The 72,089-nt window shown below is 37.9% G+C and overlaps 4 protein-coding genes and 1 long non-coding RNA gene across 6 annotated transcripts in view; 2 read left to right on the top strand and 3 right to left on the bottom strand.

Moving 5' to 3' along the window:
• The first annotated feature begins 25,917 nt into the window (after positions 1-25,917).
• Positions 25,918-26,595, top strand: LOC140982032 (uncharacterized). The gene has a single exon (XM_073448449.1). The coding sequence runs from the start codon at positions 25,918-25,920 to the stop codon at positions 26,593-26,595; it is 678 nt and encodes a 225-aa protein (XP_073304550.1).
• A 5,042-nt stretch (positions 26,596-31,637) lies between these two features.
• On the top strand, positions 31,638-39,000 carry LOC140982547 (uncharacterized). Its single transcript, XM_073449102.1, has 2 exons — positions 31,638-32,248; positions 38,904-39,000. Exons 1-2 carry the CDS (start codon positions 31,639-31,641, stop codon positions 38,930-38,932), a joined length of 639 nt encoding a protein of 212 aa, XP_073305203.1. The 5' UTR covers position 31,638; the 3' UTR covers positions 38,933-39,000.
• A 4,043-nt stretch (positions 39,001-43,043) lies between these two features.
• LOC140983659 (cardiolipin synthase (CMP-forming)-like) lies at positions 43,044-46,713 on the bottom strand. The gene is made up of 7 exons (XM_073450797.1): positions 46,322-46,713; positions 46,001-46,098; positions 45,849-45,899; positions 45,431-45,544; positions 43,934-43,990; positions 43,714-43,799; positions 43,044-43,575 (listed from the first exon to the last, which is right to left on the bottom strand). Exons 1-7 carry the CDS (start codon positions 46,485-46,487, stop codon positions 43,455-43,457), a joined length of 693 nt encoding a protein of 230 aa, XP_073306898.1. The 5' UTR covers positions 46,488-46,713; the 3' UTR covers positions 43,044-43,454.
• A 12,134-nt stretch (positions 46,714-58,847) lies between these two features.
• LOC140983444 (uncharacterized) lies at positions 58,848-59,614 on the bottom strand. The gene is made up of 2 exons (XR_012176430.1): positions 59,238-59,614; positions 58,848-59,000 (listed from the first exon to the last, which is right to left on the bottom strand). It is a non-coding gene; the product is annotated as an uncharacterized lncRNA (long non-coding RNA).
• A 2,329-nt stretch (positions 59,615-61,943) lies between these two features.
• LOC140983289 (probable serine/threonine-protein kinase PBL7) overlaps positions 61,944-72,089 on the bottom strand; it is a 22,478-nt gene continuing 12,332 nt past the window's right edge. For both annotated transcript variants that reach the window (XM_073450270.1, XM_073450271.1), the window contains exon 5: positions 61,944-62,656. In XM_073450270.1, the coding sequence (XP_073306371.1) occupies positions 62,390-62,656 (267 nt within the window). In that variant the 3' untranslated portion in view covers positions 61,944-62,389. The remainder of the gene's footprint in view (positions 62,657-72,089) is intronic.

Here is a 72,089-nt window from a genome sequence, read left to right as displayed (position 1 = left end):
CAACTGAAGTGGTTATTACAAATCTTTGTAATCAGTCAAAGTCTTTTAATGAAATCCTATCCTTGAGATAGAAGGGATGACGTAGGAGCAGTTGAAGACTCCGAACATCTACAAAATTATTTGAGTCAATTATTCTATTCGTTTTATTATCAATTCATTATCCCAATATATTCAATCTATTCTTCAGCTTATTTCCGCACTACTACCATTAGTTAACTGATGGATATCGACGTACAAGATTTCTGAATCAGTTCCTTAAAGAACTTATTTATACCCGAAAAAAGATTACAAAAACTGAAGTGTTTATTCAACCTCCCTTCTGAACACATCATCATCATTAAATGGATTAAAAACTGAAGTAAATTGACTAAAGTTCTTTTAAGTATAAATAAGTCGTAAAACTGATGATTCGAAATTCGCTAAACAGATTGAAGATCAGAACTGAAGACTTCGCAAAACTGAGCTGAAATGACCTAACTCAACTAAAGTGTTCAAACCGAGAAGACATCAGTTAAGACTGATGTAGTCCAGCTGAACTGATCAGTCGACAAGTTTGACTCTTGATCAGTTAGCCACGTTATCAAACTGATAGGTAAGAAGATAAGCTAAGATTTTCAGTTTGACATTGTACAAGTCCAACTGAAGTGGGTTATTACAAATCTTTATAATCATTCAAAGTTTTTTAGTGAAATCCTATCCTTGAGATAGAAGGGGTGACGTAGGATCAGTTGAAGACTCCGAACATCTACAAAATTCTTTGTGTCAATTATTCTATTCGTTTTTATTAACAATTCATTATCCCAATAAATTCAATCTATTCTTCAGCTTATTTCCGCACCACTACCATTAGTTAACCAATCGATATCGAAGCACAATATTTCTGAATCAGTTCTTTAAAGAACTTATTTATACCCGAAAAAAGATCACAAAAACCGAAGTATTTATTCAACCTCCCTTCTGAACACATCATCATCATTAACCGATCCTAACAAGTGTTATCAGAGAGGTTAAAATCTTGCCTTCAATATTCCATACGCTCAAATTTGATAACCATTTTTTCATTCAACAAAATCCCTATGTTTTCCAGAGAGGAGTTTGATGACTGGAAAATCAGAATGCAGGCTCATTTAGTTGCACAAGATGATGACATGTTGATAGGATCGATTAATAGTTGAAAGTGTGTTTAGAAGAGGGGTTGAATAAACACATAAAGATTTTTGTAGCTACTTAGAATATTGAGTCAGTTTAGTGATAAACTGAAGCTCGGGAATCTCGTCAGTCAATATCAGTTGGTTAACAAGAAATTGTGCGGAAGTAAATCAACTGAAAGATAGAATATAAAACTGAAATAAGAACACAAGAATTTTATGGATGTTCAGAGATTTCAAACACTCCTACGTCACCCCTTCTATCACAAGGATAGGATATTCAAAAAGATTTGATCAATACAAGGAATTGCAAAGACCCACTTCAGTCTTGGACTTAACAATGCCAAACTGAAACTCTTAGTTTAGGACTCAGTTCACAGTTTACAACTGGACTTACAAAAATACTTAGCACAACTGATATATGTAAGATCGAATTATACAACAGCAAGTATGTGCTAGAAGCTCTGAATATAGCCTGAATGCTATTCGATAAAACAGTAAGTGTGAGCTTTGATTTCAGCAGAGTGATAGCGAGTAAATCGTGAGTTTCGTAGTGTACGTCTCGTGTTTGTTCAGTTGCTCTTCTTTGCTATTTATAGGCTTCTCTTCCAACGGTAACAATAAATATATTTGAATCTTTTCTATCCGTTGTTAGTCATGTCAACATTCTTCTGATATTCGTAAACTACAGCTTTTCTGAAATGCGGCACTCCCACTATAAGTTGCAGTCTGTTTTGTACAGTTGTCGGTTGGATGTCTTTGTTGTTGACGTGTACAGTTGAGAGATCAGCTGATAAGCTAACAACTGTTGGTAGCAACTGATCAGTTTCCAACTGATCAGTCAGTTGTCTGCGTAGCTTAGTATCACTTGTTCAGTTGCCTTAGATTTTCTTCACATTAATCTCTAGTTAAGGCAATCAGTTAGTATGCGTATTTGATCAGTTACCTTCAGTTCTCTCGATCAGTTAGTTCGAATAAATACGTACTCAGTTTGTCAAACCACCGAAATTAAGTTTCCAACAATTTCCCCTTTTAGGTGTTTGACAAAACTTAGAATTATTGAACTGATTAACTGAATATTTGTTGATAAAATAACTTCTTTATTGATAACTCGTCCAATGTACAGATTCGTACAAAGAATGAAAGAATAAAGAATCTTGTAACTATCAAAATCTGCCATAGTCTTCAACTGAATAGATGTAGGGACTGTCTTCTAATTGATCTTTTATCTCTTTGCTCTCTTATCGGCTGGTTGCTGATGAGTTGGTTGACTATATCTCTTCTTGGATACTTGCTGCTGGTCTTCTTCTTTATCTTCATCCTTTTTGTCAAGCGCCTCCATTTTCTTGGATAAAGATTTAACCTCTGAGCTGAGGTTAGAAACAGCGTTCAGCAGAAGTTCTTGCATTGAGTCCATCCTTCTGGTGAGAGAGTCTTGCAAGTGGTCGAAGCATTTTTTGAACATTTATTGTGTATTGAAATGTGCTTCAGCAGATGCACTGTATTTTCTGATTTGATCCATATGGAAGAACAAGTTCGTAACATCTGATGTGTTCTTTTGAAGACTCTTGAAAGTGTTCTCCTTCATGGTATCAATCTTCATTGTATGCGCTAGCTGAGTTGATTTGATGTCCGAAATAGAAGTATCATACTGACAAGGTTGTTCTGAATAGCTTGAATCTCTTCAAACATAGATTCAATTTTTATATGAATACCAGAAGACCTGGCTCCAGAGGTTTCTAGTGCCTCTTCCCGATTTTGTTGATAAAAAATCACTAATGCCCTGTCAGTTGTTTCAACTTCTATTATTTTCGGAGCATCTTCTGTTATTGCTTCTTGAATTTGAGGAGGAGAAGAAGTAGTTTGATCAGCAGCAATCTTTGAAGCTTCTTCAATTTGAGGATCAGCTGAGATAAAAGATGGCTCGTTAACAAGCTCGTCAGCTGATACACTGCCTGGCATTTCAGTTGGTTGTCCAGCTTGAACTGTTTTTTCAGCTAGATTCGGAACAGTCTCAGTGACTGGTAGTTCAGTCAAGCTTGGCTCTTCGACAGGCACTTCCTGTTCAGTTACTACTTGTTTAGTCAAGGGGATTGATTGAACTGGTTCTTCAGTTTCTGAAATAACTGCTTGTTCAGTCATGGTAGACTGCTGAACTGGCTCTTCATTTGGAATAAAAAATTGTTCTTCTGCTGGTTGTTCTAACTCCTGAGGCTCTTCAGCTGTGACTGTAGATAAAATATTCAGCTGAATATCAGAGGCTACTGATTGAATAACCTCGTTGATGTTGGCCAAAGATAAATCAGCTTCAGTGTACAACTGAACTTCAGCAGAGGAGGATGGAGGAGCAGAAGAAGATGGTTGCACATCTTTTGTTGAAGGAGCAGTTGCTTGTTCTGATGGTTTAGCAACCGGTTCCTGAGTTGTCTTCTAGATTTGGACTGAGGGTTCAGCTTCTTCTTCAGATGAATGATCATGTGAACCCATTGGAATGATCAGCTCTTGGTCCAGTTCCCATTGCTTGATTGCCATCTGCAAAGAGATAAGATCCGAGTCCAGCTGATCATACACTGCCTTGTCATTAAAAGCAGTTGGGCTGGTAGGATCATAGTTTTGCCGCAGCTGAACTATCATCTGGCTTAGCTTCTTTGCACGGATTTGATCAAATAAATGTTTCTTCCATTGCAAGGCTTTACGAATTGAAGAAGCTTTGAAAAACTTCAGAACAATAGCCTCCGGTTTGATAAATTTCTTCAGAACTGACTTCTTCTCTAACTGCTTGGCAAACACATCAGTTCTGAATTGGACCCATTCCTCATAAGCTTTCAGTTTATTCTCGGAAAATTCATTGATCTCGGTCCAGATGAGATCAATGTGAGTTTGGATCACATTAATGGGTCGAGGCTCTTCAGTTGACTTGCTTTATCCCTTGATGTCTGTCAGGACGTGAGGGATGTTCAGCCTTGAAGAAGTTGCATCGATATTTTCTCTGATCACTACCCCTTTTGGTCTGGCAAAAAGAAGAGAAGTGGGGTCAGTGATAGAGATAAGTGGAGCTTGAGCTCCAGCAGATTTCTTCTTTCGTTGAGGAGCTACTGAAAGAGGTAACTGAACCTCAGTTCCAGTTTTGGTTGTAACCGCCCTTAGCGGTATAGCCTTGATCGGCTGTTCAGCTGTAGGTTGCACCAGCCTCTCAGTTGGAACAGTGACCATTTCAGCAACTGGCCTGATTTTTGGTGTCCTCGGCTGCTTTGGAATCTTCGGGAAAGGAGTCTTCTTAGATTCTGTTTCGCTGACTATCCATTTCCTTTTGATTGTCTTCTTCTGTGAAGGCTTCTTGGCTTTCTGAACCTCTTGCGTCCCGATCTCTTTCTTGATCTTCAAAAATTTCTCAGGGTTTATGTCCAGCTTTGTCTTTGGTGGTAGGACATTTTTTGCATTGAAGACTTTGAACTTGGATAATCTCTCAGATTCATCAGTCACCATCCCCTTAGTCTTCAGCAGATAGCTGAGTTGGACAGAAAATCCCTTGGATTGCTTGGACGACTGGAACATATTTTTCAAAATACTGAAGATGATGTATCTCCAGTTCAGTGGTTCTTCGACCATGATGGCAGTCATGGCTTGAAATTTTTCCAGTGTGAGGGCAGCAAATGACCCTGCCTTGGCCAATAAGCCCTTTGCTACTATATCTGCAAGCAGCTAAACTTCTAGCTTCAGTTCTTTTTTAGGATCGGAGACCTTAATCTTCCGTCCTTCGGCTGAGAGGAGTCTGCATCTCCTCTATATAAGAAGCTTTGACTTCTGAAAGATTGGCTGGCCCTTCAGTAGGCAGCTGAAATAAGTTGCTGAAGGAATCTTCATCTATAATCAGCAACTGGTTGTTCACAGTAGACGTGATTTTTTCATCAGCAGAAATAAATCCGTTGGCTTAAATATCTTGAAGCACTTTTGGATAAATTTCTTGGGAAGACAATCCCAAGAACATCTTTAGTCCGGCTGATTCTAGTTTCTTGAATATGCTCTTTACAGTTTCATCTAGTACTGTCATAACAGAGGCAAAGTCGATTGCCATAGCGTTCAGAACATGAGCGGGGATCTGGTTTGCCATTTCTGAATATTTGATTTCTGCGAAGAAAGGTTTTCAGTTTTGATTTACTCTTTAAATTTGAATTAAGCGTAAAGAAAAAATGAAATGGAGTGGGGTATAGTACATATATGTGTGACGGTTCAAATTTTGGACACGTGTCAGTCCATGAAATTTTGAATAAAAATGTGCGGTTGTGTGATAAAAACGTGTGTAGAATACGTGGGTCTACGTTTTTGAATATTATTCATTGAAAGACATCAATTAATGCGCAAACAAACAGTCACATCACTTATTATGGGATATTTAACGATTAATTAGTTAACTTATGGGAGAAGATCAGTTGGGTCAGCAACTGATGATCAGTTATGAGCTGATTCAGTTCAGTTGAAGACTAACTGACTATTGTCTTCTCAGTTAACCATTTAAATCCGATATTCTCCCTCAATAAATGCATATAAGTAAAAGAAAGGGTAAGAAAAACTCAGTCTGGATAAGTCAAAAGCTTTCAGTTGACTTGAGTCTCTTCGTTTTCTTCTATTATTCCGATAACAGCCTAACTATAAATAAGAGTAAAGATGTTAGATAACAATAAATCAGCAAACATGTCTAGTTCAAGCAGTTTCAACTTTCCGGTTTCTTCATCAACATTTCGTCCAATAGAGACTTTGAAAAAAAGCATCGAAGAGAAAGTCTGGTTAGGTGTCATGTCTTCTTGGATTAAGGTGCATGAACTCCAGAGTATACGGCGTCATGGAGAGGTCCCTACAGCCAGACAAAGAGCTATTGCTAGGAAGTACTTTCAGCGTTTTGAAGTCACCCATGCCTCACAGCTAGTTACTAATTGTTAGGATCGATTAGGGGGAAATTTTTGAGCTACAATAGCTCGGTTCTTGAAATATTGAACACCGATGAATTAAATCAAGTTTGGTGTTCAAACCAAGCGGAAGACACTCGAAATAATCCTTCGTAGAAACCGATTAAATATTTTGTAAACCATTTCAAATATATGCTAGATGAATGAGTAAAAATATTTTAGTTGAAGCATTTTATCAAACACTTGGTATGCAATATTTTGGTATTTGAAGAACACATAAAATGCTTCAACAATGCATCTTTAAAACTATGAAAATGATAATTAAATGCAATAAACAAATAGACACAAATTTGTTTATGGATGTTCGGAGACTTCAAATGCTCCTACGTCACCCCTTCTTCCCCTTGGGAAAGATTCACTAGAAGACTTTGATTTATACAACTACTTGTACAAACCCATTCAGCTAGGACTTACCCACTGCCTAAACTGAACTCCTAGCACTCAAGATTGTACGCAGCTCCTCACAATCAGCATATTGTTTAATGTCTCATATGCAAAGACTACATACACAAGTTTATTGTCTTTGTGCAAGACTCACTCAACTAATCTTTGAAGTTCAACTCTCTTGTATATGTGTGAGTGATTGTGTGTGAGGAATTTATCATTTACAGTGTACATCTCAAGTATCCTCACACAAGGGCTTATGCTCTCAACTAGCTGATTTTTTCATGCTAACTGCCCATGCTTTGAATCCTCTTCAAAAACTCTTGTTTCTTCAAGATGATGTATTTATAAGCCCCAACAATGATATATACGTTAGACACAAGAATATGACCGTTTGGAAAGTTTCTGTACTGTTTCTGAAATTGCATTTGTCAAATTCGTCTTGCTGGGCAATTTCCCGACTGGTCAACTCTGGTCAACCCAACTGGTCATTCAGTTCAACTGGTTAGCAGCTGGTTCAGTTCAGTTCAGTTGGACAGCTGCTGGTTCGATTCAGTTCAACTGGTCTGGTTCAACTGGTCTTCAGCTGGTCTGGTTCAGTTCCAGCTGGTTCAGTCCAACTGGTCTTGTTCAACTGGTCTTCAGCTGGTCTGGTTCAGTTGGTCTGCAGCTGGTTCAGTTCAGTTGGTCTTGTTCAGTTTCAGTGGGTGTGTTGAAATCAGCCTAACTGATTTCATTTTATGCAGAACCAGTAGCTTCATTGTCCTTTATCAGCATCTTAAGCTTTGATTCAGACTTTGACTTTTGAAGATGATTTGTAGATCTTTGTCTTATCTTTTCAACGCATACTAAATCGCTTCATTTCAATAATTGAACTGAGAGATATGACAAAAATACCGCAATTGCTCAAACCCAACTGATTGTTGTTTTTGTGTGATCAGTTTGGTAATTCAGCGATCAGTTAGACCATGATAACATCTAATTTTGCCCAACTGACGTGAAATAAAACTTGTTTCAAATTGAGTTTTCTGATCAGTCTAGTTGGCGGATTGTCATTTGAATCATCCAGCTGGGAGATATAATCAAAACACAGAAGCTCGCCATAAATTCAGTTTGTCCAGAATTCAGTTTCAGCTTGCTTCTTGTGTTAACAACTTCACACTTGAGTAAATATGTTAGAAACACAATAACAAGTTTTGTTAACATCAAAATCAAGATTGCGAACTTGAAAAGTTCCAACACTAATCAAGTTCTGACGCACGTTATGCTGTGGAAGGAGTGGAACACGCTTGAGAAGATCTCCTCTTTAGAAGCTTTTAAGAGACTGTTTAGTCAAGATTTGAATAACTGGTTAACCTTCTGGCAAGATGCCTTGAGAGGAAAATGAATCGTGTAGTTTGGTTCCGATTTTATTCAAATTGAATGAAGTTTCGATTCATTGTTATCTCTTTACTTTTCTACAATAATAACTGACATCAGTTGACAAATAGTTCACTTAACTGAATGAGTAATAACAGATAAAAGAATTAACTGTTAAAAGTGAATAACAACTGACATAGCAGCAATAAACTGATAAACTGACTAGCAACTGACATAACAATAACAAACTGATATAATTAAGATAAGTCAATTAAACCAAGTATATTTCTAAAGTGAGAAAACCTAGTCTCTGGTAACGGTTTGGTGAAGATGTCAGCAGCTTGTAGTTCAGTTGGCACGTATTCCAGTATGATTGCTTTCTTCAGAGCATGATCTCTGATGAAGTGATGCCTGTCATCAATGTGCTTGTTCCGAGAGTGAAGAACTGGATTATATGTGATCGCAATTATGCTGGTGTTATCACAAAATATGGGGGATTCTTTTGCATCCATTCCATAATCTTTCAGTTGTTGCTGAATCCAGAGCAGTTGGGCACAACAGCTTCCAGCAGCAAGATATTCTGCTTCAGTTTTGGAAGTAGCTATGGATGTTTGCTTCTTGCTGAACCATGTGATCAGTCGGTCTCCTAGAAACTGACAAGATCCACTGGTGCTTTTTCGATCTAGCTTACATCCTGCATAATCTGCATCTGAATATCCAACTAAATTGAAAGTATAATCTTTAGCATACCATAATCCCACATTTTGTGTATCCTTAAGATATTTTAAAATGCGTTTAGCAGCAATTAAATGTGATTGCTTAGGATCTGACTGAAATCTAGCACACATGCAAACATCAAATACTATATCAGGACGACTAGCAATTAGGTATAATAATGTACCTATTAAACCTCTGTAGAGTGTCGTCTCAACTGATATTCTCCCTTCATCTTTGTCTAGTTTAATCGACGAGCTCATGGGAGTACTTGCAGCTGAGCATGTTTCCATGCCAAATTTCTTCAGCAGTTCCTTCGTGTATTTGGTCTGACTGATAAAAGTACCAGTTTCCAGTTGCTTTACTTGTAGACCGAGGAAAAATGTCAGTTCACCCATCATACTCATCTCAAATTTTTCCTGTATTAACTTAGCAAATTTCTCGCATAATTTGGTGTTAGGTGACCTAAAAATAATATCATCAACATAAATTTGAACAAGTAAAATGTGATCATTTTTAGTAAATTTAAACAGAGTCTTGTCAATTGATCCAACAGTAAAATAATAATCAGTTAAGAATTTTGAAAGTGCTTCATACCAAGCTCTTGGCTTGTTTAAGACCATATAATGCTTTGTTCAAATGAGGAAAAATGTCAATCAAAGAATTATTGATAAAATCTGGTGGTTGTTCAACATAAATTTCTTCTGCAACTGACCATTCAGAAATGCACTCTTTACGTCCATCTGGTAGACTTTGAATTTCTTTAATGATGCATAGGCAAGGAACATTCTTATTTCTTCCAGTCTTGCAACTGGTGCATAAGTTTCATCGTAGTCAATTCCTTCTTCTTGCCTATAACCTTGTGCTACAAGTCTTGCTTTGTTGCGCACAACTGAACCATCTTTGTTCAGTTTGTTTCTGAAAACCCATTTTGTACATATAATAGTTTTAGACATTGGTATTGGAACTAAGTTCCAGACATTGTTATGGGTAAACTGATTTAACTCTTCTTGCATAGCATTTATCTAGTTAGGATCAGCAAGAGCTTCATCAGTTTTCTTTGGTTCCATTTGCGAAACAAAAGCTGAGTGAATAAATAAATTAAGCATTTGATTTCGAGTTCTTACCGGATCAGATGGATTACCTATCACCAACTCTGGTGGATGGAATTTCTTCCATCTGTACTCATCAACTGTTCTATCCATTTCATCAACTGCTTCAGTTGGCAACTGAATGTTTCTTCAGTTTCAGTCGGAGCTGTATCAGTTGGTAACTGAATATCTTCATTTTGCTCCACCAACTGATTATCAGTAACAGCTTCCTGTTCAATTGATTGATCCAGCACTTCTGGTTCTGGTGTTTGAAGGATATTTCGAATAATATGATTCTCTTCTTCATTATCATCCTCCAAAATAATATCTGTTAAGCGATCAAATAGCTCAACTGGATCAATTGGCTTATCAGTTAGCACAGTTTCATCAAAAACAACATGAATAGATTCTTCTACGTTTAAAGTGTTTTTGTTGAAGACTCTATAAGCTTTACTAACTGAAGAATAACCAAGAAATATTCCCTCTGCAGATTTAGCATTGAAGGCTTTTAAATGATTTTTGCCATTATCAAGAATAAACCATCTGCAGCCGAATATTTTGAAATATAAAACCACACTTTTGCGTCCATGCCAGATCTCATATGGTGTTTTCAAATGATTCTTATTAATCATCGATCTGTTCTGAGTGTAACATGCAGTATTTACTGCTTCTGCCCAAAATTTTTGAGAATACCAGAATCAGCAAGCATTGTTGTAGCAGCTTCCTTAAGGGTCCGAATTTTTCTCTCAGCTACACAGTTTTGCTGAGGTGTTCTAGCTGCTGAGAGCTCATGCTTGATTCCTGTACTCTCTAAAAATTGTAAAATATTTTGATTGATGAATTCAGTCCCTCGATCAGACCTTAGTCGATCAATCCCAAATGATTTTTCATTTAAAAGTCTTTTGAAAAGCTTAATCAGTTATGCAGCGGTTTGGTCTTCGGATTTGAGAAAAATAACCCAAGTAAATCTTGAAAAATCATCAACAACCACCAAAGTGTATTTCATTCTCCCTAAACTCATTACTGGTATAGGACCAAAAAGATCCATATGTAACAGTTCTAAGCATCGAAAAGAAGATTTACAACATTTGTTTTTAAATGAAGATCTCACTTGTTTTCCAAACTGACATGCTGAAAAAATTTTGTCTTTTGAAAAATTTATTTTGGGCAAACCAGTTACAAGATCATTGTTACTCAAATAGGCAATAGATTTAAAGTTAATATGATTCAACCTTTTATGTCATAACCAGTTTTTAGAAGAATTGGAAGCTATAAGACAAACTGATGCATAAAGTTGTTCAGTCCAACTGACTTTTTATGTGTTTCCACAGCGATTGCCAGTTAGGATAACCTCATCAGTTGAGTTTCTAACTGAACAAGTCTGTATATCGAACTGAATTGAGAAATTGTTGTCGCATAACTGACTGATGCTTATCAAGTTATACTTCAAATTCTCAACTAATAACACATCTTGGATAATAAAGTTACCATGGATAAGCTTACCATTACCCACAGTTTTACCTTTGGAGTTGTCTCAAAAACTGATGTTTGGACCATTATATTTGATCAGTTTGGATAACAGTTTTGCATCCCCGGTCATATGTCGTGAACATCCACTGTCCAGATACCAAATAGATTGTTCATGTGTACTTGTGACCTGCAATCACACACAATATATAATTTTGGTACCCACATCTATTTGGCTCCTGAACTTATTAGTCTTTTAGAAACCCAGACTTGGATCAGTCTAACTTACTTTCCAGTTGTTGTGTTCCAAATGGTATTACCTTTCTTGTGTGTGCTACGTGTGTAGTGTGGAGATGAGACAATACGAGGTTTAGCCTTTTTCAACTGGTTGTTTAGATGATATCTCTTCTGAATTGGCTTGGAGTTATAGTTATAGTAATAGCCATTTGAAAAATTGTTGTTGTACCTTTTAGGAGACCAACTACTTGAAACATTTTGAGTTTTGTGGCTATAACCAATACCATATCTCCTGGCTTTGTTCTCATTTACAGTAGTCTGAACCACTGGTTTACTTGGCTCAAATTGTTCTTGTACCACTGCTTATTTAACAAAGTGAATGTATTTCCCTTTGCTTATATTCAGATTTGGCTGCGTATCACTGGTGGATGTTTCATCTTGGCTGCTGAACCCTAGGCCAGTTTTATCATCAACTAATTTTTTCTTACTTTGCATTTCAGTTAACGTAGCTGATGATTTATTCCATGCTTTAATCAGCTCAGTATGCTTTGAGTTCTCAAGTGCCAAATGTTGAATCATTAACTGATTCTTGCTTCTTTCAGCATTGAGTTCAACAATCTCCCGTTTAAGACTCAACAGATCAACTGACTCATCAATTTCAATTTTATTGTCTTCGGTATCAGTTTACTTTGCTCTGGCCTTCTCAAAAGATAAGGCAAGCTTGTGATACTCATTAACCATGTCATGCAGTGTGGAAATGATTTCATCTCGTGTAAAATCAGTTGAGCTAAAATCAAATATCTTCTTACTAGTTGACTTCAGTTCTATGTCATCTGCCATCAGGCACTTGACTTCTTCCTCATCGTCACTGGAGCTATTCAAGCTTTCAGGTTCTGACTCACTGTCAGATTCAGCTCACTTTGATTCGCTTTCCTCAGCTAGAAGCACTTCTTGCTTATTTCTGTAAGCTTTCTTATCGTCTCTTGATCTTCTGAGTGCTCATTAGGTTTCTTCCCTTTCTCAGTTGAACTTCTACTGTCCTTCTTTGGTTTAAGACAGTCAGCAACGAAATGACCAGTTTTGCCACAGTTGTAGCAAGCATTGGGTTCTTCTTTTGAGTGATTCTTTTGGTACTGTCTTTGGAATTTTCCTTAGCTTATTCTCATGAACCTTCCAAACTTTTTGACAAACAATGACATTGCGTCATTACTCAGCTGATCAGCAGATTTTTCTACTGAACCAATTGATTCCATTTTGACAGCAGTTAAGGAGCGGTTGTTGCAGCTGGTGTAGAAGGTTCTCTTTCTCTGGTTTGTAGTTCAAACTCGTATGCTTTTAAGTCTGCAAATAAATCATGTTGTTCAATCTTGTTCACATCTTTCGATTCTCGCATTGCCATGGTCTTAACATCCCACTCCTTGGGAAGACATCTGATAACTTTCAGAACCACTTCTTTATTTGAATACACCTTTTCAAGTGCATTCAGCTCGTTCATTATCCCATTGACTCTTTCATCATAGTCGTACATGGATTCACCAACTTTCATCTTGATGTTATCAAATTTTTGAACGGCAAATGATAGTTTGTTCTCCTTGGTTTGCTCATTGCCTTCGCACAACTGGATCAGTTTCTCCAAAATTTCTTTGGCAGTCTTACACATCTTTATCTTGCTGAAAGTGATTTTATCCAGCGTTTTGTACGGTATGTCCTTAGCCACATTATCCAGATTGGCTTTTCTTTTGTCTTCAGCTGTCCACTCATCTCTTGACTTTTCAATGCGTTGAGGTGCCCCTTCAGTTAGGACAACAACTGTATTGGCTTTTAATATCTTAATGGGCTCGTCAGTGATAATGTACCACATGTCATCGTCTTGTGTAGTTAAAGGAGCCTGCATTCTGATTTTTCAGTCATCAAAATCTTTTCTGGAAAACATAGGAATTTTGTTGAATGAAGACATGGTGATCAGTTTGGTGTATAAGAATATTCAGGGACAAGATTCAACTGCTCTGATACCACTTGATAGGATCGGTTAATAGCTGAAAGTGTGTTTAGAAGGGGGGATTGAATAAACTGATACCCACTTCAGTCTTGGACTTAACAATGTCAAACTGAAACTCTTAGTTTACGACTCAGTTCACAGTTTACAACTGGACTTACAAAAATACTTAGCACAACTGATCTCCGTAAGATCGAATTATACAACAGCAAGTATGTGCTAGAAGCTCTGAATATAGCCTGAATGCTATTTAATAAAACATTAAGTGTGAGCTTTGATTTCAGCAGAGTGATAGCAAGTAAATTGTGAGTTTCGTAGTGTCTCGTGTTTGTTCAGTTACTCTTCTCTACTATTTATAGGCTTCTCTTCCAATGGTAACAATAAATATATTTGAATCTTTTCTATCCGTTGTTTGCCATGTCAACATTCTTCTGACATTCGTACACTACAACTTTTCTGAAATGCGGCACTCCCACTATAAGTTGTGGTCTGTTTTGTACATTTGTCGGTTGGATGTCCTTTTGTTGACGTGTACAGTTGAGAGATCAGCTGATAAGTAACAGCTGATAAGCTAACAACTGTTTGTAGCGACTGATCAGTCAGTTGTCTGCGTAGCTTAGTCTCGCTTGTTCAGTTGCCTTAGATTTTCTTCACATTAATCTCCAGTTAAGGCAATCAGTTAGTACGCGTATTTGATCAGTTACCTTCAGTTCTCTCGATCATTTAGTTTGAATAAATACGTACTCAGTTTGTCAAACCACCGAAATTAAGTATCCAACACATGTGGTACGTCATGACTGACGAACCCATGAAAATTATGAAAGCAAATACAGTTGTTGCTCTAACTGACGGAGCATCTCATCACAATTAAAAGCCACGTGATGAGTGGACAACATAAGATGAAAAGAAGGCAAACTTGGACAATGTTGCCAAGGAAATTCTATACAAGACGATAGATAAAAACACTTTCAGCAAAATCAAAATGTGTAAATCTGCCGAAGAAATTTGAGAAAAACTGATTCAGTTGTGTGAAGGCAAAGAGAAAACTAAGGAGAATAAACTTTCAGTTGCCGTGCGAAATTTTGATAATATCAAGATGAAGGCTGTAGAATCAATGAATGAGTTTGATGAAAGATTGAGTTGCATCATAAATGAAATAAATGCACTAGAAAAGGTGCATTCAAACAAAGAGATTGCTTTAAAGGTGATGCATGGCCTTCCCAAAGAGTGAGATGTTAAAACTGTAAGGTTTAGGAAATTTGAACTAACCCGACTGCATGCAATCTAGGGAATTACAAAATATGTGTTTAATTATTTTATTGCATGAATATGTATGTCATTTCATGTTTTATTTAGGGTTTCATGTATTAGGGTTTTAAGTTGCATTTCACGCACAAATGAGTAACGGAGACCGGGGATGATCAAGAAAAATATCTTTATTGAATAATTAATTTTAATTATTTAATATATGGTGTATTTGAGCATTTTTTTTGAAAATTGACCTTGGTTGGGTATTTTTACTTGCCGGGTCATATTTTTATTTGGTACGCAAATTTTAACGATTCGGAGGACTTTTTGAGGGTTCAGGCAATATTTTCCAAAAGGTACAAAAACAAAATATTTTTTGGGAGTGTTATTGGGCTTGATAGGTTTGTTTTAATGTTAAATGGACTCAAAACCCTTTTAATTTTTAATTAAGGCCCATTAGTGTGCTATTTTGTGCCTTAAACCTAATTAAATAAACCCTAACCTTACTTAACACCCATTGGCGGCCCCCTCCCACATTAGCGGCCTCCACCTTCTCGAAAAATAGCAGCATTCCCTCCCCTTTTCAGCAGCAAGCTTCAGCCTTTAGGTTTTCTTCAAGAAAACTTCTTCCCCGTCTCTCTGGTTCACGTTCGCACGTAGATATTTGAGTTTTCAAGCATCTATACGTTAAGGCACGCTTTGTATCATTCTTTTTCTCATCATTCATTCTATGTATGCTGTTATGTATGTATTTGCTTGAGGAACCATTCGATCCACCTTGTGTTAACGTTTTTGCATAAGTTTGACATTGACTCATGTTCACGTTTTCTTGAATTATTGTGTAAAGGGACTGCTGATCTTCGTGCTATGGGGCTGATAACATCGAGGATCAAGGTGTGTTAGGTGCTGGAGTCTCGGGTTTTTGAGCTTGTTTGATCGAGAGCTTTGTTCAAGGCGTTGGGTAGGTCGGAGGATAGGAAGGAAAGCCGACAGTGCAAGGGCGGCTCTGGGCCTTGGACCAGACTTTGGTGGGTCTGAGGCATGGCTTGGAAGGGCTCAAAAACTGCTGATCTTGACCTTAGGGCAGCACAAGGGAGACGAGTGAAGGTTGGCTCGGTTGGTGCGATGTTGGTGACTAGCAAGCGTGTGGGTCGTGCAGAGTGCATGGGGCAGTGAACTCAGGTTAGGTCGGTCCAGAAGGGTCCTAAGGTGGGCTAGGAAGGGTTGGTTCAAAGTTGGTTTGAGTCGATGGGGTCTAGGATTTAATCTTTGCGAGATTGGTGCGTTAGGGTTCGAGTATGCATGCACTGGAAATTTCCCGAAACTTTTGGGCATGGTTTCTAGGTCCTAAGTGGTCTGAAATAAGTGGTTTAGAGGCTGGTCATGTAGGTTTAAGTTATGGTTCGAGTTGGGAAAAGTTTGGAAATTACAGAAGTGGAAACAACTGACACGGCGTTAATAATTTTTTATCAACTAAATCGGGAAGAGGCACCAGAAACCTCTGGAGCCATGTCTCCTGGTATTCACATAGAAACTGAATCTATGTTTGAAGAGATTCGAGCCATTCAGAACAACCTGGTAAGTATGATGACTTCTATTTCGGGCATCAAATCGACTCAGCTGGCGCATACAATGAAGATTGTTACAATGAAAGAGAACATGTTCAAGAGTCTTCAAAAGATCACATCTGACGTTACGACCTTGTTCTTCCATCTGGATCAAATCAAAAAGGACATAGCATCAGCTGACGCACATTTTAAGACACAAGAAATGTTCAATAATCGCTTCGAATTCTTGCAAAACTCTCTCACCAAAAGAATAGACATTATGCAAGATCTTCTAATGAATGTTGTTTCTTCCATCAGCTCAAAGGTTAAAACTTTATCAAAGAAGGTGGAGACGTTTGACAAAAAGGGGAAAAAGAGAAGAAAAATATCAAAATCAGAAGACGATATTGATAAGATTATGGCATATTTTTGAAGATTCTTGAAGATTATTTCATTCTTTTATTCTTTGTACGAATCTGTAAATTAGAAGAGTTATTTTATCTACAAAGAGTTTGACGAGTATTATTTTAGTTCAGTTGATCAGTTCATACACTCCAAGTTTTGTCAAACACCAAAAAAGAGGAAATTATTAGAAACTTAATTTTTGATGTTTGACAAACCGTAAGTCTAATCAATTAAATCAACTGATCAAGAAGATCGATTTCAGTTTCATCAAAGGCAATCTAAAACCAGCTGAATTGGACATCACAGATAACTGACGGATCAGTTAGACGACCGATCAGTTGATACAAAAAGTTGGAGACTTATAGACTATTGCCTATCAGCTGATCCTTCAGCTGTACACATCAAGAAAAAGACATTCAACCAACAATAGTACAAAAGCATACTACAACAGATAGTGGGAATGCCGCAATTCAGCTGCAGTGTACGAATGTCAGAAAAATGTTGACATGGCAAAGCAACGGATAAAAAGATTCAAAACCTATCAAATGTTACCGTTGAAGAGAAGCCTATAAATATCATAGAAGAGCAGCTGAGACGACACGATAACTCATCAAAGTTCTAAACATCTAAACTCGTCTATTCTCTGAAAAATACTCTGTTACTCTGCTGAAATAAAAGCTCCCGCTTATTGCATATATTCGTAGCAATCAAGGCTACTGCTTCGATCTTTATAGCACATTGTCATACTTGTAAAAATCGATCTTGTAAGAGATCAGTTGTGCTAAATTCAGTTGCACACTGTGAAGAATTTTGTAAATTAAGAGTTTCAGTCTTGGCAATGTTAAGTCCAAACTGAAGTGGGTCTGTACAAACTGTTGTATCGATCAAAGTCTTTTAGTGAATACACTATCCTCATGATAGAAGGAGTGACGTAGGAGTGTTTGAAATCTCCGAACATCCACAAAATCTCGTGTTCTTATTTCAGTTTTTATTCTGTCTATCAATTAGTTTTATTCCGCACTTTATTGTTAACTGATTGATATTGAATGACAAGATTCCTAGTATCAGTTTATCACTAAACTGAACTCATCTTTCGAAAAGACTTGAAAAGTTGTTAGTGTTTATTCAAACCCTCCTTCTAAACACTACTTTATCCAAGTACTCGATCCTATCAATCAAGTTTTTCCAGGATATTTAGAGGTGCGTAAGTACTGACTGAGATACCCAACTGAGTATACGTTCTTATATTTCATTTTACTTTTCATATGATGCATGTTTATTAGTCATAATATTTTATGCAGCATTTGCATATGTAGCGAGCCTTGTATACCTTGAGATAGCTTTGTCGAGTGGGGTCTCTTAGCCCTCTTTCTTGGATGATGGTGTCCCATGAGACACCAACTGGATCTAAAGAATAATGTGCGTAGTAACACAAGACATTCATAGGTCCAAGATCTCTATGAGTGTGTGAGACACCCAATGGATCGGCAGAACAATGTGTGCATACTCTGGTGCCCAAATACTTGTTGAACATGACTTTTCAGTTTGATTCTTGATCACCAGTTCATGGTTCATGCATGCACATATAGAATTGCATACTCATACATTACGTATTGGGTTATTAGATCGCTCACGTAATTCTTTTTTACCTTGGACACCCTATTCCCACTGGGCAGGTCTCAGGTTGGACGAACCAGGTGAATCAGACAGTGATTAGTGGAGACATGTGCTTTTAGGAGATGTCCATCATCTGTTATTTAGTTGTTTTATTTCAAGATTTATGCACATACTGTTCGATTTGATTGTATTATACTATTCAAGTTTACCATAGATATCCCGGGGACATTATGGGTTTTATGTTCATGATTTTCGTTGATTATGGTTATGTGTAGTTATTATTGTATGTCAGTAATTTTTTAATGTAAGAGTTTCAGGTAGAGCGTTACAAAAACCGAAAAAAAAAAGATGTATAATTGTTCACTCTAGAGCTATACGCATTTGTCACTCTTGAAAATTTGTATATGATGAAATCAGATATATTACATAACAGAGAACTACAAGAACATTAAGTCTTCTGTCATGTAACAATTAAATTCCACAAGTATAATGGTACCCCCATAAGGATTCGGGTCATGGACGACCCAGAGTATTAAGTGGATAGCCCAAATCAGAGCCAATATTCCGGGTACTATCTTCATCAACAGGGCATTTATCCTCTTCCCGGGTAATCAAGAGCCCGGTCTCTCATACAAGCTCTCGAGTACCTTACCACCCGGGCTATCTCGAGAATTGCACCACACTCGAGTGTGATTGGTACGGGTTGTCTAATCTGTCAGAGCAACATGGGTTTGGCGTGTTTTAGCAGTCATCAGAAGCAAAAAGTATGGGCAGCCAACTTGCCATACTTAGTATGTGGCACTGAAAACTAAGTAATGATGAGATTTATTACTATAAATAGCAAGTATACTTCTCATTTATAGATTCTGGATTTTTGAACTCTCAAGCATACACATATATTCTCACATATATTGCTTGTGTTTTTCATTTTCAACCTACTGACTTTAGCATCGGAGTGGCTACGTCAGACACTCATCCGGTGCCCGTTCACGAGTTCTTTTCTTGTTTGCAGGTGTTATTGAAGCCATTATCCTTACTCAAATCTCCTAAACACTAAATCACCTTCATTATCCGGTGGATTGCACATGTACTTCAAACTCGATTCACTTGGATAACATCATTGACGCCGTCTGTGAGAAATAGAGTCTGAGACGTTGATATGGCTCCAACAAGAAGAACTAACCAAGACACTTCTCGGGCTCCTAGAGATGGTGCACATACTTCGGGGCAAGGTGGTGTTCCTCCCACAAGAACTAATCTTATTACTATGTCCTCGGATGAGTTGGCTAGGATTGTAGCTGAAGCAGTGGATAAGGTGGTAGCCATGAGAAAATCTTCTCATTACGTAACCCCACCCGGAAAGGAGGAGGAGCAAGAAGGGGGGAGGAGGAGGAAGTGAGAGGAGAAGATGGGGAGTCTAGTGCCGAGTCTAAATCCCCGACTGTGGCAGAAGAGTTGCTGGAGTTGCGGCAAAAGATGAAGGTCTTGGAGGGACAGTTGGAAAGTCGTAGTCTTTCTCGGGCAGTTGTCAAAGGATGCCCATTTGCTGAAATTATTGTCCGGGAACCTCTTCCCGGGAACTTCAAATCTGTCAAAGTTAAAGATTACAATGGCAATGCAGACCCCGAGGAACATCTAGCCAGATTCGAGAATATGGCCATGTTGCACTGTTACACTGATCGAATTAAGTGCAAGGTGTTCTTGACAACTTTGGTAGATTCTATCCAGAGGTGGTTTGAGGGGTTGGCCCCTCAGAGTATTCATTATTTCAAGGACTTCTAGAAGGTGTTTTTACACCATTTCAGCAGAGCAAAAATTACAAAAAGACTGCATTTAGTCTTTTTGAAGTCAAGCAAAGCCCAGAAGATAGTTTGAGGGCTTACATTAGGAGGTTTAATAGAGTTGCTCTGGATGTTCCCACTTGTGCCACCGAGACAAAGACAACTACATTCACCCAGGGCTTCAGGGAGGGTGAGTTTTTCCGATCACTGACAAAGAAGGTGCCCGGGGACTTTGAGGATTTGTTGTCCCGGGCAGTGAAGTATATTAACATGGAGGAAGCACAAAAGCAAAAGAGAGAGGCTGTAAGAAGGTAGAAAGGAGACCGGGTATCTAAACCCGAGGAGAAGGGACATAGGAGGGGTAATACGGGGCTTTTTTTCTCACTATGTACCCTTGAAGATTACCCGGGATAGGAAGATTCAGGAGTGCAGAAGATATTTGGCCCCGTAACATCAGCTTACCCGGCCGGAGAAGAGAGGATTTTGTACCCTCCACAAGGTGTGCTACCACAACACCGATGATTGCAAAACGTTGAAGAGAGATTATGTCCCACCCTCCGTCCCGGGACGTAATCAAGCTAACAAGAGGCCGAGATTGCCACTATGGACATCTCGGCAGCCAGGACCCAGCGCTAGGGAAGGAGATTCAAGAAATGCCCCGAGGGATGATCTGAGTAAAAGAAGAGATCCGGAACCTGAGAGGAAGAGGAATTCACCCCCTGTCATGGGGGTAATCAAGATGATATCAGGAGGCTCTACTGATGGAGATTCTAATCGGGCTAGGAAGTCGAGAACTAGGCAAGATTGCATGGAAGTGGAAGGGGTAAGGAGGAATGAGAAAGTAATTAGCTTTGCCCGGAATATTTGAAAGGTATCAATCTACACCACAATGATGCCCTAGTCATTCAAGCCCAGGTGGAAAATTATGATATTCTGAGGGTTTTCGTTGATTCGGGCAGTTCTGTTAATTTAATTTTTAAGGATGCCCTAGTGCAAATGGATTTGCAAGGTTTTCAGTTGGAAACTGTGGAGACTGCGCTGTTTGGCTTTGCTGGCCATGTTGTTTATCCGGAAGGGGAGATTGTCCTGCCTTTGACTTTAGGCTCCCGGGATCTTAAGAAAACAGTGATGACCACTTTCACTGTAGTGGATTCCCCATCATCATATAATATCATTTGGGGACGACCTGCCATGAATGAACTGAGGGCCGTAGCATCCACTTACCACCAAATGATCAAGTTTCCGATGGGAAGCTGGGTGGGTGAAGTCCGGGAAGATCAACCTTCTTCCCGAAAATGTTATGTGGAGACAGTCCAGGTGGATCAGAGTAAAGCCAGGAAAGAGGGGAAAAAAACGAGACTTGATGAGGGAAGAGGGAGAATAGTAGAGAAGGGGGGGAGGTGCATTTTGTAGCTGAGGAGGAGCAGGAGATTATATAGATCGGACCAGGCCAGCAGATCCGGGTGGCTCGGGACCTCAATTCATCCACCCGAGTCAGTTTAATCAATTATTTAAAAACTAATGTTCATGTTTTTGCTGTTAGAGTATGTACCCGTCGAGCCAAGTGTTGGCCGAGTGTTCACAATGAAACTCTATGTATAAAAAATCTTTATTTTAATAATATTTGAAATTATTGTTTTGGCACATCTTTATCTGTATACACATGCCAGTCGCATAGATAAAGTCCTTGAATATAAAAATAGTAGAAAGAGTATGAGATGCTCATATGATGAGTATCATGAAACTCATATTTGGAATACTCTATATTCTAAACAGTTCCTAGTCGATTCAGCCGTCGCTAAGAAAGATATAGGCCGCTCGAGTTTGAGACTAGTATCTGCGGTGTGAGTACCATCTTTCATTGGTAGGGGACATTGTGATGTCCGAGCATGCAGATAGGTGCTCCTGGTAGAGTGCACTGAACAACCCTCCATAAAAGACTTTCCAAGTGGTTCTCACTTATCGAGTGGAAATGTCCTAGTTTATGGTTGTACACCATTAGTCCTTATGACCCGGTACAATATTGAGACTCTATATGCTAGCGTTTCACTTTAACTTGTTTACCGACTCTCTTGGGGTCATCAGGTGGCAAGGTTGGGTGTTCTGTCGAAACATATAGGAGTCGATGCATTGTAGTCGGGGATTCATCGCTTACCTTCGGGTATGGATATATTATGTCTATGTAGTATGAAATCTCTAATCATAGTGTTGGTGGTAATTATGAAAAGGGTTTCATAGATTACACCATCGATGCAACTACGACATGACATATAGTATCGATTCTTTGACAGCTCTCGATATACCAATAGTTGTCGAATCGATCGGGATATATGAGATAAGGGACCGTACTGTACGCTAACCATAATTGAATGGTTCTTGCAGGCACTATCATTTGATACCTAGGGAATCATGTAAGCGATGCTGCTAGGCGTTTAAAGTGACTGGTTGGGTACTATCAGACTTGAGTTCTGACGTTCTTATTATCAAGGAGTTGATAAGTAAGAATGGAGCAATTGGGGTATGCTCATATAAGGACATGTTTAGTCCCGAATCACATTGAGATGTGAATCCACGGCTAGTTGTATCATTGAACCATTGAGGGACACACAAGTGCTAACTTTCTAGATCCCGTTGAGAAGTAAAAATAGTTCAATATGTTGAACGGCTTGTAAAAGAGTTTATAAGCACAAGAAAAATTAGAAGTGTGACTTCTATGAGGGAAATGTAACTTTTAATTTGTGGAACTGTTCCTAAATTAAAAGTTGGCCAAACAAAAAATGTATTTGAAAATTGTGATTTTCATAAACATTATTATGGAATACATTAAATTAATTCAAGTATTGAATTAATTAAACATTAGTGGGTCTAGTAGAGTCCAAATAATTAAATTAATTCAAGTGTTGAATTAATTAAACAATATTGGGTCTTGTAGAGCCCAATAGAAAATAATTATTCAACTAGTGGGTTTGAGTAAAATCAAGTAAAGTTTAAATGATATCAAATATGTTTGAAACATTTAAATAAAAGTCTATGGGTTTTGTAATTGTTACAAGCCCAAATAGAATTGCATGCTTGGGAGGTGAAAAGTTGGAGGCAATTTTTTAGCTAATATGGCATGGCATGCACATGCAACTTTTTACTTCAACTTTTTCATACACCAAGAAAAACACTCCCCATTCTCTCCTGCACCCTCTTGGCCGAAACTTTGGGCACATTTTTCCTTCAATTTTGCTTCTTCAATTTGTTGAGGAAAGCTTAGTCTTCTCAAAGAAAATGCCTTACATTTTCTAGTGCAAGTGTAAGGTGGATCTTTCTTGTTGGTGGTGGGCTTAATTTTTAAGCAAGGAGTGCTCATTGGAAGCTTGAAGATTAGTCTTGCCATTGAAAAGCTTAGTTGTTTGACAACTAAGTTGGAGCCATCATCAATCTTTTAAAGATTGATAGGTATAGCTCTTAAACACTCTATGAATGTCATTTTGTGTTTTATTGTATTTGCTACACACTATAGTGTTTAAGGTGCTCGGTTTTTGCATTAAAAATATTTTTGAAACTTCCGTTGCGCATTCGGGCACCTTAATCGATCCCCTTTCATTTGCCTGGTCCCAGTAGGAATTGACAGGGATCTCACCCCTGATAGCTGAGCATCAATTGAATATCCTCCCGGGATCCCACCCGGTGAAGCAAAAGAAGAGACACTTTGGTCCTGAGAAGGACAAAGTTATTAGTGTACAGGTGAAAGATCTGTTGCAAGCCGGCCACATTCAGGAAATACAATTTCCTACATGGCTCTTGAATGTGGTATTGGTGCCAAAGTCCATCGGGAAGTGGAGAATGTGCGTGGACTTTCGGGACCTCAATAAAGCTTGCCCCAAGGACCACTATCCCCTGCCCAGGATTGACCAGTTGGTGGACTCCACCTCGGGCTATGAACTGCTGAGTTTCATATATGCTTACCAGGGGTACCATCAAATCCTCCTAGCCAAGAATGATCAAGATAAGGCCAGCTTCATCACCTCGGGAGGAATGTTCTGTCACGTTTTCATGTCTTTTGGGTTGAAGAATTCCAGGGCCACCTACCAGCGTTTTATGAACAAAGTATTCGAGAAGCAATTGGGCAGGAATGTGGAGGTGTACGTGGATGATATTTTGGGCAAGTCTAAGGAGGTTGCTGATTTTATTTCTGATTTGGAGGAAACTTTTGCCACTTTGATGCATTATGGAATCAAGCTCAATCCGGCCAATTGTATCTTTGGCGTAAAGAGTGACAAGTTTTTGGGTTTTATAGTGACAGACCGAGGAATTGAGGTGAATTAGGAGAAGGTCAAGTCCGTGTTGAGCATGCCATCTCTCGATCTATCAAAGAAGTGCAGAAGCTGACTGGGAGGATTGTTTCTCTTTCTCGATTTATATCCCCGTCAGCACACAGGAGTTATCCTTTTTTCCAGGTCTTAAGGAAGGCCCGGCAGTTTGGATGGAATGAGAAGTTTGAACAAGCCTTCCGGGATCTTAAGAGTCATCTGGCAGATCATCCTGTCCTTGTAAAGCCAGAGCCCGGGGAGAAATTATTTGTTTACTTATCTACTACAGAGTATGCTGTCAGCTCAGTACTGATAAAAGAATAAGGCTTTGATCAGAAGCCTGTCTATTACGTCATCCATGCTCTAAGGGGTCCCGAGCTCCGGCATAGCGAGGTAGAGAAGATAGCCCTTGGCTTTGGTTATGCCTGCCAGGAAGCTGCGGTCGTATTTCTTATCACATCAGATCATAGTGCTCATTAATAGTCCTCTTAGGAGGATTGTGACTCACTCAGAGGTATTCGGGATGATGATCAAGTGGACAGTGGAGTTGGGGGAGTATGATATTGAGTATAAGCCCCGGGTTGCCATCAAAGCACAGGCCTTATCAGATTTTTTATCCGAGATGGTTCAGCCCGGTGAAGAGGAAGTGTGGAGAGTTTTTGTGGATGAGGCATCTAGCCTTGCTGTATGTGGAGTAGGGGTGGTGATAATATCTCATCCGGGAGAAAAGATTAAGCTGACCTTGAGAACTGACTCCCGGTGACTAATAATGAGGCAGAGTATAAGGCTGTCCTTGCTGGTATCCGAGCTGCCCGAGAGATTGGAGCTTCCGGGATAATTTTGTACTCTGATTCACAACTGATCATGCAGCAGATAAAGGGTGTTTATGAAGCTAAGGATGACAGGATGCTTAAATATTTACAGCTCATTAAAGCCCAGGCAGAAGTTTTTGTGGATTGGAGTATTGAACAAATACCCCGGGATGAGAATGAGGAAGCAGATGCTCTGGCTAAAATGGCTGCTTCTTTATCAGAAGTCAGCACCCGGGAAGTACTGCATGTTTCTCGGCTAGTCCTCTCCACAGAAGAAGAAACATTGCCGGCACCTGGAGATTCCTGGATGACACCTCTGGTCAAATTCGTTATAAGCAATGAATTACCTAAAGACAAAGCCCGAGCTCAGAAGATAAAGAGACAAGCTCCTAGGTTTGTTCTTTTGAATAATATCTTGTACAGGAGATCATTTCAGGGACCCCTATTGAAGTGTTTATCTGCGGAGGAGGTGGATTATGTCCTCTAGGAGATTCATGAAGGGTGTTGTGGTGAGCATCTCGGAGGAATATCTTTTGTCCGGAAAACAATGCTTGTTGGATTCTGGTGGCCAACTATTAGCCAGGACTCTGCCCGAGTGGTCCGAGCTTGTGAAGGTCGTCAACATCACTCAAATTTTCAGCACAGCCCGGCCACTCCCACGAAGCCTATCTAGGCCTCTTGCCCCTTTGACCAGTGGGGCATGGATATTGTCGGTCCTTTTCCGATTGCTCGGGCTCAGAGGAAATTTTTGCTGGTGGCAGTGGATTATTTTTTTAAGTGGGTAGAGGCTGAGCCCCTGGCCAAAATTACCGAGCAGGAAGTTTTGAAGTTTCTGTGGAAAAACATATTATGCCGGTTTGGAGTACCAGAAGACTAATCTCAGACAATGGGAGACAGTTTCGGGGAAGAAAGATTACATCCTGGTGCCGGAAAATGAAAATCACTAAGTCTTTCACTTCTGTTGCTTATCCTCAAGCTAATGGCCAAATAGAGGTTGTGAATAGAATTATTGTGCAAACCTTAAAAACTAGGTTGCAGGGCAAAGGAGAAGACTGGGTGGAGGAATTACCCAGTGTTCTCTGGGCATACAGAACTACTCCACGAGCACCTACTCAAGATACTCTTTTCAATCTGGTGTATGGTTCTGAAGCAGTACTTCAAGTTGAAATTGGGCAATCATCTGCCCGGGTAGAATCTTACCCGGATGACAATGATCATAGCTGGGCAGTGGAGTTGGACTTATTGGAAGAAAAGAAACAGCAAGCAATGATTCGAATGGAAGCTTACCGAGGCCGGGTTATGAAATCATATAACAAGAAAGTCCGAATCCGAGATTTTAAAGTAGGAGATCTGGTTATGAAGAAAGTTAATCCAGCAGGATATGTTGGAAAGATGGAAGCTCGATGGGAAAGGTCTTATAGAATAACCCGGAAGGTCAGCTCAGGAGCTTTCTATCTGGAAGATGCTCAAGGACGTTCTCTCAAAAGACCTTGGAATGTATTTCATTTAAAGAAATATTATGCTTGACAGATGTAATTATTTGTTTGAAGATATAATGAAAGATTTATTTTCTCAGAGAAGTGTTGTGCATATGATTGTTATATCTCAGTCCGGGAGGTACAAAGCCCCGGCTAATTAATAAGCCCAGGGCACTACAACCTGGCTCGGGACACCACACTTCGACCATTCCCAAGTCCCGGGACATGATCCTCGGCCCAAGACTTCGTACCTTGGTTATTCATAAGCCTAGGGCACTACATCCTGGCTCGGGGCACCACACCTCGACTATTCCTAAGTCCCAGGACATGATCCCTGGCCCAAGGCTCCGTACCTTGGTTATTCATAAGCTCAGGGCACTACACCTTGGCTCGGGGCACCACACCTCGACCATTCCCAAGTCCCGGGACATAATCCCCAACCCAAGGCTCCGTACCTTGGTTATTCATAAGCCCAGGGCACTACACACTGGCTCGAGTCACCACACCTCGACCATTCCCAAGTCCCGAGACATGATCCCCGGCCCAGGGTTCCGCACTCTGGTTATTCATACAATACAAGGATTATTATTCGGGTTCACGGTTCATCATCCTGATTACTCGCTAAGGTTCTTGGTTAATTCTCAACACTTAGAAATTTTTGTAATCGTTTATACACAAGCAGCTCTATTGTCCGGGTTTAGAAGATGCATTAAAGCATTATCAAAGGCACAATTGATGAAATGAATAAATTTCATTAAAAGCCCGAAGGCAGGAATTACAAAGAAAAGTACAAAAGAAAAAATACAATCTTACTCTAAGTCTATTTGATCGGACCCTAGCTGTTCTTCTACATTTGGGGAGTTTGCCTTCTCCTCTTCTCCATCTTTTGGGAGAGATGCAATGGCCCGACCGAAGTCAGTGAAGTCTTTCTTATCCTGAGGCAAGAGCCCAACCTCTTCAAATTGTTCCCGGCTTTTGTCAAAGCCAGTCTTGAAAAGAGGGTATGCCTTGTCTACCACGGCCGCCTTGAATTCTAGAGAGAGGAGGAAGGAGGTTTGCAGTTGCTCCCTAATATGTTCAGCTTTAGCTAGGGCCTTCTCAGCAGTGTCGGCTCGGGACATTTGTTCTTCCATACCCTCCATCAGGGATTTGTTCTTGCCTTCAAGGACAGAGACGTGTCCCCGAAGGGTCTCCTCCATGATGAGGACTTCATTGATGTCGTCACGGGCCTTAGCCAGATCTGCCTGGGCCGATTCCAAGGAACCATGAAGGGTGGCCATGTAAGGTCCAAAATTTAGACAACGTAATCCAACCGCATGCAAATCTAGGAAATTTGAAAATGAGTAAGTAATTGATTTTAATTGCTAATTAATTATGTGACATACTTGTGCATATGCTAAATGAGATTTTTATTGTCATCATGCATAAAATTGTATTTTTAGGAATATTCAAGTGACGATCGAGGAACGGGGTCCGAAGGCTGAAAAACGTAAAATGTTTTTATTAAATAATTATTTTTAATTATTTAAAATATGGTTGATGCTTTTAGAATTTTTGAAAATATGGGGTTTTGAGGTGATTTAATAAGCCAGGACGTAAATTTTATCGGTGTTGGCTTTTCAACTAAAATACGAGCTTTTAAGCAGTCCGGCTATTTAATTCACGAACTTATTTTATCAAAACTTTGTTATTATTTTATTTAAATTCTAATTTAACTAATGGGCCTAATTAGATGGCTTAATAGGCCTAATAAGCCTTGTAGGTGTTTAACTAATATTTAAAGTGTAAAATAAATCACAAACCCTAGCCTACTTGAAAGAAAAGAATCGGCCACTCACCTTTTTAAAACTGAAAAACTCTCCCAACACCCCAAAACACACACAACCTCACGGCACTTCACACAATTTGGAGAGGGTTTCGAAAGGGCAAGCAAGATCAAGCCATCGTCGCGTCCCGTTCTTCGTCGTCAACGTATATTCGAGCGTAATCTACGCAAAGGCACACCCTAATCTCCTTTTCTCATCCATCATATCATATTATTGTTTTAAATATTGAATGCATGAAGATCACAAGGAAACCCTTTGGAATTTTCGGTTTTTAGCACATATATGTTGTAAACTCATGACTTTGTATTCCATAACTCGTTCTATGCATGTAAGGGGCTGCCATGACGTTAGGTTATGATCTAGAGTTGCTTTTACATGAGTTTAAAAAGGACCCAAACACTCCAAGCCGCTGCACCGTAAGCATCACACGAGAATAATCGATTTTTGTGCTGTCATGGGGTCATGGGTTCGGTTTCTGTGGTCCAGGGGTTGGGGCATGGTTGGCTCATTCCAAGGGCTAGCCAAGGTCTTGAGTGGGTCAGGGAGGGAGTCCTAGCCAGGCTAGGACACACGGTAAAGGCTGGAGAAGAGTCCTTGCAAGCAAGGACTCTACCCGAGAAGCAGCTGCAGCAGTTGCTGCCTTCGCACGGCTGCTGTGGTTCAAGGGCTCGATGCGTGGGGCACGGGCTAGGTTAGGAAGAGTCCTTAGGGTCCTAAGCAAGTGTTCTTGAGTTGGGTTTGGGTGGTAGGGCGTTGGCTGTGTCCACACGATCACACAACATAGAGTCCATGCATCACACAACTCTCGGCCAGAATAGGTGTTACTTGGGCTGCTTCGTTTTTCGGTTTTGGGTGGATATCTTGACAAACTTAGAGTCCAGTAGGGTACTTTGGCATGTTGGGCAAGTTTTGGTTCGACATGGCTCGGGAGTAACTCGTGAAAATTAAGAGATGGCTCGGGGTCGAAGTTTAGGTGTTAAAATGAGTTTTAAAACAAAGAAAATTTGGAAAACGACTCACGGGGGTCGAGTCGTGATCCATAAGGGCTAAAATAATATAAAAAGACTAAATTTAGAATTTAGGAATTTTATATTAAAGTTTGGTATTTTTCGGGATTAAAACACCGTTAAAATAATTAAGAAAAGATAATTGAAAAAGTCTAAGTTTTAAGCAAAATAAAATTACGAAAAAATTCATATAAGCTTAAATAATTATTTGGGACATATTAGAGTCATGAAATCAAGAAAAAAGTCGAAATCATAAAATGTCGAGTCTAGGGGTAAAACGGTCTTTTTACACCGGGAAATGAGTAAAGGTCATGGCAGTGCCCGAAATGCTGTTTTCATGTTAAATATGGTATTTTAAAATGTTTATGAATTTCTCATGATTTAATTATGATTTTTAAATGTCTTAGAAATTTTTATGATTTAAAGAAGACATTTAAATACATGTTGCATGCTTGGTTTCAAAAAGGGAAAAAGGTAAATGTTATTAATGATTTTATAAAGTGATGTGAATGAAAAACGTTGAAGGAAGTGAAGTGATTGTGACTAGTTCGTTAATGATGGCAATATCGTGAGGGTGATGGTCCCAGTGGGAGCCCGACGATCGTGTTTCCATTGTTACGAACAGAGGATATGAGGATTAACGTAAGAATGGGAATATCGTGAGGGGAAAAGGCCCCAGAGGGAGCCCATTTATGGGAAAAGGCCCCAGAGGGAGCCCCGACGATCGTATTTCTATTCGATAATGCTTGGCCAGGGCCCAGTTGACCGGTGAGAGTGTCGCTGGTGTCCCCCGCCGCCCAGTACTGTGGTTACATGTAGATGGATCCATCGACTTTTGAGGATTGAGGATAGTCACAATTAACGATCTGAATTCAACTAAGGATAAAGGAAAATGTTTATGACCATGATTAAAGGATTTATGTCATGTTGAGGATAATGTTAAAGTTTATGCATGTCATGAAATGTTATTTTACTTAAAAGTATTTTCACTGTTGCATGTGATTTTATTATTATACTACTCGTTATCAAGATTATGGTGTGTTGAGTCTTTAGACTCACTAGGTGTGATGGATGCAGGTGGTATTGAGGGAGGTCTTGATGAGTGATACTACTGGACTGAAGGTGCACACAACCCGAGGACCGGCGCTTCATTTTCCGCATTATGCTTTATGATTTAAATTAAAGATTCTAAGACTATTTATTTATGCTTTTGAGAGTTTTTGAGAGGCTTGATATGAGCTATACCTTTTCAAACTTATTACTTTTAGATTTGGCAAAACAGTAGACGTTATTGCTTTATGACTATTTCACTTGAATTTTTAAATGCTAGTGGGTTGACGTTTATTTTAAAGAGGGCAAAATATTTTATAAAAATATTTTCATGTGTTAGGTTATTGGCCAAAAAAAAAAAAAAAAATCTAGTACTTTTAAAGCAATAAAAAGGGCAGACGTTTCAGTTGGTATCAGAGCAATGGTTCTGTAAAGGGTTGTGCCACCATCAGCGCCGGAAAGATCAGTCGTCGAGCCTCAAATTGTAAGTATACATGCTTTATATGATTATATGATGTTACCTGCATTATGTCATGAATAAGATGTTTACGTTACATGTTTATTAGCTTCTTGATTATTTATATTTGCATGCTTAAATTGTTAAAGGGGATAGGCTATGTCACATGATTAGAAAACTTAGATTTAAATGCATGTTGGTTACGTTAAGAATTTGGAAAACATTCAGATAAAATGCCTCCTAGACGTGCCCCCGTTAATGGAAACCAAGCAGAGAATAGCGTGAATCAACAAGGAAACGTACCACCACCACCACCACCAGGAGATCCTGCTACTCGTGCATTAGAAGGTATGGCTCGTCTCTTCGAGCAACAGTTACAGCAGCAGCAGCTACAGCAGCAGCAGTTACAGCTGCAGTTACAGCAGATGCAGCAGCAGCAGCCACCTAGGCCGCCGCGCGACGTTTATGATCAGTTCCGGAGGCTAGCGCCAAAGGAATTTTCTGGCACTACCGATCCTTTTGCTGCAGAGGGTTGGATCCGTTCCCTAGAAGTACACTTTCGTTATCTAGACATGGGAGATGCCGACCGGGTGAGGTGTACCACTTATCTACTGAGGGATGACGCTTCGTTATGGTGGGAAGGAGTAGAGCATGGTGTTGACCTTGCTGCACTGACATGGGCTCAGTTCAAGACCAAATTTTATGAGAAGTACTTTACTGCGGATGTCCGGGGCCGGATTAAGAGGGAGTTTATGACTCTCCGTCAGGGAGACGTACCTGTTGCGGATTTTGTGAAGAAGTTCGATAGGGGATGCCACTTCGTACCCCTTATTGCTGGCGATGCGGAAGAAAAGATGAGGCACTTTATGGATGGCCTACGTCCTACCATTCGGGATAAGGTCATGATGATGCGTCCGGGGGATTATGCTACAGCAGTTACATTTGCATATCAGGCTGAGCAATCTTTGAGAGATATTGATTTCGAGTTACAGCGCAAGAGGCAACAGCATCAGAATAATAATCAGCCTAATAAGAAGCCATACACGGGTCCTCCTAGACCTCAAGGGCCTCAAAAGCCCCAAGGTCAAGTCAACAAGCCAGCACCGCCAAAGCCACAGAATCCGGGAGCACCAAAGCCACAGAATCCGGGAGCACCAAAGCCAACTGAGAGACAACCTTGCAAAAAGTGCAACCATACTCATCTTGGCAAATGTGAATGGGGAACTTATAAATGTTTTTACTGCAAGGAGGAGGGGCACATAGCCAAGGATTGTCCAAAGAGGAAAGCAGTTGCTACGGCCCGAGCTTATGTTATGAACGCCGAGGAAGCTGAGGGAGAGGCAGACACTACCCTCATCACAGGTAACCTAGTCATTTAACATTTTTTATATTGCTTATTTATGCATGAAATGTTAAATTGGTTATTAGAATTGTTTGGGAAATTTCAACCTAGAATAAATTAGGTTGCATGTTCTACTTAGTTGGACTTAAGTGATGATTTTAGAAACCTTAGAGAAATAATTCGAATTTGGTGCCTTATTTTATGTGAAGGATGTTGTGATTCCAAATAAAAAGTTCTAGGGCCAAAATTAAAGAAAATCATAATTAAGGGGGAGATTCGAATTATGGGGTTTAATTTGCAATTTTCGAAAAATCTAAGGGACTTAATGGCAAATATTCGAAATTTAAAGGACCTAAGTGCAATTTCCGAATTCTTAAGGATCAAAATGTAATTCTCAAGACATAAAGGACTTAATTGGAATTTCGAAATAAGTTATGGATTAAATTGCAATAATTTGAAAATTTTGGGTCAATAGTGCAAATTTCAAAAGTTAAGGGACTAAAGTACAATTTTTCCTAGAAATGTTAAAGTTTAACGCGAAGTCTTCATAAAACTTTAGGGATTTAATGATAGTAAATCCTTAAGATTCAACATGAAAAGATTTAAAAGACATCTTTACCGCAGGAAGGATTTTCATTCAAGGAATAGCTACCTATGCATTGCTAGATTCAGGAGCTACACATTCTTTCATATCCGAAACCTTCACCAAAAGACTGAATATTACTCCTCAAGATATGGGTCTGGGTTTCAAAGTTTTTATTCCTTCCGGTGATCAGATGCTCACGTCCAAGATTGTCAAGAATCTGGAGCTTCGGTTATTCAAAGATGTTGTCCGGGCAGATCTTATTGTCCTTCCTATGCCCGAATTTGATATTATACTTGGGATGGATTGGCTATCAGCGAATGGAGCTTCGATTGATTTTCGTCAGCGATCGGTATCTATTAGGCCACCTAGTGGTAAATCTTTTGTCTTCGAGGCGGCGAGAAACAAGCAAATGCCGCACATTATCTCTTGTCTATGTGCGAGGAAGCTTATTAAATGTGGATGCCAAGCTTATTTAGCCTGTGTCACTACTGCACAGAAATCTATCAATCAGAAATTAGAAGATGTTGACATTGTGAGAGAATTTCCTAGCGTCTTTCCCGAGGACGTTTCTGGTATTCCGCCTGATCGTGAAGTGGAATTCTCTATCGATCTTATACCGGGCACCGTTCCTATATCTAAAGCACCTTATCGTCTAGCACCCGCTGAAATGAAAGAATTGAAGGATCAAATCCAAGAATTGCTAGACAAGGGCTTCATTCGCCCTAGTTATTCTCCATGGGGCGCTCCGGTATTATTTGTGAAGAAGAAAGATGGTAGTATGCGTCTTTGCATCGATTATCGGGAACTTAACAAGGTCACGATCAAAAACAAATATCCACTGCCAAGAATTGAAGATTTATTTGATCAGTTGCAAGGAGCCGCGGTATTTTCAAAGATTGATCTGCGATCTGGATACCATCAATTAAAAGTGAAAGAGTCTGATGTGCACAAGACAGCATTCCGTACTAGATATGGGCACTATGAGTTTATGGTCATGCCATTCGGTCTGACTAATGCACCAGCGATCTTCATGGATCTCATGAATCGCGTATTTCAGCCGTATCTGGATCAGTTTATTATAGTCTTCATCGATGATATATTGATTTATTCGAAGACCAAAGAGGAGCATAGTCGTCATCTGAGGACAGCATTGCAAGTACTACAAGACAGGAAGCTATATGCAAAATTCAGCAAGTGCGAGTTTTGGCTCGATAGAGTGGCATTCTTAGGCCACATCATTTCCAGTAATGGCGTTGAAGTTGATCCAAGCAAAGTCGAGGCAGTGAAAGAATGGCCAGTACCGAAGAATGTCACCGAGATTCGCAGTTTCTTGGGACTTGCAGGCTATTATCGCAAATTCATCAAGGGATTCTCATCAATTGCAGTACCATTGACATCCTTGACTAAGAAGAATGCGAAATTCATTTGGGGACCCGAGTGTCAAGACAGTTTTGACAAGTTAAAGCAAGCCTTGATTTCAGCACCAGTGCTATCTATGCCATCGGGGCAAGGGGAGTATGTTCTTTATGCCGACGCTTCTAAACTTGGTTTGGGCGCAGTTCTGATGCAAAATGACCGAGTTATAGCCTATGCGTCGAGACAGTTGAAGATTCACGAGAAAAACTACCCTACACACGATCTTGAGCTTGCAGCAGTAGTCTTTGCACTAAAAATTTGGAGACACTACCTTTATGGGGAGAAATGCAAGATATTCACCGATCATAAGAGTTTGAAATACTTCTTCACCCAAAACGAGTTGAATATGAGACAGCGCAGATGGCTCGAATTGGTAAAGGACTATGATTGTGACATTAGTTACCATCCGGGGAAAGCTAATGTAGTGGCAGACGCATTGAGTAGAAAAGCAGCAGGTATCACACATTTATCACTCCAAAGACCGTTGCAGACCGAGATACAGCGGTCTGAGCTTACATTGTATGCCAGGGACGAGGCCCCTAATCGTGCCACATTAACAGTACAGCCTACTTTGAGAGACAGAATTCGTGACGGGCAGTCTACTGATGAGCAGTTGCAAAAGTGGAGAGCTAGAGACGAAGCCAAGGGCCGGAATTTATATTCAGTATTGGACGGCTTGGTCCGTTATCGAGACCGTATATGGGTTCCTAGTGACGATTCCATGAGAAATCTTATTATGAAGGAGGCCCATGACTCACCATATTCCATTCGCCCGGGCAGCACAAAAATGTATAGAGATCTGCAGTCGTTATATTGGTGGCCAGGCATGAAGAGGGACATTCTGAAGTTTGTATCCGAGTGTTTGACTTGCCAACAAGTTAAAGCCGAGCATCAAAGACCAGCAGGGAAATTGAAGCCACTCCCTATTCCCGAGTGGAAATGGGAAAATGTCACCATGGACTTCGTCGTGGGTTTGCCAAAGACAATTAAGGGATTTAATGCTATATGGGTGATAGTTGATCGTCTTACTAAATCAGCGCACTTTCTACCTATCAAGACGACCTTCACCATGATTCAGTACGCCGAGTTGTATATTCGAGAGATAGTTCGTTTGCATGGGATTCCTGTATCCATTGTTTCTGATAGAGAGCCGAGATTCACGTCATCTTTCTGGAAAAGTCTACATACAGCGATGGGGACCAAGTTATTATTCAGTACAGCATTTCATCCTCAGACCGATGGACAGTCAGAAAGAGTTATACAGATTTTGGAAGATCTACTTCGAACATGTGTTATTGATTTCCAAGGCAGTTGGGAACCAAAATTACCTCTAGTGGAGTTCACATACAATAATAGCTATCAATCATCAATCGGGATGGCTCCTTTTGAGGCACTTTATGGAAGAAAATGTAGATCTCCTATACATTGGGATGAAGTTGGGGAAAGAAGAGAGATTGGCCCAGACGTGATTCAAGAGACTACCGAGCTTATAGTTAAAATTCGCGATAGAATGAAGACGGCGCAGAGCCGACAAAAGAGTTATGCAGACAAACGACGAAGGGACTTGGAGTTTGCAGTGGGCGACCATGTATTTGTGAAAATAGCACCTATGAAGGGTGTTATGCGCTTTGGCAAGAAAGGCAAGCTTAGTCCAAGATTTATAGGTCCGTTTGAGATTTTGGAAAGGATTGGGACACTAGCTTATAGAGTGGCATTGCCACCATCACTTTCTGGAGTTCACAATGTGTTCCACATTTCTATGTTGCGGAAGTACATGTCGAATCCGTCACACGTGCTTAATTATGAACCTCTTCAATTAACTCCAAATATGAATTATGAAGAAAGACCCGTCCAGATCTTAGCAAGACAAGAAAGGTGATTGAGGAACAAAGTCATTCCAATGGTCAAGGTCAAGTGGTTGAATCACTCGGAAGAGGAAGCTACTTGGGAAACCGAGTGGGACTTGAAGGGCCGCTATCCAGAACTATTCGGTAAGTTCTAAATTTCGAGGACGAAATTCAATTTAAGGAGGGGAGGAATTGTAAGGTCCAAAATTTAGACAACGTAATCCAACCGCATGCAAATCTAGGAAATTTGAAAATGAGTAAGTAATTGATTTTAATTGCTAATTAATTATGTGACATACTTGTACATATGCTAAATGAGATTTTTATTGTCATCATGCATAAAATTGTATTTTTAGGAATATTCAAGTGACGATCGAGGAACGGGGTCCGAAGGCTGAAAAACGTAAAATGTTTTTATTAAATAATTATTTTTAATTATTTAAAATATGGTTGATGCTTTTAGAATTTTTGAAAATATGGGGTTTTGAGGTGATTTAATAAGCCAGGACGTAGATTTTATCGGTGTTGGCTTTTCAACTAAAATACGAGCTTTTAAGCAGTCCGGCTATTTAATTCACGAACTTATTTTATCAAAACTTTGTTATTATTTTATTTAAATTCTAATTTAACTAATGGGCCTAATTAGATGGCTTAATAGGCCTAATAAGCCTTGTAGGTGTTTAACTAATATTTAAAGTGTAAAATAAATCACAAACCCTAGCCTACTTGAAAGAAAAGAATCGGCCACTCACCTTTTTAAAACTGAAAAAACTCTCCCAACACCCCAAAACAAACACAACCTCACGGCACTTCACACAATTTGGAGAGGGTTTCGAAAGGGCAAGCAAGATCAAGCCATCGTCGCGTCCCGTTCTTCGTCGTCAACATATATTCGAGCGTAATCTACGCAAAGGCACACCCTAATCTCCTTTTCACATCCATCATATCATATTATTGTTTTAAATATTGAATGCATGAAGATCACAAGGAAACCCTTTGGAATTTTCGGTTTTTAGCACATATATGTTGTCAGCTCATGACTTTGTATTCCATAACTCGTTCTATGCATGTAAGGGGCTGCCATGACGTTAGGTTATGACCTAGAGTTGCTTTTACATGAGTTTAAAAAGGACCCAAACACTCCAAGCCGCTAAACCGTAAGCATCACACGGGAATAATCGATTTTTGTGCTGTCATGGGGTCATGGGTTCGGTTTCTGTGGTCCAGGGGTTGGGGCATGGTTGGCTCATTCCAAGGGCTAGCCAAGGTCTTGAGTGAGTCAGGGAGGGAGTCCTAGCCAGGCTAGGACACACGGTAAAGGCTGGAGAAGAGTCCGGGCAAGCAAGGACTCTACCCGAGAAGCAGCTGCAGCAGTTGCTGCCTTCGCACGGCTGCTGTGGTTCAAGGGCTCGATGCGTGGGGCACGGGCTAGGTTAGGAAGAGTCCTTAGGGTCCTAAGCAAGTGTTCTTGAGTTGGGTTTGGGTGGTAGGGCGTCGGCTGTGTCCACACGATCACACAACATAGAGTCCATGCATCACACAACTCTCGGCCAGAATAGGTGTTACTTGGGCTGCTTCGTTTTTCGGTTTTGGGTGGATATCTTGACAAACATAGAGGCCAGTAGGGTACTTTAGCATGTTGGGCAAGTTTTGGTTCGACATGGCTCGGGAGGAACTCGTGAAAATTAAGAGATGGCTCGGGGTCGAAGTTTAGGTGTTAAAATGAGTTTTAAAACAAAGAAAATTTGGAAAACGACTCACGGGGGTCGAGTCGTGATCCATAAGGGCTAAAATAATATAAAAAGACTAAATTTAGAATTTAGAAATTTTATATTAAAGTTTGGTATTTTTCGGGATTAAAACACCGTTAAAATAATTAAGAAAAGATAATTGAAAAAGTCTAAGTTTTAAGCAAAATAAAATTACGAAAAAATTCATATAAGCTTAAATAATTATTTGGGACATATTAGAGTCATGAGATCAAGAAAAAAGTCGAAATCATAAAATGTCGAGTCCAGGGGTAAAACGGTCTTTTTACACCGGGAAATGAGTAAAGGTCATGGCAGTGCCCGAAATGCTGTTTTCATGTTAAATATGGTACTTTAAAATGTTTATGAATTTCTCATGATTTAATTATGATTTTTAAATGTCCTAGAAATTTTTATGATTTAAAGAAGACATTTAAATACATGTTGCATGCTTGGTTTCAAAAAGGGAAAAAAGGTAAATGTTATTAATGATTTTATAAAGTGATGTGAATGAAAAACGTTGAAGGAAGTGAAGTGATTGTGACTAGTTCGTTAATGATGGCAATATCGTGAGGGTGATGGTCCCAGTGGGAGCCCGACGATCGTGTTTCCATTGTTACGAACAGAGGATATGAGGATTAACGTAAGAATGAGAATATCGTGAGGGGAAAAGGCCCCAGAGGGAGCCCATTTATGGGAAAAGGCCCCAGAGGGAGCCCCGACGATCGTATTTCTATTCGATAATGCTTGGCCAGGGCCCAGTTGACCGGTGAGAGTGTCGCTGGTGTCCCCCGCCGCCCAGTACTGTGATTACATGTAGATGGATCCATCGACTTTTGAGGATTTAGGATAGTCACAATTAACGATCTGAATTCAACTAAGGATAAGGGAAAATGTTTATGACCATGATTAAAGGATCTATGTCATGTTGAGGATAATGTTAAAATTTATGCATGTCATGAAATGTTATTTTACTTAAAAGTATTTTCACTGTTGCATGTGATTTTATTATTATACTACTCGTTATCAAGATTATGGTTTGTTGAGTCTTTAGACTCACTAGGTGTGATGGATGCAGGTGGTATTGAGGGAGGGCTTGATGAGTGATACTACTGGACTGAAGGTGCACACAACCCGAGGACCGGCGCTTCATTTTCCGCATTATGCTTTATGATTTAAATTAAAGATTCTAAGACTATTTATTTGTGCTTTTGAGAGTTTTTGAGAGGCTTGATATGAGCTATACCTTTTCAAATTTATTACTTTTAGATTTGGCAAAACAGTAGACGCTATTGCTTTATGACTATTTCACTTGAATTTTTAAATGCTAGTGGGTTGACGTTTATTTTAAAGAGGTCAAAATATTTTATAAAAATATTTTCATGTGTTAGGTTATTGGCAAAAAAAAAAAAAAAATTCTAGTACTTTTAAAGCAATAAAAAGGGCAGACGTTTCAGGCCACTTCCTCTTCATGAAGTCTCTTAACCCAGGCAAGCTCTCCTTGAATTTGGTCATGGAGTTCTTGAGCAGCCCGGACTCGATGACCTTGTCGGGTAGCCACTGCAGCTACTTCCTCAAAGGCCGATACCAGCATGTGAACGCCTTGTTTCAAAAAGAGTTAAAAAAACGAGAGGAAGAAAAAGAGGAGAGAGGAAGACTTAAAGATAAGAGCATGTTCGAGCCCTCAAAAAATCTGGCAGCCGGCTAGGAGTTCTTTAAGAAAGCCTCCTCAGCAGGAATGAGCATCTGCTTAAGGAGGTGTACTCCGATAGGTGTAGCTCCCTCTGTAAAAATGCTAGCCCGGGTGGGCTATTCAGAATTGAGAGGCCCTTGGGAGGGCTCTTGGGTAGGTTGTTGGCGAGGAGGACTGGTTGATTGGCTTGCCCGAGAGGAGCCTTGACCTCCTTCCTGATCACCCTCAACCAGGATCAGCTCAGGGCTTGTGACAGCCTTTCGCTTCCTTTGTCAAAGAGGGACTTCATCTTCAGCATCTTCCAGGGAGCCAGGCGCCTCCCGTTCCTGTTCAGTATTTGCTCGGGCTGTTTTCTTTGCCCGAGCCACCTCCTCCTCGGCCTGCCTCTTCTTCTCAGTCGCAGCCTTCCGAGCTGCCAGCTTCTTCTCCTTGGCTATTCTCTCAGCCTCCCACTTCTTGGCGAAGGCTTCTTGCATTTTGGAGTTGTCTGCACGAGAAGAAAAAGAAAAATTGTTAATACAAATTACAAGTATAAATAGAGATAAAATGTTAAAGACAGAAAGGAGAAGAATTACCGGGTTGAGAACCCGAGTCAACCACCTCATCAATTACCCGGTCTGTTAGGTCTTCAGCCCGGGCACTCAACCCGTAGGCAACTAGATTTTCCTGGGAGATAAGGGTGGAAGATGAGTATTTTTGACCCTCCACCAAGTCTTGGCTTCGGGTGTAAAATTCCTCAAATTTGTAAGCCTGGGGAAGGGTAGGTTGAGAGGGAAGAGAAGGGAGAAACCCTGTTAGACAAGAGAGAGGGGCCGGGAGTTGAATATAGAAAAATCGTCATTTCCATCCCTTCTGGGCAAGGAACCTGGCATTCAGACGGGCAGACAGGGAGAAGGCATGATCTCCCATTTTACAAACAAAAAAATAGTGAAGGACGAGGAGGTTGATGACAAGGTTGTGCATTTTAAATAAGACATAGGCCGAGGTCATGATACGGAAAGAATTATGGTGAATTTGGTTAATAGGTACACCAAAAAACTTGGAGACCTCAATATAGAAAGGAGAGATAGGAAACCGGAGATCATTTCTAACTTGGTCCCGGAAGAAAGTGGTGAAACCAAGAGGAGGCTGATCAGCCCTATCGGACCAGGGATCAAAATGGAAAAAGTGGAAGGAATCGAGCCCAGAACTCGGAGTTCCTTGTCTGCCCCCGCGCACAGAGTGCTGCTCATTAAGGAGAACCTAGGAACTCCCGGGGTCTCAGTGGAAGGAGGGTCAGAGGCCCGAGTTTTGCCTTTACCCTTGCTATTTTTCAGAGCTCAGGAATGGCCAGAGGAAGAAGGTTTTGAAGAAGAGGGTTTTGACTGATTGGCTGTGGGTTTTTTGGAAGCTTGGGTAGAAATACGATGGCGAGGAGGAGAGGGGGTGAATCGGAGCGCAGCGCAATGGACTCGTCACTAGGCGAGCCTCACGCATTGGCCCCTGAAGTGGAGGTGGTGGAATCAGACATGATTAAAGGAATAAATAAGAAAACTTACCAATTTTGGGGAAGAAGGTGGTGGTTGTGCGTGTGGATTGTGCGACTGAAGAGGTTGCGGTGGTGGAAGATCGCCGGAGTTGGAGGAGTTTGCACGTCGGAGAGTTGAGAGAAAAATTTGCAAGAGTTTGGCCAAGATTTTGAATTTGCAAAGTAATTTGAAAAAACTGGTGAGTTACTATATATAAGGGGTGGGAGTTAATCTCCACCGTTGATCTAAAAAATTTGGACGGCTAGGATGCATTTTGGAAATTGTGCAGGCATATGAAAGGACATGCACGGATATCGAGAAGTGTCAGACTTATCAGATTCTCGGAATACGGAACGTTTTTACGCGGTATAAATGCTAGGGCATACGTCATCATGACATCAGCCCTATTACCCGGGAATACTAAACGATAAAATATTTCAAAGCCCGGGAGACATGAGGCCCCGACATCTTATTTAAAGCCGGGAGACATGAGATCCCGGCATCTTATTTCAAGCCCGGGAAACGTGAGGCGCTGGCATCTTATTCTAAGTCCGGGTGATATCAGGGCCCGGCATATCATCCCCTCTATGGGATATTTGAAGCCCCCGATGCTTTTACAAATTCTAAATTACTTTTCCATGAAGCACAAGTATGACTGATCGGGACAGCGAGTAAGACTCTAGCCCGACTATTTTAGGGATGGGTAGTGATACCCTCATAAAAATCCGGGTCATGGACGACCCGGAGTATTAAGTGGATAGCCCAAATCAGAGCCAATATGTCGGGTACTATCTTCATTAACCGGGCATTTATCCTCTTCCAGGGTATTCAAGAGCCCGGGCTCTCATACAAGCTCTTGGGTACCTTACCGCCCGGTCTATCTCGAGAATTGTACCACACTCGAGTGTGATTGGTATGGGTTATCTAATCTGTCAGAGCAACATGGGTTTGACGTGTTTTAGCATTCATCAGAAACAAAAAGTATGGGCAGCCATCTTGCCATACTTTGCAGGTGGCACTGAAAACTAGGTAATGATGGGATTCATTAATATAAAAAGCAGGTATACTTCTCATTTACAGATTCTGGATTTTTGAACTCTCAAACATACACATATATTCTCACATATATTGCTTGTGTTCTTCATTTTCAACCTGCTGACTTTAACATCGGAGTGGCTACGTCGGACACTTCTACGACGCCCATTCACGAGTTCTTTTCTTGTTTGCAGGTGTTATTGAAGCTATTATCCTTACTCAAATCTCTTAAACACTAAATCACATTCATTATCCAGTGGATTACACACATACTTCAAACCCGATTCACTCGAATATCATCATATAACATAATATAGATAACTTAAATTTTAAAAAAAGTTAGTCAATTGCTATTTCAATTTTTTGGAAGAACTTTGTCCAACATTGATTGACGATAAGACCATTATGGTTGATGAATATTTTTAACTTCTTTTTTTCCCTGCATAAGTTGATTTGTTTTTACCTGAAAAGGTTTGGATTGGATAACTCCTTATGTGACCCCACTCATTAAATTTGGAGGCATCAATGCTGGTTGTAGGCGTATAATTATGCAAATATTTAAAAAAAATGTAGTCTTACTTGATGATAATATATTAAATCAAGATTATTTAATAAATTTTATACAAATTTATATATTATTTATTATAGGTAAATATTCAAATTCAAGAAATTTATCAACATATTCTACCATATTCGACGAGAAGATATTCTACCACATTCGACCGAATGAAAGAACCCTTAGGAATACTCGTGTTAGACAATGAATGCTGCCTTGTTATCTTTTATTATTATTGTTATTAGAATTATCAATTATAAATGTACTAGATACAAAATAAAGATATAAAAAAATATTGTGAATAAAATTATATGCAAGCCTTATGGTTAGAAACTGTCTGAGTATAGGTCTCTCGGATCCTGATAAACCCGACCGATCGTCGTTCCTAATCCACCCTTAGAATTAATATGTAACAATAGATTAATCTAATGAGTAAGATGTGCATTATTTTGTCATCTCTCTTTCAAGCAGCTTAAAATCAACCAAGACTCATACTAGCCTGTTATCAAATGTACAATAAATTGGACTAATATACTACAAATAGCAGTTCAGAGCCGTCAATATCCTAGTCATATCAAGGGTAATCATTCAATAAACAAGACAAGAAGTTGCAACTACGACAGCGCGAGGGCATAAGACGTGGATTAAGCAGCCGCATTCTACTAGTCGAAGAATGATGCAAATGATTAGACGAGAAGCAGCAATATATCATCCAATATCAGTCGTTTATAGAGCAGATCACTTCATCATTCACGTTCTTGCAAATGTAAGACATTATACCATCCATTCTCAGCCATAATGAGTCGAGTACTGAACTATACGGGGTAGTTGGTGTAACTATCTCAGCAGCACCTTCCATATCTTTCTGACATACACAACCATTGACCATACTGAAAGCCATGCAGATATGTAAAGCAACACAATACCAGAAGAAACGAGAGTTCCAGCCCCTACAAGACTGCAGAGATTGATAAAGAGGACAGTAGATTGCATCAGAGAAAGATCAGACAATTCCATTAAGAATAGTTTTCATAATTTTCATAATCATAAACAAAAATTATCACGAATAGCATCAAATAAATTATGAGAGTAAAACCTGCCGCCTCCGCTAGCCAAAAGGATGGTCAATGCACTCATCTGTATGGCGGTTTTCCATTTTCCCAAGTTATTAACCGCCACGGCCTGAGAGAGCGAGACACAGAAAAAGAGAGGAAAAGGGGGGGGGTGAATTTTTGTGAATCAGAAAAGTGAATTCTAAATTATTCAATCAACTAGTATAACCATAATTTTAAGTGATGCATGGTTGAGATAAAAACCTCGAGAAGCTTTCTGTCCTGAGAAGCAGCCCATTCCCTAACTGCAGACATGGTTATCTATAAGCAGACACTTTTTGTTAGCCACCACGTATAATGCATGTATCAAACAAACAAAACCTAATCATGGAGCAATTAAAAGCATAGATCATGCTGAGAAATTGCAAATAAATTCTAAAAGTAACACACCTCAACCAAAGCAGCATGATTTCCAAGTTGTAACATAAGTAAGGTAACACCTCAGTGAGGAGGATGTCTTAAGAGAGGAATGAGTGGTTCTACAATGCAAACAACAATTGCAACCAAAAAGACATTTATTAAACATTCAAATATTGTCCTGGAATCCTTTCATAGAACCTACTCCAAACACACGCGCATCACACGGTCCCTGACAAACATTTTTTGCAGAAATGCCGAGGGAAAAATTTATCGAAAACAACTAACGAGGATGTTTTTCATTGCCTATGAGGATGCAAGGTTGGAAAAAAGTCTCTACCATGTCAGTAAGTTATGAAAGACTTGTGTTGGTAAGTTCCACGATCACAAGCCACTGAAACCAACAAATGGCGTTTATTAATTGGTTAACCACCAATGTACATTAAGATTTTAATAACTACCAGAAATATGTTAGAACTCAGCCCACAACAGTTAATGACAGTTGATTCAAACATTATTTTGAAAATTCCAAGTTTATATTCCACTTAGTCAACCTAACTCGAGTTGTTTTTGCCGAAATTTGAGTCATGACTGGTCCATGTATAAACCACATTCTATTCCATTCCATTAGTTAAGCATTATTAAAGCTCCAAGTCTTTACATATTATAGAAGAAACTAATCCAGTATGGCACAAATGATACAAAGCAATACTAGGAAAAAACTTCAGAACCTACTAGAAAATTATTAGAACTACGCTGTATCCAATTGATTATGCACTTCTCAATCAAGATCCCTTATGTTATCATTGAAGGGGCTGTAATTGTACTCGATAATAGTCCACAACAAACAGATTCAAGGAAAAAAATCAAGCAACACTTGTTGGATAACATAAAGTTTTACTAGTCCAGTTACTCCTGTTAAAAAGTTAAAACTAAGGGAGCATCTGCCTGGGCATACATCAAAGATCTTATGAGGTGTAGATATGATAATTATGAATTTATCTGAAGTTAGGCCTCATAAAATATGCTCTTGCCTCTTTTCCAATAAATATATTTTCACATTACTTTTTTCATTTAATCTATGCACAACTAAATGAGTTAATATGATCTAAACAAATTATTGGGCTACAAATATGCAATAATAGCCTCTACCAACTAACAGGGTACGGATGAAAGCAAACATAATTTTTAAGCACTGCAATTTTACCTCATAAAAACTATTCTATCCAGTAAAAAAAATTAGAATGATAACTTCAACATAAAAATATTATAAGAATGGTTATGTAATAAACATCAAAATATTATAAGAATGGTTATGTAATAAACAAGCACATGGACTCTAACCTCTCTACAAATTATAGCAACTGCAGGCACAGTAACCAGCCATTGCGCTTGTCCAAACATACCAGTCCCATGAGGTCTGGTACACAACAAGATCAAGGTGGCAGCAACCATAAGCTGCATCCATTAAAGAAAAAAACACCATATAAGTTCCTCTTAGAAAACCTGCACCATGTTTAGCAACTCATTGAAATCAAGCATCAGTTCATTCTTCAGATGAATCCTCAGCCTACTATTTCTAAAAGCATGAACACTTAAGTAAGTAAGTAGTACCACAACAATTCAAAATTTAGGCTTCTTTTAAACAGTGTGAACTGATAGTATTTTACTGCATGATAGAACAATAACTTTGATATCATCTTAAAAAAAATTCAATAACAGTTATCCTGAAGGAAATACATAAAGTATGTCACTAGTTTACCTTATCAGCCACTGGGTCCAAAAATGCACCAAAGGGAGTTCCCAATTTCATCTGTCCCATCAAAATTCAACAATGTGAGTTCACAAACTAACGAAAACACAGAGAAACCTCACCTATTTATTTCAACAAACAAGGAGAAGAAAAAATTACACCTTTCGAGCAAGGTATCCATCAAGCCAATCTGTAACTGCAGCAACAAGGAAAATAGCAGTTGTAGCAGTTGGTCCCCACCAGCTCTCGACGTAAAAGGCTAGTAAAAGTACAATTACCTTCGTCAATTCTGAACTGTATATTAGATCGACATATGATACATGATACTTCAAGTTCAACGCCATGGAAAACATGAAGACCGTGCAAAGAAAATTAAATCAAAGTACGGGTAAATAAATGTTTAGTGCCAGCCAATTGCTCTAATGCTCAATCCGTTGCACACAAAAAAAAAACATAAATGGCGATCATAGAAAAGCGCTTACTGCACACGAGAAGTGGCACGGCAGCTACGCGTCCAATGGTTAATATCGTAGGCAACGTGAGCAATTTTGACGGCTGAGATGGCGGATTATCTCGATGGTTTTGCAAATGCGACAAGTCAGATTCGTAGTATTGGTACCCGATATTTCCATTGACAGTGGCATCCATTTGAGCATCGAAATGACCGTTTTTCCTTGTCTTATTCGAATCGGAGCTGACTGAGCAAGATTTCTCGCCACAAAAGCCTCCGGCGAGATGGTGGCGCTCTTTTCTGTGGAAAATATTCGAGGTGATTCTACGTTGCGCAGGGTGTATGCATCGGAGCGTCCTGAACCAAAAGGCAGATAATAGTTTTGGCGGACGATGGAATCGGGGATACCAGCGCTGGCGGTGGTGGTAGGCGCGGCGGTGGGAGAGGAGAATGAGAGGAATTTGTAGGGCTTGTGCGCGTGAATGGGAATAAAATTGGTCAGTTTGAGGGCCCCTGGCATGGTCGTGGTGGGGGAGTTAATTGCGCACAGGCAGCTTAATTTAGCAGAAGGCTTATGTTAGCACAGGTGGAGATGGAGAATAAACAATGCCTATGGTTATGCCCCTTTTTCTGATTCTGTTTGGTCCGGAGAACTACGAGAAAAAGGGAAGGGAAAAAAAAAAACACAACACACACACACATCTATATATATAGAATAAAAATAATAATTTTTCTCATTTTTAAAAACATTCTTAAAAAAATTATTATAAAAAAATTGTTAATATTAATATATTCAACCACGACATTAAATATTTGTAATCATAATTAAATATGAAGTTTTTATAAAAAATTTAAAATTCAAATTTGATATCAATTGAAAATATAAATTATTTTAAGTTTCTACATAAAGTATATCATTTTATTTAAGTTCGGTTGTGTTTTTTAGTTTTTTTAGTTACTTATATATATTTAATTATCATTCATTTCTATCATATTAAATAAAATATATTTTTTATATAAAATATTATGTTTTTCGACTTTTTAAAAGAGTGTCGTCGTGAATTTTTAGCATATCGACTGTTCGTAAATTGCTATTATTATTACTATATATTTTAATTATAATTTCAATATATATATATATATTTCACATATTTTCAAAAATAATCAAAAATTTTTATTTTTTGATCTAATAAATGACAAAAAATTTAACTTTATGAAAAATATTTAGAGATTATTTGACTAAACTTATTTAAAACAGCTTATTAGCTCTTGTAACTTATAAGTTGTTTTTGGAGCTTATAAGTTGTGAGGTCTTATTTTATAAATAAGTTGTTAAAGTGTTTGGAAGAATTTATTTTAAACAATTTAAAGACGTTAATGTGTTTGGTATAATAAAATCTTTTTATAGTCAAAATTATCAAAAAAGATGTAATACTATGAGTTGATAATATCGATTAAAAAATTGTAGTTAATAATTTACTTAATAAAATATTAACACTTTGATTTTTTATATATTAAAACAATAGAGCAAAACCGTATTTAAAATTTGATTTAAAAAAAAAAACAAAGCAATAAAATAAAAATTTAAGAAGTGATGATAAAATGGAGATTAAAGAAGATATATAAGGATATTATGGAGAAGTGAAATAAAAAAATAATATCTTTTTTAAAAAAACTGGGGTATCTCAAAATTTTTTAAAACAGATTACAAGTCGTCAAACATTTTATTTTGACTATAAGTTGTTTCAACTTTTTTTTACAAACCAAATAATGAGAGCTCATAAGTTATAAAAACAACTTATAATCTTTTTTTTTTATTAGTAAAAGTTCAACTCAGGACTCAGTCAAGACAATTAAAGAGAGAAAATTGTTATCTTTATTTAAGTATTATCTCAAATGATATAAATATTTTATATAATAACTTTTATAATTTTTACATAAAATAACATCATGCACAACACACGAGTTAAATATTAGTTTACTTTAAAAAGAAAGTCTATATTTAGTATTATTAAACTTATATTATATTATTAAAATCGATATATTTTGAGTAATTGATTGGGCCATGATATATTTTTTTATATACAAAATATATCTATTTTCTCAATTTATGAAAACAGAGAAAATTGTATCAACACATCTTGTAAAAATTCAAAAAAATAAAAAATATCTTATGTAAAATAATTGTGTTGGGATTGGGTTATAGTTTAGAGGTGTAAATAAACTCTTTCAAATATTTTTTGAATACAAACAGTTTTTAATAGTTTTCAGGCTGTTAAAGTATTATTGAAAGGTTAGACTTGTTAGACTACTAAAAAATGTAAGTAAGGAAACGGTCTGACTTGACAAAGGATAATTTATACTTGTCACTTAAACAGCTTGAAATGGACTTTACATGAATGTAAATGGGTAATGCAATGACACAAATATTTTTATGGATGTTCGGAGATAAAACTATCACGTCACCTCTTCTTCTACTTAGAAAATTTCTACTAAAAGATTTTGGTTTTACAACGTCTTGTAACAATCTACTTCATTTAGAATTATCACTGTCTAACTGAAACTCTTAGTGATCACTTTACAGTTCGCGATATTTAGGAAACTTAAGTTCACCAGACAACAAACAAAAAACCTAACGATCAGACTTGACGGCTTGAGTTGTTAGTGTAGTACAGAATGATCCTCGATGATCCGATATGATTCTGATAAGTGTGTGCTTGAATGACACACAAGAAATCAAAAGATTTAGTGTGCTCGAGATCTTTAAAATATGCAGGCTTAATAATAATTATAGTTGAAAAGTTCCGACGGTCGGATTTATTTTTCAACGATCATCTGTACTGTTTTTTGACATAATGGATATGTAATTTTCATATCATTAAATGCTTACTAATGCTCTTTATGATTTTGTGACTTCAAGTCATTTTCATTCCAATTATGTCCGAATTAGGTAGCTTTCTATCCTTTAGTGGTTGGTAGGATATTGTGTAATTTTTCCAAATGACGCAACTGCTTGAACGACTTGACACTAGTATCTTTCTAGTTCTAACTCTTTTCTGATCGGTGGCATTGTGAGTTTGTTTTCAACGGTTTGAACATTTTGAACTGCCAGTCAGTTTTCATAGATGATAACTTTGCAGCTTGAGTTTAGATACTATTGCTTCCCGACTTCTTAGCCCGAACGACTTGATCTTCTTAAGCACTATCTGAACGACTAGATCTGGTTCAACGGTCCCAAATCAGAAATACATTTAAAAGCAGACCTAAATCATCTTGATGCTGTTATTTGTCAATCACCAAAACTTAAAGGTATTTGAAATGTTCTAAAAATTTCTCATTTTTGGGTGATGATAAAAGCAAGCTGTAACTCTAGACAAAAAGTTAAATAGAGCAAAATTTACAAGGATTTGAGCACGATAAATTTCATTAAAGAAATGAAATTTCATCTTCAAAAATATTTCTTATTACACCTACACAAAACGAAAAATTTATCTTCTGTGACTTGAATCGGTGCTCCCATCATCTCTGCTTCTTTCTTCTTCTAGTCTTCTTCTTTCATCATTGCACTTAGATTCTTCAAACTTATCCATTCCATCTCGTCGTTTTTGCTCTTCAAACTTCTTGATATCCACTACTTCCTTTTTTACATCACCATACTGTATATAATAAAAAATTTCTTGCAAATGGCTATCAATAGTTGTTTGAATTTGATCGAATCGAGCATCCATATGTTGTTGGGATCAGATTATTTGGGTTGATAGAGCAACTCCTAAATTTTCTGCCTAACGCTTGGCAGTTACTTGATTAGCAGTGAGTAGTATGAGCTTCTTTTCCATAAACCCAAGATCATGTAAGACATCTTTTCAAAAGTTTTCAAAATCAACCGTATGAAAAAAAAACTTCTTGATTTCACCATTGTTGACTTTTTTGGAAAGATCTTTGAGTCACAAACTTGATTCAGCAGCACTTTAGAAGAATTATCATTGAATTAAGAGAAGACATCTAAGTTAAGATCATAAGAAGAATCTTCTTCAAGAACTGGAGAGCCTGATTGAAGTTGTAGCTGATGGAGAAGAGGAATAGAAGAATTTTTATCTTGAGGATCAGCGGTGGAGTCAGCGGCCTGATTTTGCATATTTTTATTCCGTTGTTCAGCCACATCTTCTAGATTGATGTCCCGTTTTGACTAGTCCAGGTTGTCTTGAAAAGATAACGATCTCCATGCCAGAAATATTTTTGGCTGGATCTAGGGGTGGTATACCGTACCGTGCCGAAAATCTTATACTGTATACCGTATCAAAAATTACGGTATAAGAAAATTCATACCGATATCGTACCGAAAATTTCGGTACATATAACTAGCATATCGATTATACCGAAATTGTACGGTATATCGAGATTTCGATACGGTATCGGTATATAAAGTTTTATACCGAAAAAAACCTTACATTTTAAATTTTTTATAAATTTATTGTTTTAAAATATTATATATTTTAAAATTTTTGTATATTTTTTCGGTATATCAGTATATACCGAAATTTTCAAATTGCATACTGTTACCGTATCGAAAAATTCGGTATTGTTACCGTACCGTACCGAAATCTTCGGTATACCAAAAATTCGGTAAATTCGGTATTTTTTCGGTACGGTAATCTCGGTATATCAAAAATTCGATATTTTTTTCCCACATTTTTTCCCATCCCTAGCTGAATCAATAGAGTCTTAAATTTCATGTTCACCGGCTGGAGCTGTTGGTAGTGATTCCACTTTCAACTCGTCATCGGTGTGATGTCCCCATTTCTCAATTGTAAAATCTTCGATCCTTGGAGAGGAGGGGTCCATCTTGCTTCGATCAATGTAAAACTGGTACCTAGGCTTTACTATTTCATCCATAGAGATAAGAGAAATCTCTGGACATATTCAGTGTATCTTATGTGGTGGAGAAGATGGGGATTCTTCATTCAAATTTTCAGACCGATCTTCTTGACAAGCGATTTGAAAAACAGGAGTCTCAGCAATAGAAATTCGAGGGAGTTCTTCCACATGAGTGGGTATCTTGACCTCTTGAACTGTTGAGTCCATAGTGATATCAGGATCTGAGATTGATTTTTTGACAGCTTTTGGTTGTGGAATTTATTCAATTTATGGCTGCTTTGTTAGCCTAACTTTCACCAATTTCAAAAACAACAAAAAAATCAACTTCTTCTTTAGGCTCTCGCAGCTCATGCTCTTTACGTTCATGGACTAGCATAGTGCACCCATTTCAAGTCTACTTATTATTACTGCGTCATCCTCGGCAGTCGGGCTGTGAACTATAGAGTTTTCTCTCTTTTGCTGGATTATAAGGCAAAATAGCAACTTGAGTTTCTGCCCATTTCAGCATTTTTTGTTCTAAATTAGCAACTTTTTTCATTCTCTTCTACTTCCTTATCACAGCAAAGTGGAAAATGGTCCGGAAATCCTGCCAACTGTCAAATTCTATCGTTTTCTCTTTGGCAATTCGATTTACTTGCTCCATGGCAAGGTTTATTCTAAACTGAACATTTGACATTTTTTGTGCTGGCACAAGGATTTCCTTTCCTTTGGCTTCGGGATCTATCAGCGGGAGCCCAGATCTCATAGATGAGATGTCACGTTCAGCGATTGTGACACTCTTTGATAGTACAAAAATGAAAACGGCTGAGATTGGAGCAGTAACATGTGGAGTGTTCACATGTTTTACCAGTTTTATTTTTTTAATCTTTTGCTTTTCAACCTTTACCTTGATCTTCTCAACTTTTTTACTGGCGCTAAAGACCTGAGTGAGTAGAGTTTTTTCCCTGTCATCCTCTGAATCAGAAGACAAGACCAATTTCCTTTTGGTTTCTCGAGCCAATATATTAGCCTTTTCGATTGGCTTATTGTTATCCTTATTATTCAATGGTCGGAACATTTTTCTTTGTATAAGCCTCCAAATAGTTCCAATCCATCAGCTTAACTTTGTGTAGTTTTGTGGCATTCACTAGCTTGACTTTCATGTGCTCCAGAAGACAGCATAATGGGATGACAAACCCCCGAGATTGAGATTCTTTCTTCACCAAAGCATGAATATTTTGAATAGAATGTCTGACCAGTTTTACTTTTATTTTTTAAGAACATGGGATGACAAACCCTTGAGATTGAGAAAACATGAATAACATGCACAATTTTTTATAGCTTAAGAAGTTTTACGATAAAAATCATATCTCTCTAATTTCTTATCAAAAAATTACGAATTTTCTATCGAATCAAAGATAACACAGAGTACTACAAATCATATGTCAAAAACATTTTCAGAAAACCAATTTATAAATCGCAGAATTCGAAATAACAGAGGGTGACGAGTTTTGTGACACAGAAATTTCACAGCTTGTGCGGTTTTACGATAAAAATCATATCTCCCTCGTTTCTCATCAAAAAATTACGAATTTGCTATCAAATCAAAGATAACACAGAGTATTACAAATCATATGTTGAAAACATTTCTAGAAAACCGATCGAAGATACGCAGGATTCGAAATGACAGCAGATTCGTTTTTGAGATCTAAAAGTTGCTTCAAAATCGTTCCAATCATCATCGCTAAAACTTTGCATAACATATATGGTTTTTTACACACAATATGTATAAAAATATTTACTATGACAAAATCAATGAGAAAAAATGAAAGATTATACATGCCTTGATGATTTATACTCACGATACGACAAATACGAAGCGATGAGATGCGAGAACCGATCCGAAACGACTTGTGGCACGTTTCTTACTACTAATCAAACGTGAGTCTGCTGAAAAATCGTAGGGGAAAGGGGTTGGCTGCTGGAGGAACTTAAGAACCCTAGTTTTTCTTTCAAAAAGAAGAATCACAAAGTGTGTGTGCAAGCCGATGAGTGTGTGTGATTAGGGGGTTAATTAAGGGCTTAATTAAGCTAATAATAATAACTAATAATCAATTAACATGTTAATTAAAATACTAATCAAATACTATTAATCCACCACTAACTTTACTAGAACCACTAATTTTAGTAAAATACACATGTGTCAAATTTTCAAGATTTAAAATCCCCAATTATTTAAATTAGTTTTTTTTTTAAAAGCTTAAAATCTTAAAATCGCCTACTAAATTAAATTAGGATTTAAAAAACTTAAATTTCATAAATCATTTAAAATACCAATTTTCTTGACTTGAAATAAAATACCACATTATTCATAAATCGTCTAAATCGTCACCGATCTCTTTTCTCGATCCCGTATCGAATACTCGCCTGAAACATAAAACTCAAGAAAATATTTTAACGTGCATCAAATAAACATGTAATAATTTAAAATATTGCAAATCATAAATCATGCATCGTTAAAATCATTTTAAAATTAAATAAATAATTTAACAATTTAATAAATGCATGGGTTTACGTGTACTGATTTTTGGGCTCTACAGCGATGAAGTGTCCTGTCTTGGCGTAGTTGTAGCAAGAGTTTGGTTCTTCCTTTATATGTGTTCTTTTGATATTGTCTTTGGAAAGAACCTTGATTTCTTCTCATGAATCTTCCAAATTTTTTGACGAATAATGACATGGTATCATTACTCAGCTGCTCTACAGTTTTTTCAGCTGAACCATTTGGTTCCAATTTCATGACACTAAGAGCAGCTGTAACTTGTGGCGTTGACGGTTCTCCTTCTCTCGTTTGCAGTTCGAATTCATAGGCGTTAAGATCGGCAAACAAGTCGTGTAGTTCTACAATGTTTAGGTCTTTCGATTCTCTCAAAGTCATCGTCTTAACATCTCATTCTTTGGAAAGACCTCGAACAACTTTCAGCGCAATTTTTTTGTTTGAATACACTTTGCCAAGTGCATTCAGTTCATTGATGATACTGCTGACTCATTCATCATATTCAGTCATTGACTCTCCCGTCTTCATCTTGATGTTGTCAAATTTTTGCACGGAGACTGAGAGTTTGTTCTCTTTTATTTGCTCATTTCCTTCGCATACTGAATCAATTTTTCCCAATTTTCTTTTGTTGTTCTACACATCTTGATCTTACTGAAAGTAATCTTGTCCAATGTCTAGTACAAAATGTCCTTTGCTACATTCTCCAAGTTAGCTTTCCTCTTATCTTCAATTGTCCATTCTTCTCTAGGCTTTTCAATGCGATGGGGTGCTCCATCAGTTATCGCAACAGTTGTATTTGCTTTCAATATTTTCATTGGTCCGTCAGACCACATATCATCATCTTGTGCAGCTAAGTGAGCCTGCATTCTGATATTTCAGTCATCAAATTCTTCTCTTGAGAACATGGAGATTTTATTGAAAGACGACATAGTGATCAGATATATGGGTAGAAATTATTCAGAAACAAGATTCAAAACTGCTCTGATACCACTTGTTAGGATCGAATATACGAGTGAAAGTGTTTAGAATGGGAGGTTGAATAAACACTTTAAGATTTTCAAATCTTTTTCAATGGGGTGAATTATTTTAGTGATAAACTGAATTCAAAAATCTTGTTGTCGATGTCAATCAGTTAAATAATGTAGTACAGAAATAAACTGACTGACAGATTGAATACTCAAAAATAATTTAAACAATGAACACATAGATTTTATGGATGTTCGGAGACTTCAAACGCTCCTATGTCACCCCTTCTATCACACAGATAGGAATTCACTACAAGACTTTGATTAATTACAGAAGCTGAAATAACCCACTTCAGTTTGGTTTTGAACACTACCAAACTGAAACTTTTAGTATCTTTACAAATTTATCAGTAAACAACTGATATGCTTTTCTTAGCATAACTGATCTCAAAAGATCGAATACAACAAAGAGATGTGCTAGTGCTTTTTGCTCGAAAGATAGCCTGAAACCTATGAATATATCTGATAAGTGTGAGCTTTTTCGTAACTGATCTTGAAAGCTTGAATTCAAAAATACACTCAGAATGAATGTGCGCGAAGCCTTTTGCTCAGCTGTCTCCACGGCTATTTATAGGCTTTGCTTCCAACGGTAACATTGAATGTGTTTAAATGACTTATATCCGTTGATTTGTCCTCTGTAAACGTGTCAACATTTTTCTGACTATAGTACACTATTGCATTCTGATATGCGGCGCTTTCACTACCAGTTGCAGTCTGCTTTTGTACAAATTGTTGGTTGTTGGCTACGCTTCAGCTGATGACGTGTCCAACTGATTATTAGTTGAGTATATAGTCATTTAGCTGAGCTGACTGTATTTGATTAGTTCCAACTTATCACTTAGCTTCGATAAGTTCGATTGCCTTCGATTATTTAACTCGTTAATTATCAGGCCGGGAAATTTCAGTTCGGTTGGATTCAGTTCGAATACGTTCAGTTGAACCAATTAGTTCTGCAATCTTTAATCGCTTAATTTGTCAAACTCCGAAATTATGATTCCAACAAACTATCTCTGCTTAAAATTCAGAATAATTTGGTGTTCAGTGTTTATAAGACAAAGATAAATATTCTAAAAATCCTATGAAAGTTATTAAATTTTACACGCCCAATGAACGTTTTGAATGTCCAAACTAAAAAAATTAAATTTTTTGCGCTTTAGGTGCGAGAAAACGGTACTCCAATAATTTGTGTTCCTATTATTGATAAGTTAAGATTTGACGACGCTTTGTCGACGCTATCATATATTGATATTTCCTTTTACTTGACTGAGACTTGTGTGTCTGCTCGAGTTTTGATTATTTGATAACAATCGGTTGTTTCTAATATATGCTCAATGGATGGCAATTGATGAATGCATTGCATATCATATATCATTTTATAGATAAATTTTGTATTTATTATAGTTTTTAAATAGAGAGCATTGATGTGAATGCCTTTTTTTGTGGACAATGAAGCGTATCTCAACTCATCAGGAAACTAGATATAATACTTCTCGAGTGAAAGACATCAGTTGATGTTTGAGTCGGCTATCCCAATGTACATATGTATCTATATATCGGAACATGTCACGGGGATATGAGTTGTTTGTATGTTTATTTGGTTTCAGTCATGTATGGGCAGGTATATTTCATATTGTGAATTTTGTAAACAAGATTTTATTAAATATTATTTTTAGTAATATAATCACAGTTATATTTTGGGCTCATTAGAAAAAAAAATTAGCTCGTTTTTAACTATAATTAATTAACTCTAACCAGATTGTATGTTAATAATGATTAGTAGTTAAGGAACCCGTAGCAATATCACAAAAAATAGCTCAGTGAAATAGAATATTTTAATATGTTTGTTTGGATGTGTACATACCATCGCCCACAAAATTGTATTTTTACAATATAAAATTTTATTAAATATAAAATATAAACCCATTTTTTGTTAATACCTTCAGTTTATTAGAATTTGACATATTTAAATTTTTATGAATAATAGAAGAAGATTGAAAATATTTTTAAAATATAGATGTTTGCCCTCAACATCTTTCTTAGCAACATTTCCATCCACCTGTTATATAAAAACTAGGTATGGGCACCTCAATTCTTGAGGTGTCCTACCCCGATTCACAGTATAACATATGAGTATTCATGTTTATGAGTATTTATGTTTTTTTCAGAGTAACTAATCATGTGTTTGTATTTGTGTAGATCTTATCTAATAATGTAAATTTAAATGCTATAATTATCATGAACATAGTATTTTTTAATGTGCCTCTATGTCCGTACTCAAACGATTACTAAAACGATTAGTATTTTAAGGTGAAACTGTGTTTAACAGAGTAGAAAATATGAAAACCAAGGAATGCATAAAAGTGAAAGAATAACATAATTTGTCTTGCTTAAACGTTTAAATGAAATTACTAACTACATGGAACTTTTAAAAATTAATTAGCATGAGGTATGCATTACTTGGGGTTGTTTGAGCACACAAAACACACTTTTAAGTGTTGCTCCAAGTTTGATATTTTGTGTTATGTTGAATTGTTATTTCAGAGGCAAAACAAGTTCTCAGATCCTTTGCCTTTGAGTGCAAAATGTGGCTTATGTCTTAGTTCCATCAAAGCAAGCTCTTGGTCGGGCATGTGGAGTTACCAGACCATTTATTACTTGTTCAGTGACGAGCAAAAAAAGAAGCCAGTTGAAATCTTAAACACAGCAATTGAAGGTAATTTGTGGGTTGCTCCACCTTTTTTTAATTGTATATTCATAGATTATTGGTGCAATACTTATCAGAACTTGCATTAGTGGATGGTAATTTTTTGTTTGGTCATACAACATCAATATGATAATTTTGTTAATTGATGTTGCCTAATGTAGGATGCCATCGAGCATCTTCTAACATGGTTAGGTAGTGCTAATTCCATCATGACGGGTCTCTTGCTCAGACCCGGAGGCTTTGACTGAGTGATTTGTCCTGTTACATTGCAGTATCTCATCTTGTTCTCTTTTATTTTTTGGTTTCCTTCTCTTTTTTTTTTTTTTACATATATGTGTGAATGAGTTGATTTCAACACTGACGGACAAAGGTAAAAAACATTCATTCTCTAGGCATAACGTAATTTGTCTTGCTTAACCGTTTAGATGAAATTACTACCTACATGGAACTTTCAAAAATTAAATAGCATGAGGTATACGTTACTTGGGGTTGTTTAAGCACACAAAACAAACTTTAAAATGTTGCTCCAAGTTTGGTATTTTGTGTTATGTTGAATGGTTATTTCAGGGGCTAAACAAGTTCTCTGATCTTTTTCCTTTGAGTTCAGAATGTGCTTTATGTCTTTGTTCCACCGAAGCAAGCTCTTGGTAGGTCATGTGGGGTTACCAGAACATTTATTGCTTGTTCAGTGACGAACAACATAGGAATCCAATTGAAAGCTTAATTACAGCAATTGAAGGGAATCAGTGGGTGGGTACACCATTTTTTGAGTGTATATTCATAGATTTGTGTTGCAATAAGTTTCAGAACTTGCATTAGTTGATGGTAATTTCTTGTTTGGTCATAGGACAACAATACGATACTTTTGTTGATTGATGTTGCCTAAAGTAGGATGCCATCGAACATCTTCTAATATGGTTATGTAATGCTGATTCCAGCATGATGGGTCTCCTGTTCCGGCCCACGGCATTTACCGAGTGATTTTTCTTGTTACATGGCAATATCTCACCTTGGGTTTTTTTTTTTGTTTCCTTTAATCTTTTTCGTTTCTTGGGTATGAACATGTTTCTTCTGTATTGTGGTGGCACGAGAAATGCAGTTAATTTCTATTGTGTTCGATTAATGCGGTTCGAAAGTTAATTGAGGAGTAACATGTTTGTATAACCAGATTATCTTACTCCAGATAGACATTTTAGGTTCCGTATATTCGTTGTTGTGCCCGTGATTGGTTCTAAACGGAGAGGAAATACGTAAGCACATAGAAGAGTATGCCTCAAATTTGGGTAGTGGTGGTCTTGTGATAAGAAGGCCTAACTTTCCTAACAAACCTTGATCAAGCTACAATGTGGTACAGAAGATTGACATCTCTGTTATGTTTTCATGGCTTCATATATATGATACATCACTCGTACACACAAAATATTGTTTTAAATTTTTTAGGAAGGAGAACATGATTTCTTACAAAACGTTTTTTTTATCACATATGAATGCTCTTTACCTCATCTAGGGTAGATAAATGTGCACATATAGCATTTTATTTACAAGCAAACGATGTGAAAACATGGTGAACAAGCTGGCCAACCAAAGAAGAAGCAAGTTTAAAAGGCAGGAAAACAAGAGAGAGAGGCGAAGAGAACATACCGAAGCGCCGCACGAAGGCCACCGATTTGCAGAATTCGATACGAGACACAGTAGCAGTGACGACGAGGAGATGGAGAAGAAGCACAGTATGGAGAAGAAGCACAGTAGAAGCTCGGTTAAGAAAATTTAAAAGGCAGGCAAACACGAGAGAGAGGAGAAGAGAGCAGACCGAAACGGCGCAAGAAGACCACCGACTTGCAGAAGACGAGGAGAAACGCAGCAGCGGTGAAGCCGAAGGCCTGGAGAAGAAACGCAGTGGGAGGGGAACCGCGACGCTGAGAGAAAGACGACTCCAACAGCGCACTTCGACGGGAGTTTCCTGGAAGCTGCGCTCTGAAAATGGCGGGAAGACTCTCGGAGATGGGGGAAGGCAAAAGCCGAAACAAGATGATAAATGAGAAGGAAGAGAATGAAAAACTACAGAGATCAATTGCAACCGGAAGGGAAAGGGTGAGGTGGATGACAGAGTGCATAACACGTGGTTTTGGGCCAAAGTAGTAATGAGATTTAAGAGACACTTGTAGAGATTGAGACCTGTCACCGGACGAAAACTGGCCAAGTTGAAGGGGAGCACGCTTTTATCAGTGTTGATAGCATCATTTCATAGTTTTGCAACAGTGAGACGATGTTGAATTATGATTTTTTTATTCAATTTAATAATTCGATATTTAAAAAAAAGAATAATTAAGATATGTTAAAAAACAATTACACATAATTAAATTTTAATATATAGTTAGAAAAAATACACATAATTTTAAAAAAAAACTAAAATACACATAATTTAAAATAATACATGATTAAAAAGTGGAAGAATTACAATATAGTTCCCAATGTAAATTCCAAATATATTCGATCAAGTTTTTTTTGAAACCTATGTTGCAATTCTCTGTTCCGAACACCAACATGTCACTCCAAAAAAGCGTTAAAATATGTGGTAATATCTCTTGAAGAGATAACATCTGGAGGCACATATTCATCATCTCAAGCTGAGAAATATGATCTTCCAGCATATCATTCATTTCATCCTCCACAATCATGTTATGGAGAATGATATCGGTTTTCAATATATAATCTAAATCAATTGGATTCCACATATGAGATGAACATCTCACTCTATGTCAGCGGTGCTAGGAGTATGTCAAATGCTCACTCAACATATTTTCGCACCCCCTCTTGCTTGTTATCGTGCAAAAACACAATGTTTTTGAAAGGGGTTGAGGGATGATTTTCACAAAGGCAGCCCAAGATGAATAAATATTATAGGAGAGGTAGTATCACATGTTGTACTCATTCTCAATCACCTCAAACTGCACTAAAGGGGCTTCACTCTTTGCAAGGTTTAAGAACAAATTCTTCCAGTACGTTGATGTCGTTGCATCTTGGAATGCCGAAATGAGCATGTCATATGCATAAATCTCTCAATGTAACCGCATGTAGTGTGATTAAGATTCTTTTCACTGTTCACTATGATATTGTCCTATCCAAGCTGTCGAACAATTCTTCCAAGCTCAGCGCATGCAATCAATGCTTCCAAGCATCCCGGGAAATCACCTTCCATCATTTTCAGCAGTTAGTTACTCGAGCGACGTCTACAAGTGGTGATTGCCTCAAATACTGCTCAAAAAATATATTGTACTCCCCCTGCACAACGTTTTCAAACATTCATACGCTGTTGATGCACCCATTCTCAGGTATTCGTCAACAGCATCACCAGCAATATTATATTCTAGCAGTTGGATCTCAGCTGAAACCTTATGAAGTTATGACAAGCCAAACTTCCCATTTGTGTCCTTCTGTTAGACAAAGTAAGGCACATTAATTTGTAAAATTTCCACAATTCTCAAAAAACAAAGATCTCCTCATTTTGGAATCACATTCGAAAAACTCTCTCGCTGTAGACGATATTATCGACGAAGTAATCTTGACAAAATCTTTGAACCCCAACTACACGTTCTCGTTTATTTTGTTTTCATTTGTAACCACGTACGTGGCTCGACTCCCCCAATTCAAGCGCTACATCAGCGCGTGTCAGTAATATGTGGTTGGTGGTCGTCTTGACGAGAAGAGGATTTGGTTGATCACAGGGAATGGCATATTTCCATTGTCCGATGATCAAGAATCCATGTTTGACATGAGAAATATTGAAGAATGCATGCAAGAAAATATTGGAGATTGTGTAAAAAAATCGAAGAGTGTATAAAATGAAATCGAAATGTATTTATTTATAAGAAAATGACTGGATATTTTAAAACATTGTTGTTGAAATTTTAGAATTTTAAAAAAACATTCCACATTTTTCTCTTATTTTTTAAATTTTTATATCCGTGTGCGAGGTTTTCGTCGTTTGGAGGACGAGGAATCCAATAGATCAATGAAGCACGCGCTTCATCGCGCTGTCATAGGCCAATAGACATGGTCTAATATGGACCGCCATGAACAAGAGCGCGTACATATAGCTAAAAATAAATACTACACATGCATCTCTTCTATTACTTAAGTACAGGCAATCTTGCATTAAATGCGAAATGACAGTAACCGTAGCAATAATGCTTTAAACCATATATAATGTCAAATTGGCGAATGGCCACTCAATCAAGAATGAATTTTCAGATCAATATTTCTACCATTATAATTAAATTAAATTCGAAATGACAATAACAGTAACCTTGCAAGGGTTGCTAGTCCTATGATATAATGTGACAAAAAACACTTGTGCTAATTCAACATGACCAATGGGTCAGGCTTAGCATCTACCATTAATTTGGTGAAGATTCAACGGAAACACATTCAGTTGAGCATAGAACTTCCCGATGGACCATAGCAAATGTTGTGTGTTATATTTAATAATAATAATAATAATAATAACAAATGTATCAAACAGCAAATGTGCACAGGCACCTTCAAAATTTGCCACTCACTAGAAGCAATATGCCGTTTATAGCAATGAATACAAACATCAAGTGACATCAACGGTCAAGGTCTGAGTTGTACACATCAGTAAAATGGCCAAGAAGACAAAGGAAAACCTACCATGCACAAATTAAATAAAGAAAATGTTCACATATTTAACATGTCACTTCATTTCCCCTTCTTTACTTGATAAGGATAGAAGTAAGAATATGGTGATAATGGAAAAAGAACCTTTTTTCTGACATTGAGGCGACAAAATCTCGCAACGGCCAGGATCTTGGTGCAGCCAATGAATGGCGTACCTTCCTACATCCTTAGAAAACTTCAAGTAGAGTTAAAAGGTTTAGGGCAATACCATCATGTCTCCACGTACGGCAGGTGCTCGTTTGGCAGTATTTCTGTCTATTGATGCTATCGCTGTTCCCTTCGAATTCTTGGCGTGGAGGAACCCGAGCCTGTTTTCTGTGCTGGCTGCGTTTCAGGGTTGTACTTCTGGGAAGCAAGATATGTTAGAGCTGTAACAACATCGGCCATGAGAGGTCGCATGTTTGGTTGCTCCTGAACACACATTGCAGCAATGGCTAGAGCTTGATACAAGCCTCTAGCTGGGTATTGTCCTTGGAGCACAGGATCCGCCATCTGTGAAAACTTTCTACGATCTTTAAACAAAGGTCGAGCCTGTAAAGTGTAAGATAGCATAATGTTAATGTTTGTGAGTTTTAAGTTGCCAAGAAAGTGCAGTACGTGATATTTTCATTATCACGGCGAGATAGCCTCACATTTTTAGATTGTGGACTTTAGTCTCAATCTTAAGCTTCTATAAACAAATACAAACACTTCGATACACTTCTACTTATGATGCTAAAGAGAATAGTGGCGCAGCAGAACTATCATTTAATATGTATTTGCATATTTCGAATGACTATTAAAAGATTAACCAATTCTTTGAATCTTCATCTGTTAAAAGGTTTACAGACACTAATTCAAAATCTCCATCTTTTGGTCCTGCAGGAGTTACATAAATTATTGGCGTCACGTTTGGTGTTGATTGGCAAAAAAAATCGAAGTTTTGCTGATTTTTTTTCTCAAAAATTCAAATCAGCTCCTCAAAATATAATAATTAACACAATCAATTTTCAAATAATTATTAGAGCTATATCTTTATAACCAAACATAACTTCAGCATTCCGTTAAAAAAAGTACCACTAAACTCTATTTCATAACTTTTAAAATCAATCAAATCAGAAAACATAACCAAATGGCACCATTATGATTCCTTCAAAAATTGCATATAACGACACACGACTACTACCACAATTGGTGCCATGAAATGCATTCATTTTCACATGCATAAGCCCTATCTAACTCTAATCCGGACCTAGATTCTGAATAGCCGGCTTCTCCACTACAGGTCTAATTGGTTGCAAGGCCCCAGAAATTTGCTTTACTGGAAGAATTCCATATCAACAGCGAAGAGAAGTTAACACGGCATGAGGAGTTTAGGGTTAAGACAATCGAGGTAAAATGAGCTGGAAGGGATGAGAACCAGTAAAGAAAAAGAGAAATCAGAGACAAGAAAGTGGCAGAGAGGATTTCCAGCGTTGCTGGTTACACATGTTGACTACCCACATACGGCGCCATATCAGCAATATGGAAAATTTTGTAAGTAAACAAAGGTGTCAGATAGGATTTTGCTAAGATTTTCAGCAGACTGCAGAGTTAGTTAAGGAATATCACTAGATTTACAAAAAATCTGTTGCACTCTACTAGTATCAACATAAGGCCTCAGCTCAAAATTAGATTTGATTCCGTCTTCATTATTTATAATAGCTTATAAGCAGCAGAAAGAAAAGTAGTTCGAATGCCTACTGATAGATGGGGGAAATTAAAATTCAAGTCAGAATTCAGAAATTATAGGTAAAGCACTCGCGAAAGCCTACGGGTGTTCATTATTAGTAGGACATAACTGAAAAAACCGACCGAAATAGTAAAATAGGTTTTCTGGATCGGTTTTTCCTTTCGGTTATGGATATAATTATTGAAAATTTCGGTTTTTCAATTCGGTTTTTGTAGATAAAAAACTGAAATAAGCGAAATGAATGTAATTCAGGTTAAAATATAGTTCAGTCCCTAGGGTTTTCAGTGATAATACATTTTGGTCCTAGAGTTCTGCTCCTAGTTATATTTTGACCGTTATTTCTCACAAACACCCACACATTCAGCCGCCACACATACACAAATTTTGATTTAAATTTGTTAGATTTAATATATTTGAGGTTGTGAAGTTTGAACAGCAGAAGTATCTTTTCTTTGTCATTTTCCTTGGATTTTTTCCATTTGTACTCACAGTAGGTATATTTTCTTGAATTTTGTCATTATAGTCACAAATTATAAAGTTGAAATTCAATCCATTGAGTTACCACATAGAATCTAATATTCGATTATAAATTATGATTATTTTAAAATTTTAAAAATTTATTGCCATACTTTGAAACTATGTAGTCCTAAAAAAAATTCTGAAATATCGGACACGAATACGAGATGCGTATTGGCTACGGAAAAATCCGTGTCGTTCACTTTTTACAGATTTGACCAATCCGATACGTCTTAGAAACTACTAAGTAACGTCATGGATACGGCAGTGATACGTTTCGGTAAAAATGGTTTTTTTCTTTTTAAATCATTACCTAAATCATTGCCCGAATGATCAATTTTTTAATATGTATATCCCTAACACGTGACAGATAAGATTGATTTCGGATCTTCTGATCTAGTCTGGATGCAGCCTATAATGGAAGCTGATTTCATTTGTTTCCAACACAGCTTCCTTCAGCTACTCTCTCTCGAGTTCTAGCCATATATCTTAGGTTTTCTAACCAGTTTCTAGGGTAGTTTGGTGTCGGGAAGTTTCGGAGCTAGTGTAGACTCGAGGAGAGGTCGGTGAACTGGGACGCAGATCCAGACATCATCAGCGGGCTGACGACGGACGCAGGTATAATCCTAAAGCCTTAAATAGTGATTTAAGAATCATTAGGAAGAACTTTGAAGCATGTTTGATAATTCAGGATCTGACTTGATAGTGATTTCATTATGTTGGTATTGTCTAGGTTCAGACGAGTAAGATTTCTGTCAGATTGTTATAGTAAGATACGTGATGTACTGACTGAGATATCTAAATGTAGTATACACACTTATATGTTGTATATTTATCCGTTGCATAATACATGTTATACTGCATTGGCATATTATGCATTACATATCATGTTGGGCCTGATATCTTTTGAGATATACTTCGTTTGTTGGGGTCGCTCAGCCATGTTTTGTATTGTGGACTGTTGGGCATCAAGAACTACAGTGTCCGACGGGACCCGCGGGCTCTAATGACCCTGGACATTGTCGGTCCACGTCTTGATGATGAGTATGGGAGCCAAAATATGCCTAAGACGATCAGGGACTACACACTCAGGCGCCTCTATACCGAGCATGAGATTCTTGACTTGATCCTTAATATCCGAGCATATTGCATTTCACATGCACCACCTCAGTTTGTATACTCGTACATTCTCGTATTGGGCGATTATCGCTCACGTCCTTGTTTTCATCTTGGGCACCCCATTCCACGGGACAGTTCTTAGGTTGTAAGGTTCGGACGACCAGGGCAGTGGCTAGAGCAGTTGGGTTTTCGGTGGTGATCCAGTGGAGGTTTATTTGGTTTATCGTATTCTCGTGAAGGATTATATTTTCGATATGGTTGTATTAATGTTTAAGGCAGGGATCATTGTTTTGTTTTCGTTTGCGTTGTAAGATTATTAAATTATTTGGTTTTCACTGTTTAATTGTTATCAAATTTAAATTTTGCATTCTTATTAGTNTATGTATATATAATATTTATATATGTTTTAGTAATTGTGGTATCCAAGCCGTATTGTGTCTTTTATTTTCAACATTTTTCATATCGCCATTTACGTATCGAATATACGATACCCGTATCCATACAACATAGCTTTGAAATAATGTGTTTGTGTGATCTACAAATTAGTTTATTTTGTTTTTTAGTAGCAGAAGTGACATATTTTGATGAAAAAAGTGTTGCATTTTGATAAACTTTCTGATTTTTTAAAATTGTATCACATATTATTGATCGAACTCAACCGTATAAACCAGTCCATTATAGCACAAAAATGAACTGAACAACAACGGTTTGGATTTCGGATTACATATTTCATTAACCAAAACCAAAAACCAAACCAAAATTGGACGAAAAAAACCGAACCGATCGATAAACATCCCTGCGAAAGCCTAGTAACGTTTTTTAGAAATGTTTAACTGTAATATTTCAAGTCTTGACTGCAAAGTTGTTTATGAAAAGTTTGTGACTTCATGCTAACATCCACAAAAGCTCTATTCAAGCATATTTAATGTATAACACTATTTTGATTGAAATTGACAGAAAACAATCAAAGTATTGGGAAATAATTCTTGTATATCATAGGCATAGTGGTACTTTTAGACAAAAAGGAAACAAATTTTCCTAAAAAGGAAACTAACAAATGAACTCCTAAAATCCCTCTAAAAGAATATGTACATAAATATACAATATCCTAGGAAATCTGACAACACTCCCCTCAAGCTGGCTTGAATATGTCACTCATAGCAAGCTTGCCAACCATATTTTCAAACTGTGCTTTAGGAAGACCCTTGGTGAGTATATCAGCTACTTGACTTGTAGCAGGTATATAAGGCATGCATAATACACCATTGACAATTTTTTCCTTGATAAAATGCCTATAAACTTCTACATGTTTTGTTCTGTCATGTAGAACTGGATTATCAGCTATAAAAATAACAGCTTTGTTGTCACAATAGACTTTAATTGGTGTGGACATGGGAACGTTCAACTCTTCCAAAAACCTCTTTATCCACAGCACTTCGCAAAACCCATGTGCAATCTACCGAAATTCTGCTTCAGCACTACTCTTTGCAACAACATTCTGTTTTTTGCTTCTCCAAGTAACCAGATTACCTCCAACAAAGGTGCCATATCCTGAGGTAGATCTTCTATCATTTACATCGCATGCCCAATCTGCATCTGTATAGGCCTCCACTTGAAGGTGGCCTCTATTTTCGAACAAGTCATTCCCCAGGTGTCTCTTTGAGATATCTCAACATTCTGAATACAGCTTCGAAATGAGTATGTCCAGGTGAATGCATGAACTGACTCACAACAATTACTGCAAAAGCTATGTCAGGTCTGGTATGTGCCAAATAGATTAACCTTCCAACTAATCTTTGATAACATTCTCGGTCCACCACTTCATTAGGTGAAGAAACTTTCAACTTGACATTAGGTTATATCGGAGTATCTGCTGCCTTACAACCCAGTCATCCTTGTTTCTTCGAGTAAGTCAAGAACATTCTTACGTTGGATGATGAAAATCACCTTCTTCGATCTGGTGAATTCCATCCCGAGAAAATATTTCAGCTTTTTAAATCCTTGATATTGAATTCAGCTACAAGTTGTTTCTTCAAGCTGTTTATCTCAAGATAATCCTCTCGAGTCGTGATAATGTCATCAACGTAGACAATTAGGCTTTGGTGGAATGTTTGAAAAATAAAGTGTGATCACTGCATTCCATAATCTCCATTTAGGAACGCGTTTTTGACATCAAACTGATGAAGTGGCCAGTTGGAAATAAAGACAAAAGTATTCTGATAGAGATAATCTTAGCGACAAGGGCAAAAGTCTCTTGATGTTCTATGCCATGAGTTTGAGTAAATCCTTTAGCTACAAGTCTGTCTCGCCTTGTATCTCTCAACACTTCCATCAGATTTACACTTTACCGTAAACACCCATTTGCACCCAACTATCTTTTTGTCTTTCGGGAGGTAAACCACAGTCCAAGTGTCGTTTCTCCTAAGAGCATTCATTTCTTCCATCATTGCTAATTTCCAGTTCGGATCACATAATGCTATACTGGACAGTTCTTGGAACAGACAGGTTAGAAATCTTAGACACAAATGCTTTATGAGTGTTTGACAATTTTTCATAAGATAGAAACTTGGCAATAGGATGGTTAGTGCATGCTCGAGTTTCTTCCCCAAGTGCAATAGGAATATCAAAGATCAGAGGGAGATATATCAAATGATGGAGTGGAAGGAATATTACACTGACTTGTAGAACCATCACTCGGCAAGTTGGATTGATCATTTGCTTGAGAAATAAATGGGGATACTACTTCTGGTTTCGGTACTGCCAATAGTTTTTTTCCAGTGTTTATCGGAATCAATTAAAGGATAATAAGCATCAATTAAGGGATAATAAGCCTTTGGTATAATTTCTGGAACAGGACCGCTGTTTTCTCCCCCTAAAGATTGTCGGAAAAAATGACTCATCCTCCACAAATCCGACATCCATGCTCTCAAAAAAAATTTTGTGACAGGGTTAAAACATTTATACCCTTTCTTGTTAGAAGCACAGCCGAGGAAAACACATTTTTCATATTTTGAATCAAGTTTGGACCGGAAAAGATTAGGTATATACACATAGCAAACACAACCAAAAATTTTTAAAGGGAGGTTTGTAATGATGCATGAGGTAGGAAAATAACTTTTTAAGGTTTGCAAAGGTGTATCAAATTTCAAAATTCGAGATGGCATTCGATTTATCAAATAACATGCAGTTAAAAGAGCATCCCCCCAAAGATATTTTGGAACATTGATTGAAAACATATTGGCTCAAGCAACCTCAAGTAAATGTATGTTTTTTCTTTCAGTAATGTCATTTTGTTGTGGTGTATCTCGACAAGTTGATTGGTGAATGATTCCTTTTACTAGGAGAAATGCTCCCAAATGTTGATTGATTTATTCAGTGTCATTATCAGATCTTAAAATGTCAATCTTAGTTTGAAATTGATTTTCAATCATGACAAAGAAATATTTAAACATTTGTTCAACCTCGGACTTTTTTTCCAATAAATAAATCCAGCATATTCTTGTGTGGTCATCAATAAGGTCACAAACCATCTTTTTCCCAAGAGTGTTTTAACCTTTGACGGTCTCCAAACATCACTATGAATCAAGTAAAATGGTTTCGAGACAAAATAGGGTTTTACTTGAAAGGAAACACGATGATATTAGCAAAATGACATGCTTCACAATAAAGTGTTGAATAATTAATTTCTTTAAATAATGCAGGAAATAAGAATTTAAGGTACAGAAAACTAGGATGTCCTAATCGTCTATGCCATAGCATCACTTGATCATTGACAGAAGTGGAACTAAAGCTACCTAATGCATGAGCCTTAGTTTTCCAGCAAGCAGTTTCATCGAAGTAGTACAGCCCATTCATTTATCTAGCAGTTCCAATCATCTTCCCAGAGTTCTGGTCCTGAAACACAAATGGATGGAACAAAGAAAGCTGAACATTTAGAATCCTTAGATATTTTACTGACACAAAGGAGATTATAGGCAAGTCTCGGCACATGTAAAACAGATTTCAGTGCAATATGTTCTGAAATTTTAATGTGTCCTTTGCCAGCAATGGACGGAAAACTGCCATCAGCTATTCTAATCTTTTCAACTCCAGACCATGGAATATAGGAGTCAAATAAGTGAGAACTGCTTGTCATATGGTCTGAAGCCCCTGAAACTATGACTCGAGGGCTGATATTTTGAAGGACGGAAAGTGCCAATGGATTACTACCTGTTTGTGAAATCAAACCGACAGGAACATTAGGTGTTGAATAAGATTGTAGCAATTTAGAAGATGATTTAATTGCTCTTTGCTGGATGAGGTGCCTCGGCCTCATTTGCTGTGGGAGTACCCGATTTCTTCATCCTGTCATTTTGTGGTTTCCATGCAGCTTCCGGCAAGTTTCTTGTGTATGGTTAGACTTTCCCCAATATTCACAAATGCGGCCAGTTTTGTCTCCTACACGATGGTTCTGGAAGGATTTACGGCTAGCATGAGCTTCAGGAATGGACATGCCGATCCTTCGACAAATTCCATTTTACCAGCGGTTTTTTTTCCTAGCATAACCTATTTACGGCTCTCTTCTCGCCGCACCTCTGCAAAAACTTCTCCAATGGATGGAATAGGGTTTGTCCCAACAATTCGGCCACAGACTTCATCATATTCAATGTTTAATCATGCTCTCACCTTGGCGAATTTCCCCAAGTCGTAGGGTTAATTTGTACACTTGGGATTGATTCCCCAACTCTGAGTACATCTGTGAAACATTTTCCCACAACTCCTTGATGTTCAATAGCAAAGATAATTCGCATTTATCTCTTCGGCCATGGAGTTGGCCAACCAAGTCATCACCATTGGGTTTTCAGCATCCCAAGGGGCATAGGCTGGGTTTTTTCATCAGGCTTTGTTGTTTCACCTGTAATATAATCGATCTTGCCTCTCCCCCTGATGAACATTCTAACCGCTTGAGACCATCGAAGGAAATTGTCACCATTGAGTCGGATTGGAGTGATCTGAATGGGATGATTTTTAGATGGGTTTCGAACAAGTTGAGTCTCGGGTAGACAAGGCGGGGAACTCTCGGCCTTAGACAATTTTCGGAAGCGAATTTAAGTCTGGGATCTTTGATTTTGCTCCGATAGCAAATTGACAGAAAACAATCAAAGTATTGGGAAATAATTCTTGTATATCATAGGCATAGTGGTTGTACATTAATATATAGATTCTACTTTTAGACAAAAACGGAAACAAATCTTCCGAATAAGGAAACTAACAAATTAACACCTAAAATCCCTCTAAAAGAATATGTACATAAATATACATTATCCTAGGAAATCTTCCAACATATAAAATGTGCTATAGTTCTCCAGTGTTATTACAAATTAAGCATGCAATATTTCTATCATTCCAATCACTGTGTGGACCAAGTGTGAAGCATCCGCTCCAAATACAAATGACTCAAGACATGTCCATTTACAATTATAGACACAATAATCTAGAATCTAATACTTTAGTTGTTACTAGGACTTATATATCAGAAGTTTGACAGGTTCTTTGAATTTTGACTAAAAGGAAATTGAAACATTAATTTCAAATTAGAATTTCAATTTAACTCTATGATTGTACCGATTGTATTAAACAATGTTGTAAATGGCGGGAGCCGGTGGCGGGGCGGTCAGTGACTGCCTACCGCCTCGGCCACCTAGACGGTTGAATTTTTTAAGTAATTTTTTATAAATAATCATATATAATCTTGCAATATAATCACAAATAGTCATCATTTTTTTATAAGACGTGTCATTAAATAATATTTAAACATAAAGAAGCTTCATACAATTTAATATCATCTAGATAATATGCAAATAAATATATAAACTCCTCATCGGATGCTTTAGGACATGCTTCAACTTGTTTTACAATTCCCGCAATATGATGTTTCATCCTATAAACTCCTCTTTTAATAAGCGTCTTACACAACTTGCATGTGATTCAATCCATTTTCTCTTATTATACAACACCCCATATTCCCAAACAATATCATTAGACTTTGGCTTAAATTCCAACTCCGGTAATTTATCCTTTTTCGCAATTAATCTTCGACAATAAATCAATAATAATAGAAAAAAAAATTTGATTTTTGAAATCACAAAATCTGAAATATTATAAAAAAATATGTAAAATAATAAATATACAATGCCTAACCTAAAGCTTCTTGTTGCTGGTGGCGGCAGCAGACAGTTTGTGTGGTCGGTTTAGTGGTTGATAGTGAGAATGAGTGAGAACTAAAAGTTAAAAAAAAAAGTGGGGTATAATTTAAATAACTAGGATTTTGAGTTTTAAAATTAGTTGACTTTGACTAGGTTTCTAAAATTTGTGTTAACTACAACTTAAAAATGTTGACTGCCTCACCTTGACCGCCTGCTATCCGCGTGGCCCGCTTGTTATCCGCCTCCACCCACCTCGACCGCCTGTCCACCGCCATATAGCTTAAACCACCTAAAACAGCCGCCTCATGCGTAGGCGGCACGGTCGGGGCGGCCGTCTAGGCGCATTTAGAACACTGGTATTTAATGGTTGCTAACTTGGTCGTCACATTTAAATATAAAACATAAGTTATTAAAGTAGGTCTAAAAAGATAAA

The sequence above is a fragment of the Primulina huaijiensis genome, chromosome 8 (genome assembly GCF_012295235.1).
Source record: "Primulina huaijiensis isolate GDHJ02 chromosome 8, ASM1229523v2, whole genome shotgun sequence".
Lineage (NCBI taxonomy): Eukaryota > Viridiplantae > Streptophyta > Magnoliopsida > Lamiales > Gesneriaceae > Primulina > Primulina huaijiensis.
The sequence above is the reverse complement of the archived record's forward strand: the minus strand, read 5'-3'. Positions and strand labels throughout refer to the sequence as shown.

Coding starts and splice junctions, on each gene's coding strand:
- LOC140982032 (XM_073448449.1), top strand. CDS start 25,918: ATGCCGGTTTGGAGTACCAGAAGACTAATCTCAGACAATGGGAGACAG.
- LOC140982547 (XM_073449102.1), top strand. CDS start 31,639: ATGACTCTCCGTCAGGGAGACGTACCTGTTGCGGATTTTGTGAAGAAG. Junction 32,249..38,903: donor AGACACTACCCTCATCACAG/GTAACCTAGTCA, acceptor TGATGGATGCAG/GTGGTATTGAGGGAGGGCTT.
- LOC140983659 (XM_073450797.1), bottom strand. CDS start 46,487: ATGGATGCCACTGTCAATGGAAATATCGGGTACCAATACTACGAATCT. Junction 45,900..46,000: donor ATGGATACCTTGCTCGAAAG/GTGTAATTTTTT, acceptor TTGATGGGACAG/ATGAAATTGGGAACTCCCTT. Junction 43,576..43,713: donor TTGGCTAGCGGAGGCGGCAG/GTTTTACTCTCA, acceptor CAATCTCTGCAG/TCTTGTAGGGGCTGGAACTC.